The sequence below is a fragment of the Canis lupus genome, chromosome 35 (genome assembly GCF_011100685.1).
Source record: "Canis lupus familiaris isolate Mischka breed German Shepherd chromosome 35, alternate assembly UU_Cfam_GSD_1.0, whole genome shotgun sequence".
NCBI lineage: Eukaryota > Metazoa > Chordata > Mammalia > Carnivora > Canidae > Canis > Canis lupus.
In genome coordinates this window covers 8,251,179-8,322,861 of record NC_049256.1, presented here as the reverse complement: position 1 = coordinate 8,322,861, position 71,683 = coordinate 8,251,179, and the positions used below count along the sequence as shown (strand labels likewise).

Below are 71,683 nucleotides of genomic sequence, written 5' to 3'. Positions count from 1 at the left end.
TCTACATGTTAGAGCTTGACTTTTACATGGATAAGCCAGGTTGATGCCTTTTGCAATGTCATTTCAAAGGTTTCAAAGGTCTCAGCAGCCTGAAATATTTATCATAATGTTTTGCCAGAAATGAGGGGCATTAGAGTTTTTTAGAGTAAAGATATTGTCTATTAAGGACTCCAAATTTCATTTTAATCATGAGATTATGATATATGGGAATTTCAGTTCAGTTTTTCTGATCAGAGGACTGGGCAACTGTTTTATCTCTTATTTTCTGATCAGAGGACTGGGGAATTGTTTTATCTCACAAACCAATCATCTGAATGACTGGCTTTTTAGATTAATTTAACCATCACGAACTGGTGTGTGTGTGTATAGAGCTTTTGACTCTAGAGCTCAAAAGAAGCACCCCAAATTTACTGTTGTGCCATTTTGGATATGTCTATAGAGTGAGAAGTAGTCACAGTGTGCTACCTCTTTCAGCGCCTTATGTAATATACTGTTGAGCACCATTTTTTGTGATAATACTCAGTTCAATTGATTTTGGTTCTTTTCTGGCATATCCCAACTTGTTCACCTCCCCTATTGGCCTAACATGCTTTGGAGGAAACTCTTACAGCTTATACATCAAGGCATTTAGGAAACCAATCCCCAGCTTTAACATCTTTACATACCTGCTCATTAATTAAAGAACACAGTTCCTTAACAAAATATTACCAAATTGAATTCAGCAATACATTAAAAGGATCATATACTATGATCAAGTAGGATTTATTCCAGGGATTCAGGGATGGTTCAATATCTGCCAATCAGTCAATGCGATACATCACTTTAACAAACAAAGGATAAAAATCATGATCGTCTAAATAGATTCAGAAAAAGCATCTGACAAAATTCAACATCAATTTATTCTTTTAAAGATTTATTTATTTTAGAGAAAGAAGAGAGAGCATGAGCAAGGAGGAGGCATAGGGAGAGAGAATCTCAAGCAGACTCCACATCCAGTGTAGAGCCTGATGATCTCACGATCCTGGATTTGATCTCACTATCCTTAGATCATGACCTGAGCTGAAATCAAGAGCTGGATGCTTCACTGACTGAGCCACCCAGGTGTCTCTCATCATCAACTTATGATAAAAACTCTCAACAAAGCAGGTATAGAGGGAATGTACTTCAATATAATAAAAACCATATGCGAAAAGCCCACAACTAATGTCATACTGAAGGGGGAAAAGCTGAAAGCTTTCCTTCTAAGATCAGGAACTAGATCATGCCGACTCTGGCCACTTTTATTCAACGTAGTGTTGGAAGTCCTTGCCAGAGTAATTAGGCAAGAAAAAGAAATAAAAGTCATTCAAATGAAAAAGGAAGGACTAAACTATCACTATTTGCAGATGTCATGATATTATATACAAAAAAATCCTGAAGACTGTCAAAAGACTGTTAGAACTAATCAATTCAGTAAAGTTACAGGATACAAAATTAATACACCAAAATCTGTTGCATTTCTATACAGTAAAAATGAACTATCAGAAAGAGAAATTAAGAAAATAATCCCATTTACAATTGCATCAAAAGGAATAACAAAACTAAGAAAAATTTAATCAAGGAGGTAAAAGGTTTGTATACTGAAAAATATAAGACATTATTGAGAGAAATTGAAGAAGACACAAATAGATGGAAAGATATCCCATGGTTATGAATTGGAAGAGTTCATATTGTTAAAATGTCCATACTAGCCAAAAGCAATATACAGGTTCACTGTAATCCCTATAAAAATTCCAGTGGAATTTCTTCACAGAAATAGAACGAACAATTCTAAAATATGTATGGAACCATAAAAGATTCTGAATAGCCAAAATAATCTTGAAAAAGAATAACAAAACTAGGGACATCATGCTCCCTGATTTCCAACTATATTACAAAACTGTAATATTTAAACTGTGATATTGACATAAGAACAGACACGTAGATTAATTGAACAGAATTTAGAGCCCAGAACTCAGCCCACACATTTATGGCAAATTAATTTACAACAGCGGAGCCCAAAAGACAGTCTCTTCAATAAATAGTATTAGCAAAGTTGAACAGCTACATGCAAAGGAATGATACTATCTTATGTCACATGCAAAAATTGGCTTAAAATGGGTTAAAGACTTGAAAGCAAGGCCTGAATCCATATAACTCCTAGAAGAAAACATAGGCAGTAGCTCCTTGACATAGTTCTTGGCAATGATTTTAGAATCTGACACCAAAAGCAAAAGCAAGAAAAGCAAAAATAAATAAGTAGGACTATATCAAACCGAAAGCCTTCTGCACAGTCAAGAAAACCATTGACAAAATGAAAAGGCAACCTACTGAATAAGAGAAAATATTTATGAATCATTATCTCACATAGGGCAAATATCCAAAATATATAAAGAACTCATATAACTCAATGGCAAAGACCCAATCTGATTAAAAAGTGGGCAGAAGATCTGAATAAACATTTTTCCAAAGAAGAATACAGATGGCCAAAAGGTATGTGAAAAGATGCTCACCATCACTAATTACCAGGGAAATACAAATCAACCACAGTGAGATATCACCTCACACCTGTCAGAATGGCTAGTATCAAAAAGACTAGAAATCACAAATGCTGGGGAGGATGTGCAATAAAGGGAACCCTTATGCACTGTTGGTGGGAAGGTAAATTGGGGCAGACAGTATGAAAAACAGTATGAAGCTTCCTCAAACAATTAAAAATAGGACCAGCATATGATCCAACAACTCTACTTTTGGGGATTTGTCCAAAGAAAAGGAAAACAATAACTCCAAAAGATATATGCTCCCCCATGTTCTTTGCAGCATTATGTACAGTAGCCAAGACAGGGAAACAGCCTAAGTGTCCATTTTTTAAAGATTAATTTATTTCTTTTAGAGTGGGGAGGGGCAGAAAGAGAATCTCAAGCAGACTCCCTGCAGAGCATGGAGCCCAATGTGAGGCTTGAGCTCATGACCCTGAGATCATGACCTCAGCCTAAATCAAGAGTCAGATGCAGGGAATCCCTGGGTGGCTCAGCGGTTTAGCGCCTGCCTTTGGCCCAGGGTGCGAACCTGGCGTCCTGGGATCGAGTCACACATCGGGCTCCCGGCATGGAGCCTGCTTCTCCCTCCTCCTGTGTCTCGCCTATCTCTCTCTCTCTATGTCTATCATAAATAAGTAAATAAATCTTTAAAAAAAAAAAAAAGAGTCAGATGCTTAACTGACCAATCTACCCAGGGGCCCCCAGCCCCAAGTGTCCACTGATGGATGAATGAATTAGAAAAAAATTGTGATATATATATATATATATATATATAATGAAATGTTATTCAGCCATAAAACAAGAATGACATCTTGCCATTTGCAACAACATGGACAGACTTTGAGGGCATTATGCTAAGTGAAATAACTCACAAAGAGGAAGACAAATAGCATATAATCTCTCTTATATGTGGAATCTAGAAAAAATGTGTGTATACAAATCAAGCTCATCGGTACAGAAAACAGATTAGTGGTTGCCAGAGGAGGGAGGTTGGGGCGGGAGAAATGGGTGAACTGTTTTTGTTTTGTTTTAGTCTTAGTTTAAATTGAATAATAATAATAAAAATACATACACCCTTCAACCCTGCAATTCTGGTCCTGGGTATGGACCCTAAAGAAAGTCTTCCAGATTACCCATGAAGACAGCATCATTCTTTATCTTTACTATCAGTGGGAAATGAATGAGTCAATTGTGATATACTCATATAATGAAACACCAGATAGGAGTTAAAAATGAATAAATGAAAGTTACCTGTAACAACCTGGATAAAAGTCAGCAGCATCATTGTGAGTGAAGAAAGCAACCTGCAGAACAATGTGTAGAGCAAGAGGGGTTTAAAGCCTGCAAAGCCATACAACACTTTGTTGATAGATACAGTTGGAGATAGTAATGGAGATACATTCAGGCCTGGGGAATGAGAAGTACTGACTTTAAAACAATGGTTACTCGGGTAGGAAAGGAAATGGAATTAAGAAAGGAAACACAAGAGGGAAGACTTTGGATTCATTTTTTTTTTTTAAAGCCATGGTGGTAGGTACCATTAAAACAGGAATCTGGCAGGCAGAGGCTTAAAGAGGTGGAGAGGGTCTGTGCTCAGGAAGAGGAGGAAGTGCAGGCCAGTTAGCATATCATGTGTTGGCATCCATTAAGATGATTATATATATATAAATATGGCTTATTGACATGAGGTGTTAGAAACATTTCAAGTAAAAATTAAAAGTACAAAACAATTTTTTACCCCCAATTAATTAATTAAAAGCTTTTATTTATTTATTCATGAGAGATACAGACATAAGCAGAGGGAGAAGCAGGCTCCCTGTGGGGAGTCGATCCCAGGGACTTGATCCCAGGACCCTAGGATCACGACCTGAGCCAAAGGCAGATGCTCAACCACTGAGACACCCAGTTAGCTGTCCCTTTTACCCCCTTTTTATAAGATATATTGTGTGTATATGGGGGAAATTGGAAAAGAATACACCAAAATGGTAATTGTGCTTACCTCTGGGTAGAAGGATCATAGAAGAGTTTTTATTTTCTTCTTTATGTTTGTCTGTATTTTCTATTGTTTCTAAAACAAATATGAACTTCTTATGTCATAAATTCTTGAAGATTAAAAAAAAAACACCTCATTCCTTCAGAAAACCCTCCCTCATCCACTATTGTTCCCTTGCCGTACTGCTGTGAGGGTCTGAAAGCACGGAAAGTGACATGATTTTAGGTGGTTTAATGCAAATTAAATATGTCTTAGTTCCATAAGTATATGTTTATTTTAACATATATTACAAAAATAAATTATTTTCAACAAATGGTCCTGAAACAACTGAACATCCACAACCAAAAAAAAAAAAAAAAAGAATCTGGACACAAACCTTATATTCCTCCAAAATGAGCTCCAAATGGATCATAGACATTTAGTGAAACAGGAAACTATAAAACTCCTAGAAGATCACAGGAGAAAAATATTTCAGCACATCCAACCCAAGATTCAGTTAATATTCAAATTAAAAAAAATAAAAGAGGTTCCTGCAGGGCAGGGGAAGAAGATTGTCTTTTCAACAAACAGTGTTGGGTCTTGCAGGATCTCTACACTGAAAAATGTGATTTAGATCCCTGCTTGGCCCTACAAAGAGATCCTAAGTGTTAAAGATAAAACAATAAAGCGTCTAGATGATAAACAAACCCCCCAAAAAAGAACTCTGTTCTCTTCCATTCTTTGGCTTCGAGGTCACGCGGGGATTGAATCAGCATGCAGCAGGAGTTGACAAATTCACAATGTACGACACTGGTCTGATCTTTTCAGTAAATGGACTCCTCGTTTCTGTCCCAGCCAAGGGTTCCTGGTAGGATATGTTATTTATAGCATGACATACAAATGCCTGGCAGGACAGCGTGGGCAATGGAACATGACAAATGGAGGTGTCTCCTCGGGGAGGGAAGCTTCCTTGAGCATTGCCTTGTTTCCTGTTTTTGCTGCTATATTTGCTGAGAGTGTCTGAAGCGTATCATGTAATGGGGGCCTTGACTGAAGACTTCTACCCAGACAAGCCAGGCCTACCCCCGACTACTTTCTAAGGAGATGCCGGGTGACTGGCCTAGAAAGCCTGCTGATTAGAGACCATTGCTGCTTCCGAGGGCAAATGCAACTGACCAGTAGCATGAAAAACCCTACCAGGTAGCGGGCGCTGACTGAGTCAGGCTGGTCCCACACACGTACCCAAGCACATCGTGCAGCAAGCACCATTATCTTTGGTCTAGAGGGGAGGATTTTTAAATTCAGAGAGATTAAATTCTCCAAGTTCATGAGTGTGTGTGTGATCTGTAATCTGCACTATCGTTAACATCATGAAATTCTGAATAATTTTTTAACTAATTAACTAATTTTAATTTTTTTTTTTAAATTGAGCAATGGTCAAGTTTATTGAATGATAGAGGACAAAGCTCCCAAAGACGGAGGGGCCCCAAGATTATGGGTTGCCCCTGCATAATTTTTTTTTAACAGAAAGTCTTACATTTTCTTTTTGTAGTGGATCCCAGAAATTAGGCAACTTTTCTTGTCCAAAACCACTAATGCTTGGACTTATCACATGCCTGTGTCTCTTTTTATGGCGGTCATGACTGCCCTCAACCTTGCAGTGCTGGTTGGGTAGCTCTGCTATGGGATGAGGAGCTGAGTGGTGTTTCTTGGATCAGGAGGAGGAGGAGTGGCTATAGGTGGAAGAAGGTGGTAGAAGGAGCTCCCCCCTCGGTGCTGGCTTTGCCCCTCTTGTTCACCTCTGTCCCCTCTTCTCTTCCTCCCCGTTCGGCTAGTCTTCACCGTACTCCCAAAGGAGTGCTGGAATTGGAGCCCAGGTCTCCTGATTCCCACGCCCACACTCTCGTTGCTAGCTCTACGTGTGCACAGACAGGTGTCCTTCTCAGTTCCAAATGTTTCAGCAAGTCTGATGAGGTCGGATTCACACCACCCACATCAACATTTTGAGTTCTGGCTGGACTGAGTGGTGTTTGGCGGGGATGAATCTCCAGCTTCTCTGTCTGGTCCGTGACTGCTTTCCGAACTCCTTCCAATGTTTCTTCTGAACACCAGCCAGACAGGTGCAGCTAAAGTCCAGTGGGCGCCTCAAGCCCTCCTCACTCTCACAGCTTACCTTTCTTCCCACAGCTGTGATCTTGTTAAACAAGTTATCTCTGGGCCAAGCGCTCTAGCCGAGTGGCTGAAAGTTGTCTCCAGCTCTTTCCCTTTTCTTATTCTGGATGTTGCTAAATCTACAGATTTTTGTTTTCTGCCAGAAAAGCCTCATCCCTTTCACTACCACCTTAGTGTGTTCCTCAGATACCTCCTGGATTTTACAACCATGCTAACTGGGCACACACACACTCTCTCTCTGTGTCTCTGTCTTTTTTTAGTTAGTAACACATGATAATTACATTTACAAAATTCAAGTGCTGCGTTAAAAAGGGGAAACCTTTATGATCTTATTTTTTATTTTTAATGGAAGTATAATTGACATATGATATTATGTTAGTTTGTGTACAACATAACGATTCAATATTTGTCTACACCGTGGAACGATCACCACAATTTTCTAGTTAACATGCGTTACCTTATGCAGGGTCACTGGTCTCTTTGCCCTATCACTGGCCCCTTCCAGGCCACCCTTCATACTGCTGCAGCATTTTCTAATGATAAAACCATTTCGATCATTCACTCTCCCTCTCAGGCTCCCTACTGGTCACTGGATGAAGTCCAAATGCCTCTCACTGTCTGGCTCATTGTGTCTTCATTTCATCTTTTGTTTCTCTCCTGTGCTCCATGCACCAGCTGCCCTGGGTTCCCTGTTGTTGTTCAATAAAAGTATCCTTTGGGCCTCTCTTTGCAAATGTTTCTGCCTGGAATTTTTCATCTTGCCCTTCCCCATCCTCTTAGTGGTACATGCATTCTCCACATCTCAGCTCTAATGTCGCTGGTGCTGGTGAGACTTTCCAGATCCCCATTTACCCCCTTCCCTACCTCTCTCTTCTTATTCACACCTTATCACACTATCTTGGAAGCATTTGGCCTATCAGTGGTAGGAAGGCAGGAGTAATAGTTACTCCTCTTTGTATTTCCAGGGACCGGCACAATGCCAGGCACATAGGCAGGACTGATGAGATATACTATGTGCGTGTGAATGAACCTTGGGTGATTGTATTCTATTTATTTATTTCAGAGAGAGAGAGAGAAAGAGAGAGCAGGCAGGGAGGAGCAGAGGGTGAGGAGAGAGAGAATCCCAAGCAGGCTCCATGCTCAGTGCGGAGCCTGATGTGGGGTTCAATCTTACGACGCTGAGATCATGACCTGAACTGAAACCCAGAGTCAGACACTTAACAACTGAGCCACCCAGGGCTCCCTGATTGTATTATTTTTAAAAACTATTTTGATTTTTGAATTTTTAAACAGGTAATTGACATGGTATGTGTTACTTTTGGTTTAGAAAAAACACTATCAATAAATGTGTTCTAAAAAATACTTTAAAAATGGTGTATATTTAATAAACAATAAAATGTGCATATCTGAAATGTTTAGGTTGATACATTTGATAATTGGTATATACTGTGTGAGCACCCCCAACCAAGACAGCATTTCAGTCACCTCAGAGAGTCTCTTCATGTCCTCTTTCCAGTCAAAGAAAGACCCATTGCCCTTTAGAATGACTCACTTTTTGACTTCTGTCATCATAGGTTAACTTTGTCTGTTCTCGAATTTCATATAAATGAAATCATGCAGCATGAGCTCTTCTGTGGCTGTCTTTCCTCCCATGTCATAATGCTTTTGAGACTGGCCCCCTTAGCAGTGGTTTATTCCTTTCATTACTCAGAAGTATTCCAACGTAGGACAATTCTCCAAGTAGGAGTGAATGACCTTGAATATCTGAGAGGCATTGAGCCACCCCATGAACGTGGAAGGTGGCATCATGAGAGCAGAACATTGACTCTTATCAGGGATCCTCAAGGTCTACCATAGATCTACCCTCAAGGTCATCTACCATAGGTAAATGACCACCAGACTGATGAGCCTTTCTTTTTATTGCTATATTCTCTCTCTTGCCATTAGCTTGATGGTCGACTCATCTTTCTGCTCACATTGTGCCCATTTGTGGCATTTCTGCTGCTGATTCCTGGGTTCTGTGTTGCAATGGAACATAGATCAACCAACCATCTGAGAATCAGGCTCTAAGGAATGGTCTGGCAGGAGCTGTTTTATGAGGGACTGTAATAATTGATTTTGGCTCCCTCTGAGATCTTTTATTTCCCTCCCTATTTCTAGTTTCTCAGCTATGTTCCAGATGTTGGAATTGTTCCTGGATACCCTCTGGTACAGTTTGGGTCTCTGGGCTCCAGATTCCTCTCTGCTCTGAGCACAGAGGTCCTGTGCTCTCTGTCTTGGATCTCTATTTACCAACTCCAACCTGTGTGCCTTCCATGGACCACCTATGACCCTCTTGCCAAGGATTCTCAACACTGACCCCAACCGCTTATCTGAATCTTGAGTGTGTGTTCCTGAGCCCAGTTTTGCGTCACAGACCCTGACCTCATCGCTTATCATACTACATATACCCCCTTGCCACGGACATCTTTCAAAGGGATACTACATAGATGCCAGGTTATGAACACTGGAAACAGCCAAGGGCACCTTTATTCATCACGCCTGCCCGCTGCCCCTCCTAACATGACATTGACTGGATGCTCACACAAATACAGAATACTTAAAAACTCTCACTATGGAACTATGAAGAAGGTGATAGTGTCTCTGTCTTAGTACAAATGTGGTAGTAATTAGTACAGAAAAATGAAATAACCACAAAGACTCCCCCCAACACACACATACACCAAGGTTATGTTTTCTGTAATAGACTCCCAGTCTCACATCATTTAATAGGGTGATCAACCATCCCAGCTTGTCCAGGACTTTCCCAAGTTTTTTTTTTTTTTTTCAAGATTGTATTTATTTATTCATGAGAGACACACAGAGCAAGGCAGAGACGTAGGCAGAGGGAGAAGTATGCTCCCTGTGGGGAGCCCAATGCAAGACTCAATCCCAGGACTCTGGGATCATGCCGAGCTGAAGGCAGACACTCAACCACTGAACCACTGAGCCACCCAGGTACCCCTCTTCCAAGTTTTAACACTGAAATTCCTGCATCTTGGGACATTCCATAGTTGTAGGCACATCAAGATGGTTGGTTTACCTAAAACTTAAAAGCGACTTTGGAAACATCACCTGTTTTATTCAGAAGAATCTGTTGCATTTAGTTTTTTTTTTTTAATGGTTTAATTTTTATTTTATTTTTTTATTTTTTTATTCATGATAGGCACACAGTGAGAGAGAGAGGCAGAGACACAGGCAGAAGGAGAAGCAGGCTCCATGCACTGGGAGCCCGACATGGGACTCGATCCCGGGTCCCCAGGATCGTGCTCTGGGCCAAAGGCAGGCGCCAAACCGCTGCGCCACCCAGGGATCCCTGTTGCATTTAGTTTACTCGATGATGTTGTCATCTCAAAGAGCAGTTATTAACCCCAAAGAGATAAACTTTTAGAGACAATTTTTGTAGAGCATGCCCATCTCTAGTATTAGCTAATGGCACGTTTGTTTCTTCAGTGTTCCAGCATTTGGTATAGGCCAGAGTGAGGACGAGTACACAGGGCTTACCTCTGTGGATGAGAGCAGGGATTCATGTGCTTATGTCTGGAATCGAACACATTGTCAGATCACTACTGCACTCTGTTCTGGACGGTATGATTACACAATAGTGTACTATGGGAGGGGACATTTACTCTATCTTCCCATACTCAGGAACTGCCAACTTCTGGGAACTCTTCATTCTGGAAAATCTAGAAAAAAGCAAAAACAAGGAGAAGGACTGTCCTCAACACTTCTCATAGAGGAGTGCATGCCCCCGATGGTGGAGAAGGTGGCATCCTGACTGCAACAGTGGGGATTTATAGCACTTTGTTTTCTGGGATTTCTTTTTGACCTTGGGAGAAGGACATTGTTATGTCACTGAGATTTAGGCAGTTAGCAATAAAATAGTTTCTTCTCAGCATATATCTGAGATTCAGGGAAAACTTATTTTTTTAAAGATTTTATTTATGTATTCATGAGAGACACAGAGACATAGGCGAAGGGAGAAGCAGGCTCCCTGGGGGGAACCTGATGCGGGACTCGATCCCAGGACCCCAGGATCACGATCTAAACCAAAGGCAGACACTCAACCGCTGAGCCACCCACATGTCCCTCAGGGAAAACTTTTAAAAACAAATCTGAACTGTTGTGATCAGGCAAAGCTGCAGAGCAAAGTCGGACTTGCATCCAGGAGCGAATGGCTGAGGCTGCGGAAGTGGGCTATAAAGACATGAAAATTAGAATTCCTTTTTAGGCAGAAAGGGATATGTTCTCAAGAGTGTTGGAGACCAATGTCTCAGAGGAGAGCAAGTTCAGTGCGGGCTACCAGGCTTTGGGAGAGAAGGGGTCACCTAAATTAGATCCAGAAGGAAAAGCAGTATATGAGCGAATGTGAATGGCAGGAAAGTGAAATACACTTTTTTTTTTTTAATTTTTATTTATTTACGATAGTCACACAGAGAGAGAGCTAGAGAGAGAGGCAGAGACATAGGCAGAAGCAGAAGCAGGCTCCATGCACTGGGAACCCGACATGGGACCCGATCCCGGGTCTCCAGGACTGCGCCCTGAGCCAAAGGCAGGCGCTAAACCGCTGCGCCACCCAGGGATCCCCTGAAATACACTTTGGACACGTGTGCACACACACACATTTCTGTCTTCCAAGGCCACATGCTTTTCTCTCTATGAGGGGCCTCTTGTGTTTGGACTTAGCCCCAACAAAGTGTCTTAGAAAGTACAACATATATATGGTTTTAACTGAACCAGTGACATTCTTTACTTCTGTTAAGGACTCCGGAGTCCTGCAGCCCTGGATTTGAATTCTAGTCTTGCCACTTAGCAGTTTTGTGTCCCCAGGCGAATTGTAGTTCCCCCAACACCCAGCTTCCTCCTCTGTACAATGGGGTGACACCTGCCTTGTCTGTGTCCAGGTTTGTGGTGAGGGTTAAAAATGAGAATGTGCATGAAAGTGCTTTGAAAGCGGTAGACTTCTATGCAAATGGGGTAGAAGTTGTTTTGGACTGAATTATGTTCTCTAAGTCTTTTTTTTTTTTTTTTTTAATGTTCTCTAAGTCTTATCTTGAAGTCGTAAGTCCCAATATGACTGTATTTGGACATAGGACCTTTAAGGAGGTGATTAACGTTAAATGAGGTCATAAGGGTGGGCCCTAATTCCATGGGACTGGTGTCCTTGTAAGAAGAGGGAGAACCACCAGAGATCTCTCACCCCCTGTGTTTCTGTAGAAACACAGAGAAAAGCAATATAAGCACAGAGTAGGAAGGTGGCCATCTGCAAGCCAGGAAGAGAGGTCTCATGGGAAACCAACCCGGATGGCACCTTGCTCTTGACTTCTAGAACTACAGAAAAAGTAAATGTCTGTCGTGTAAGTCATCCAGTCTGTGGTATTTTGTATGGCAGCCCTAGCAGACTAGTACAGAAAAAAAATCAGTGTTTATATAGCAATGTAAAACTTACAGAATGCTTTCGTGAGCATCTTCCTGTTTAAGATATTTATTTTTTTGTGGAAAGGGTAACAAAATCCTATCAAGCAGCATGTAGAAATTTGTTTTAATTAAGTGTGCACTTTTTTTTTTTTTCATCATGAAGTGTTGAGAATAGGTTTGGGTCTTGTCTTCCCACTGCTTTGCATTCTAGAAGCAGGTGGAAATGTCTGACAGTTAAGTAGAACAGCTAAAAGTACAGAACGATTGGTATTCTTTGGAAAAAAACTCCTCGCACTTCTCACCCTAAATCTCCCCATCCCTTCTCCCTTTATGTTATTACAGTTTCTGGGGCCTATATAAACTTTTTTCCCCCTCAGCTGTGATAAGTGGTGTCCAATACTGGTTGAAGATAAGAGGCTACCATTTTGTGGAGAGGATTCTGAGAAACACAAATGCCCTCCTTCCTTCCTGCAACCCTGAATTATTGGGCCACTAAGTCACGGACACAATTGTTATGTTCTGCTCCCAGTTTGTTGTTCTCAGTGGCCGGTATGAGTTCATCTGTCTTTCTGCCTCTCCTCTTGGCTCCCTGCTAACCCCTTTCCTCTCCTAGCTCTATGCTGACACCCCACCTTTCCCTTGTAATTTTAACAATCGGAGTCAAGAGGGACCTTCTCATAGTGCGTTAACCCAGAAAGGCCTTGGAAAGCTAGGAAGAAAGCATCCCCTTTGTCCTGGTAGTAGTATTTCCTAGGCACTCAAGCACTTTGGCTTATCTCAGGCCTGCTGGGGTTACTAATTCAGTGATGGAAAATGAGTCCTCCTCTGGTCTTTTCTCTTTCCGTTATGAAATATGTTAATCTTGCCTAGCTGGGGTAAGATCTCATCCTCTTTTTGAGCATCAACCCGTTACCTTTGAGAGTGATGGTTTTAAAGGTCTGGTGGGAAGGATCAGGGCCAGTGTGGCCACAGGCCTGAAGGGTTATGTGGGTTGGTCTCAATGGGAGGATTGCCTTCAGGGTAGGCACCACTTATCCTCTCTCTCTCTTCATTGTGGTAAAATATACATACACAAAATTTACCATCTTAATAATTTTTAAGTGTATGTTTTGGGGGCTTTCAGTACATTTAGTCTTGTGTAACCATCGCTACCACTGTCCCCAGAAAGTTTTCATCTTCCTGGACTGAAACTCTGCCCTCATTAAACGCTGACTCCCCCTCTAGCGTCTGGCCACCACCATTCTACTTTCTGTCTCCATGAATTTGAAAGTTTCACTATTTTAGGCATTTCCTATAAGTGGAAAAAGGACAATCCGTGTCCTTTTGTGTCTGGCTTGTTTCATTGAGCATAATGTTCTTCAGTTTCATCCATGAGGTAGGGTGTGTCAGAAATTCCTTCTCTTTTCAGGTTGAATGACGTTCCATCGTATGTGTATGTCACATTTTGTTTACCCATTCATCTGTGGATGGGCACTCGGGTTGTTTCCATCTTTCGGCTGTCGTGAGTAATGCTACTGTAAATATTGGTGTACGAACATCTGTATGAGTGTTTGAGTCCCTGCTTTCAATTCTTTTGGGTAGGTACCCAACAGTGGAATTGCTGGGTCATAAGGTAATTCTATATTTAACCTTTTAGGGAACTATCAAACTTTTCCCTAGTGGCTGAACCATTTTATATGCTTACCAGCAAGAGTAGGCATCTTTGTCATGGGTGCAGTGATTTATTTGACACCTTCAGATGCTCAATTAAATCTGTAATCAAATGTCAGATATACATTCTAAAAGTATGACAGCACATGGACCATTATGCAGCATAAAAAGATGTATTTTCTTCATGTTTTCACATCCAACCTCATAGGAAGTCAATAGCTTTGGGTTTAGAAAGTCTAACAGGTAAAAATATTTGATTAAAGACAACCAAAGTCTTCATGCTCTATTGAAAGTGAACTTCCCTTCTGATAAAGAAGGACCATGTCCTTACGCCCAAACATGACAGGCCATTTACATACCCAGGGATAAAATCTATTTCCTGATTTATTCCACAAGAGCTTGTTGAACTTTTTAGGGAAAATTCTTCCTAAATCTAAATTTTTTCTCTTTGTGCTTGAAATCACAGAAGTATGTATCCTTTTTCTTTGACTTAAAATTCTATCAACTGTTGCAGGCATTTGGAGAGTAGCATATAGAAGATGCTCAGTAAGTGTTTTCTGGAATGAAACAGATGCTTTCTGATTAGGTTTGACAACCAGTGGTGTATCAGCTACTCTCCCCCACCACAAATCTGGCTAGAGTGCGGGGAGGGAGAACTAACTTCCATGTGTTGTTTTAGATTTTGAAGTGTGATTGCTGTAGTATTTGCCAGTGACAAGCAGAACATGAGTCTTTACAGGGACTCTGCTTTGCCCATAGCACTGACTGTGCTTGTGGTCCAATTAAGCAGCCGACTCTCCTCCTGGACTAGAAGCTCTTCAAGGCAGATGAGCTGGAGGGAGGCTGGTCCTCTCAGCCTGAGCCCTGGGAAGGCCCAGACCCTGAAAGGGACCCTTCCGTATCTTGACAAGATAGCCTAGAAGCCAGCAGGAGAGGACTGAAGACCCGTGAGGAATGAACACGAATCCTGGGCTTGCTGGTGAGAAGGAACAGGGGAGGCCCTTCTCACCCCTGCTGCCACCCCTGGGCATTGGGCACTGGGCTTGTTCTCCATGCAACCCTGTTGCTCTGGTGCAACCTTGCTCATTTAAGATCTTAATCCACAGGGGATATTATTATCTGATCCAGTCTTCCTGTGCAACACTATCGAACACAATAGTCACATGGCCACATCAATCTCTTGCTAACACATCACGTACATTCGTCTTGAAAGGCTCGTGGTGGCCTGTGGTGGTTACCATATGAGCTTAGAGTTCTGTGATGAAGCTGCATTCCTCAGGGAGGAGACCATGTGGTCCCGCTCATTACCCTTCTATGAGCTCTCATGTGGGCTGCTCCGAGTCAGCAGTCACCCTGAGGCTCTTAACACACACACGTTTGGCACGGACCTCTCGATTCCTTTGCAAACAGAACAGGAAATCCATGTGCGGCCAAGTCGAGGGGGGTCCATGGTCTCCAACTGGCTTCTCTGGTATTGAATCCGTTTTTCTTTTTCTGATAGCCCGTTGACTTCGCATTTTGATATTAATGTATTTTCTTACTGTGAGTCCCACTCCTCCAGCAGGCTGAACGGCTGCCCAGCTCTTGGATAAAGAGCCTTCCGACAGTGATGAGGGTGTGTGGGTGCCCGCACCTTGAGCATCCTTTGGGGTGGCATCCGGGAAACGCTTGGTTGAGCTGGGTAGGACCAAACCAGATTTTCAGAAATATTTTCCTTGTCTTTTCACACATTTGCTTTTCTACCAACTGACTTTCATTAGCTTTCTGGAATCTGGGTGGGAAAGTTAGCTGCGTGGAGGAGCTCTGCTTGAGGGAGGTTTTGCCTTTTTCTTTCCACACCTTTTATACCTTACTTTTCACTGCTTTGTGGCCGAGCAGGAGGGTAATAACTCGGAGGTTCTGAGGGCTCTTTCCTTTTTTACGACGTCTCCAAGAATTTATTCTTCTGATTGATGTTCCTTCCTCTACTTCTTCACTTTTCGGAAGGCAGCCCATGTACCGAGAGTGCATATATATATATATTTTTTTTTGGGGGGCGGGGTGGGATTAGTTAAGAGTAATCGTTGATGTTTAAAATACTCTTTTGACCTTGATGTACTGGTTTGCCAGCAAATTTTATTGTGTAAGCTGAAGCAAAAACAATGCATGTCTACATTCTTCTTCTCTGCGATACTTAGCATACTGTGGTATTTATATGTCAAATGCCACTAATGGTAGTGTAAATAAGAGATTATGTGACCCGGGGGGGGGGGGTAGGCATTATTCTCAGTGCATTGTACAATGCTTTCTGGCCTGGATCAGACTTGGGTACTTTCCTTTTGCCTGTTACTCCCTGAGCCCTTGCGGTCATACCATGTTCCAGTGGCATAAGGAGAAGAAGAAGACAAATTCTATGCCCTCAAGAAGCTTGGGGAAGAGGCTAAGATGTGAATAGTAACATGCAATGTGACCATTGTTACTGTACATATTCAGACCAGATTTGGGGAGACTGCTTGTCTCCCTTTCACAGAGGAAAGGAGAGTGTTCGGGAAGGAGGGCAAATGAGAATTGAGCTGAATCTAGACCAGGCTTTCTCATCCTTGCAACTGTTGACGACTTGGAGCAGATCCTTCTTTGTTGTCCTGTGCATGGTGGGATATGGAGACTGGCCGCTATACTAGGTGACAGTGATAGCAACTCTCTTCTCTCCAGCTTGTGTCAATAAACAAATGCCTCGAGACACAGCCAGCTGTCCGCTGAGGGACAAGGTCGAGCTTCACTGAGTCAGTCACTTGTGGAATCAGAAAAAAAAAAAAAAGGGCTTCCCATGCAGAGGCACAGAGGTTGGAGAGAGCCCGTCCCATCTGGGCACCGCTAGTGCTTCAGAAGTGGGTGGAATTCAGTATTACCTGGAGACTAAAAGATAAATGGGCCTTTTGAAAGTCTTATGTGCAGAGCACTAACCACTTAGGTGCAGGGAACAGCACTATACCATCAGCTAGAGGTGTTACTGGGTAGCCTACCATGGGTGTCATTAACAATATGCACCATCTGGCAGCTTCCTGCTATAACTAATTTGTCTTTTTTGTTGTTGTTTTAAAGATTTTATTTATTTATTTTGACAGAGAGAGAGAGAAAGAGAGAGAGCATAAGCAGGGGAGCAGTAGGTAGAGAAACAGGGAGAGCAGGCTCCTGGCTAAGCAGAGCACCCAATGCAGGGCTCGAACCCAGGACTTTGGGATCATGACCTGAGCCAAAGGCAGATGCTTAACCAACTGAGCCACCCAGGCGCCCCTAGTCTTGCTAAGTACACTCTAAGCTTTAAAAATCCTTATTTTAAAATGCTACACTCTTAAATTTGGTGCCCTGGGGCAAAGCTAAGGTTTTTTTTTTCTCTCTCTCTTTCTTAATGGTCACGCTTGGAGGGAGAGCTTCAGGTGTACTCGCTAGGAGCCAGTGTGGAAGGTCGCAGGAGAAGACCCTTGTCATAGCAAGACAACCTGCTGTGAAAGTTGGAGAGCACCAAGACTGCAGTCTGGAGACCAGGTAAAAGGCAACAGAAACATAAAGACCTGAAACACAGACACGATGCTCCCAGGCTGGAGAGGAAGCAGGCTGGTGAGCCAATAGAAGGCCTAACTGGCCGGGCTTGCACAGGAGCCTGGGTCGGGGAAGGGGCGGTGCAGGATGAGCCCAGGTTGCCCGGTTTGGGTGTCTCCCTTTTGTAGGTGCCCAGAGATGGGAGCTAAGGGAAGAGCCAGTGCAGGTACGTACAGGGAGGTGACAACGCTGGCTGGAGTCACTAGTCAGGACAGCGGGGAAATGATCTCTCAGACCACTGGAATCTGGGGCTGGGGAAAGAGGACCAGGCTGCAGATACCTATTTGTGAGTCACTGTGTACCAAGGTGTACCAAGGTGGTGGTTGTGTACCAAGGTGGTGTACCAAGGTGGTGGTTGGAGCTGCAGGTGAGACTGCCTGGGGGGCTGGGGGTGCAGAGAGAGTGGAGACCCTTGGACGGAATCCTGTTTTCTGTTCCTTGCAAATCTTGCTCTAGGGCTCTTCTGCCACCGCTTGCAGCCCCCAGAGTGTCTCCCAACCACTCCTCCTTTGAAGTAAAAACCACTGGCTAAACAGTCACCAGACCGGAGATGTTTTGGGTTCTGACAACTCCCTGTATTTCTGGTAGCTTCCACGTGTCTCGCTCTTATCTTCCTGACTCCAACCGTAAGCTCACTCAGGCTGGGGCTCTATTTTTGTATCCTCTCCCCCACCTTACTCTATATCAGTTCCATCCAGTAACAATCCGCCCTCTGAGGGCTGTAGGATCCCTCATTGAAGATCCTGGGTCCAGCCGAAGAACACGGTGTCGGAGGACAAAGTTCAGTTCTCCTCCGAGAGCCCTGCACCTGTGTCCCTCCTGCCAGCACCTGGGGCCCAGGACTGACTCACCGAGTCAACATCTCTCGCATCTGCTTGGTGGATTCCCAAACCCTGACACCACGTGAAGCCCTTGGAAGACTCGTGGTTTATTTTACTAAAAATAAGCTGGATATTGAAGCAGCAAGTTGAAAAGCAAAGCAACGGGGTCATTGTTTATTTTGGGAGAAATATAAAAATTCTGTTAATGCCGTGTGATTGGTGATCAGCACCAGAAGGACCAATGAGGGGCCCTTAGTAAACCGGGCCGCCGGAAGGACTGCGCAGAGGTATCGTAAACCCCGCCGGGGGTTATCTGCCAAGGAGGGTGCAGCTTATCACCATGGATGTTTTTGCCAGGCAGCTCGTGCACTTTAACCTGCTGTTGCAACTGGGGTCACGCGCAGGAGCCACAGGATCTGGGCCCCCCCGTGCGGCCAAGCCAGACCGGGGCCTGGTGTCAGCTGCGTGCTCCGACCTGCCGGCGAGGCGCAGGCTGGAGAGGGGTGGCAGCGCCCAGCGGGCTGCTGTGACGCCAGTGGGAGATGCGGTCCAGGCGGAGCCAGGCTTCTCCCCTGCAGAAAGGGGAGGCCAGGGTCGAGGCCTTGGTCTCCCCTGGAGGGAAATGGCGTAGCACAGTCCAGGGCAGTGACACCCCATTTCTTGACCTACCCACCTGTGTGTTCTGTGTATGCCCAGAGTGCTGGGCCCTGGGCTGCTCTGCATCTCGCCCAGGCTGCCGGTTTAATAAATGTGTGAATCAGAAAGTGTGATTAGCCAGCAGCACCCGCAAGCACGGGGCACCCAGGCGTGTTGCAGCTCAACAGGAGCTGCCGCGCTTCCAGCCACCTGGAAGCCGGGGCTTGGTTTCAGGCTGGGGCCCGCGCTGGGGTGCCATCTCCCCAGATCCCACAACCAGGGGGATGGCGGGGGGTGGAGAGTGTCTCTCCTGTGACTCCCGGGGGGTCCAGCCTTCCTGAGAGTATCAGAGCTGAGAGAATGAACGTGCCCCTGCAGGAATGCCCCAGGCTGCCTTGGCGCGGCCACACTCATTTTCAGCTTAAAGGCATCGAGAGAAACAAACAGTGGGGCGAGCTTCCTTGGGGCAAGGGCACCCCCATTCCGAGTGACCGTCACATCTGTGGGTCCTACGCTCTCTCCTTTCTTTCCGAGGCCGTGTGCCGTCTGCAGCTGTCCGCTTCTGCAGTGTCAATTTGCCCATGGTTTTTGCATTTCGCTTTATTTTTGCTGGGAGGCACACGGGGCCAGGGAGCAAGGTGTGCCAAGGCCGTTCCTCTCTCCCTACCCAGAGATTTGCTAACACACGAGAGGTGGGCGAGAGCCCGGGGTGCCTCCGGCTCTGGGGCAGGGGTGAGTGTGGGCTAGTGGGTGGGGGTGGAGCCGGGAGGCAGAGCCGGCCCCGGCTTGTTGGGGGGCTCAGCGCCCTAAGGGCCGGTGGCGGGAGCCCGGTGGCCTTTAGCCTCTCCTTGGCCGGCCTGCGATCTTTCTGCAGATCTTCATTCCGCAGCCCCCAGCACGTTGCCTGGTTGGCGTGGTTGGGTAAAAGAGGTAAACACCTGGAGATGCGCGGGGCACAGGGGGAGGGGGGCCAGGCAGGGGCGCCTCTTGCTCGGCCGCCCTGCACCTGCTTCTCCCTCCTTTGTAAGGCGCCCACAGCCTCCCCCTCCTCCTCCGAGGACGGCCTCCTCTCCCCTTCCTTGCCCCGACCAGGGGCCCCCTGCTTAGCACGGAGGCCGCCCGCTGGCTGGGAACGGCGGGAGCACGCGGCCGCCCCATAGGCAGTGAGTCAGCACCCATCCTCCAAGAGGCTCTGGGAACCGAGGGTGCTCATCACCTCGGGTTAATATTAACTGTCCAGGCAGGTCCAAGGCAAGTCCGGGAAGAGAGGCGTGGCGTCCTCGGGGCAGATGGACCAGCCGAGAAGCCGAGTGCTCTAACCTGGGCCCCGAGCTGCCCAGCTTAGCCCTTCCTGCAGCTTGTTCCTCCGACCCCGTGACCCAGGGCCGCTGGCTTGGCTCCCGGAGGGGAGGGGGCTGGGGGCCCCAGGACGCTTGCTCCTGAGCTTTCAGAGGGTCAGAGCAGGATCAGAGGTTCCAGGTCCACCGTCGGTGGCTATGGGGCCGTGGACCGGTTACTCTGAGCCGGGGTTTCCTCACCCCGGGAAAAGCACCTCATTGCACGTCCATTTCATGAGCGACAAGGCGTGTAAGTGGCAGCTGTTAGGTTCCGTTCTCTGAATGGCTCTTTCCCTTGATATGTTCCCCAAGTCCTGGCTTTCCTGCCACAACAGCCCGCAGAGAAGCTTCTCAAACAGCTCTGCTGTGAAACCTGGAGATGGGATCTCGTGCACGGCGAGGAGCAGCCGGTTTCTGCTTTGCTCGGGGATGCGAGGAGGGTGACTGTGTCGGGGGGGTGGGGTGGGGACCACACAGGAGCTGGGGGGCACCGCGCTGGGCTGCGCCGACTCCTCCCAGGTGCTGGGGTGGGGTCTGTAAATCACTGATTCACCCCAGTGGGGATTTCCTTAGTGATCCCGAATCTTTTCTCGGGCCCAAGTTATCTTGACTCTGGAATCTCCTCGAACCTCTGACATTTGGAAAGGTGAGTTCAGAACGGTTGTGAGCAAGCCCTGCAGCCTCGGGGATTTGGGGAAAAGGGTCATGAAGTCGGGCATTGCATCTCCCGTCCTTGAAGGCTTATCATCCACTGACAGATAACTGGAGTCTTGGCCAGATGACTCACGGGCTGGTTTAACTCCTTCCGGGATCGTTCATGGCTAGTTCTTAGGAAATTAGGGAATACAAAAAAGAGGAAGGTTTGTTTATTTTCTTGGCAAATATTTACTGAGCACCATTATGCGACAGACCTGTCCTAAGCCGCAGAAGACGCCGAGAGCCCTGAGCTGAACGGACAAGGTCCCCAGTTTGCGTGCAGCTTCATTTCACGAAGGGAGGACAGGGGGCAAACAGGTGTTTAAGTAAAGAACTAAGAGCATTCAGTGGGCAGTAGGGTGTGATGATGAAGAACTGGGCAGTGGTTCTCAAACCCAAGCGATCCTCAGACTCACCAGCAGGGCCAGTTAAAACACGGGTGGCTGGGCTCCAGCCTCGGCCTGTCTCGTTAGTGTCCAGGGAGGAGCTGCAGAGGTGACCTTTCTAATGGGTCCTCAGGGATGCTGATGCTGCAGGTCCCTGGGCTGCGCTTTGAGAATCACTGACTCTGTACACGTAGGAAGGGATGCGGAGGGGGCTGGTTTAGCAACAGCGCTCAGGAAGACGGGGGTCAGGGTTCCCTTCGGTTGGCGGGGGGCAAAAAGGATGGGGGCTGTTTTTTTTTATTTTTTTATTTTTATTTTTATTTTTTTTAAATTTTTATTTATTTATGATAGTCACACACACACAGAGAGAGAGAGAGAGAGAGAGAGGCAGAGACACAGGCAGAGGGAGAAGCAGGCTCCATGCACCGGGAGCCCGATGTGGGATTCGATCCCAGGTCTCCAGGATCGCGCCCTGGGCCAAAGGCAGGCGCCAAACCGCTGCGCCACCCAGGGATCCCTGTTTTTTTAAAAAAATATTTTATTTATTTATTTATGAGAGACACAGAGACACAGGGAGAAGCAGGCTCCCTGCAGGGGTCCCGACGTGGGACTCGATCCCAGGACCTGGGATCACGCCCTGGGCCTAAGGCAGACACTCAACCGCTGAGCCACCCTGGTGTCCTTAGAGGCTGTACGTATCTGCAGTTTTGCTTGTGGAAGGGACAGCTGCAAAGAAACGGAAGCCTTGGTCTCCCTCGCCTCTCACTCTGCTTTTGTCCCTGTCTTGATTAACATTTGGAATCTCCCTGCCCTGGAGCTGGCTGTCCAGTTGGCCTCAAGACAGGACGCTGCTCTGCGGCCCGGCCTAGAGCACTCTCATCTGTTAGTTCTCATAAAGCAGCAGTTTAAAGGCCAGATCTCAGTCGAAACATTTCGGAAACATCACTGTCACCAAATAGAAAGACATTCCTGTCCTAGCTGTAACCAGCCCCCTGGCTCCTTGGGACCCTTCTTACCAGTCACCAATTGGGTAGTTGTGTTTGTGTACAAATCTATCTGTACATGAAACGAGGATGAAAGCCGTCATGGATTCCTAGATGATGATTTATCTGTGGGCTGATGACATGACTCTCAGTGTCTGGCAACACGCTTGCCTCAGTGATAAGCTAGAAATGCCTGTTGATTTCAAATATATGCTCGATCATTTATTCACAATGGGGCACTATGGTGGGTGCTGGAGATTTCATGGCAAAGGAGACAGATGCAGCCCCTGCCCTCACTGGGTTGATGATCTAAATAGGAGATGCAGGCAAATTAGTAAGTACTTTCCATGTGGAGAGTTGTCTTACCTTCTAAGCTAGGAGTGGGGCCGGGTGCTGTGGGAACACATAACCTGGGGAGGTCAGGAAGGCTTCCTGCAAGAGGTAACGTTTGGCAAGGGGGCGCGGGTGGGGTAGATAAGGAGTGGTGAAGGAGTGTCCTAGGTGCTGGCCCAGAGGTGAGACAGAGCATGTAGGACACAATCCCTGACTGGCATTGGTTTAGGATGACTGGCGCCAAGAACTGGGCCCCGATCCCCAAGGCTTTGCAGGGATGAGTGAACAGTGTTGGGGACGCTGAGAAAATGTCTTAGGGGCTTCCGTGCTTGGTGGCTACGTACACTACGTGTAAGGGCTTGGCCTCACGCCCAGGTTGGGGAAACTTATGGCGGTGGTTGGATGCTGCGTTGGGTTGGCTCTGTGTGCAGGTCCTGGTTCCCAGATCTGTAGTTCCTCCCACCTGTGGAACGAGGAGTCCTGGGCAAACCAGTTTGGATCAAGGAAGGAGCTTGTTGAGCTCTTCACCATCAAAGGGCATTCTTGGAACAAAAGTGACAACTCTATTACGGTGTGGTTGGCAGAAAGATCGTGTCCGAAATAGTTGTCGAAATACTAAAATACTATTTTAGTGTTGATGGCTTCAGCCCGGAGAGGCACAGCTGGTTTCCTGTTGAACTCGGTTTGCCTGCCTGGCATGTAGGCTCTGACGAATGACTCGGTGACCTGGGGCCAGCCAGGTCGCCTTTTGGCACTCTGCTTTTTTATAGTTACAAAATGGGGGTAGTCTCTGCCTCTGAGAATAGCCTGGGAATGTTGTGTATAGACACGAGATGGTGTTTGTGAAAACAGTGGGCTCCTGGAGGAAAAGTTCAAACCTCTAGGACATTGATTGTTAGAGGCATTTAGTTGGTGTGGCAATAGTCACTGCTTACTCTGTGTGTGTGTGTGTGTGTGTGTGTGTGTGTGTTTAATGGTTAGCTCTTTAGCCTAGAATCCATATTTAGTCTCTTTCCATAAAAATACTTCAGTTTGCTTTTATATAGACTTTCTTTTATTTATACAGAGAGTAGTATGTCCTCTTGATCAAACTCCAGGTTCACAAAACATCTCAAATATAAAGAGAATGAGCCAAACACCACTTTTTTAGATTAATTTTTAATTGCACTTGGAAAAGCTACACATTTGCAGCTAAAAAGTTAGTGTATATCATCTCAAAAACTCTTCGAACCCCCTTACCTTTCTTTTTGAAACACTTTTTTTCCTAAAACTATTGAGATTCTTCAGCTTCTTTGGTCAGCGGGCAGCACCCCCTCTGAAAGCCCTAGGGTCTAATTTAAACTGGAAGAGCCACTAACATCCTGGGTTCTGATGGACTGATTTTCTGGCATTTGTTTCACAGATGTGAAAGAAACTCTCTACCTGGAGAGACAGAGAGCCTTTCCATGGGCTTTCTCTTTTTCCTGATCTGATTTCCTTCCTATTCCTCACTGAGGAATGGCATGGAAAGTAGAGAAATGAACTTTTCCTGTAAAATGTGAGCTGTTTGCTTGATGCAAGGATGCGGGTTAAAGTGGCTGATGCCAAATGCAAATTATAGTTTGTGGCTGCGAGAATAATAAAGCTTCACTTTTCTCCCCTTTAATCCCAGAGTCCAATGTGCGGAGTCCTAAAGGGAAGTTAAGTGCCTTTAATCAATTTGTGGATGAAACCTAATCAAGCCAACTTTTATTCTTCTGGTAGAAGTCTTAAGGATGTGTAAATGGAACCAGAATTTTAAATTTCCATATTCTCTTAAAATCCAAACTTGGCTTCAAATAGAAGAACATTGGAAATTCAATATAATGCAATTTATTTCAGACTATATGAGGTTGGCTCACCTGGGAGCATCATTTCTGATTTGAGCCCATCAGGCTGTGTGCCTAACTGGTCTTCTTGACTTTAGCCCTGCTTCCTCCAGGTCATCTTTGAACCATTGCCATAGCTATATTGCCCCCAAACCAGAGTCTGCTGCTTTTCCTCTACTTGATCTCCTTCCATGGCTCAGTGGCTGCCTACGACCTTTTGAACCCTTTCCAGATGCCTTCTCATGCGGTCAGTTCTCACCTCACTACGGCTCTAGCTACAACATTCCTTTCAATGCACCCACCAAGCATCCCCTTTCTTGCCTTTCTACTTATCCTTTGGGATATTGTCCTTCTCTGAAGCCCTCAATGTCTTCTGAATCTCTCCTCTGGGCTTCTGTACCATGCCTGCATTATAGCACTACCACCTTGACTCACAATTTTTTCTTGACATTTCTGTGTTTCCTACTAGGCTGGGGGACTTGGGGGTTTGACATGTCTGCTTAAACCGAGGGTCTGGTTCAGAGCAAATGATCAATACTTTCATGTTGCATCATCAGTGAATCAATGAATGGGATGGGATGAGATGGGGGCAGCAAGGAAGGGAGGATTCATGAACAAATGTAAAAAGGTTTCCTTAGAATAGAGGGCGCTTTGGGTACAACTACCCAAACCTAGGAAGAGTACTTATTCAGTTGGGCTGATGCCCAAGTCAGTGTGTCTCTGAACATGATTCTTTTCAAGGAAGCTTTGTGGTCAATGATGGATTGCAGACTGGGAGCTTCTAGGAGGGAGGGTGGTTGGGGGGCAATGGGAGACAGCCTGAAGCCTGAAGAATAGTGTATCTAGAGATGTGGGAAGACTTTGGAGAACTGTGAGAATATGTGGAATTTCAAGATGAAGCTGTCTTGATTTTTGTGATTTGAAAAATCACACGAGTTACCAGAACTAGAAGATTTTCAGAAAGCAAAAGTTGTTTTCAAGGTTGATCACTAGGAGTGACCAGGCTGGAAGTCTATAGCCTAATTTCTGATTTTGGTCCTTTCCTTCTTCAGTTTTCCATTCGATTGTTAGCTGATCGCAGTCAAGGACAATGTTCAAATTTTCCAATTATTTTGATTATAAAACTAATGCATGCTTGTAAAAATAATGCACAGGTACACAGGATGAAGATGCAAGTCTCCCTTCATAGGATTGCCCCTGGCTGTAGGGAACGCTTGCATGAATTAGTAAAAGCCACTGCTGCTGTCTGCCAAAACATTGTCTAGCAGGACACATGTGAACCTGTGATGTCTACGGTATGAATGCTTAACCTACCACATTTGGCCACCCTGCTTCTGCAAGCCTCCCTCAGTCCACTGCTCTCCTCAGAGGTGGCCAGATATCTATCTATCCATGTATGTGTACATGTGCATATATTTACACACTGACACACATACTCAGAAATATATATATAGAAAAAAACAAGAGACTTATAGAAATAGGGCCATATTTTACATACTGTTGAGTCACTTGTTTTTTTCCCCTTGACAGGGATCTTGGATGTAATCTTCTCAATTTATATAACTTTACGTTATTCTCTGGTGGCTGCTTTCCCAATAGCATGGCTGTACTATGTTCAATCACTCCTTTCTAGGAAGGCATTTAGTTTGGTCCAATTTTTTTTTCCAATTTTTTAAAAATTACACCCAATGATGTAATTAATGTATGTGAGTGTTCTACAGTATAGGTTGCCAGAATGAGGTTAAAGGGTATTAGATGTTCACATTTTGAAAGATGATGCAAAATTGTCCCGCAAAGTTTGAGCCGAATTATATTCCCATCTCTCCACATCCTTGCCAATAGTTGACATTCTCAATCTTTTATATTTTTATCAGCTCAACAGAGAGAAAATGGCACCTCATTTAGTTTTAATTTCCCTGATTACTAGTGAGGTAGAGCATCGTTTCATATATTTATCAGCTCTTTGTGTCTCGTCGTTGCAACATGTGTTTATCCTTTGTATTCTCAAAGTTGACTTGTTTAATCTTTACTGTGCACGCATTGTAATCATTTACTTATTACATGTACCTTATTATGTTTTCAACACACACCAACTTGCTGTTAACTCCGCACTGGAAATAAATGATGAAAACTGAGTAAGAGATAATGCAGTAAATCAGAAAGATCATAGTGCTTTGGAGCAGAAAGAGGTCATGGAGATTTTGTTGTACAAATGCCTTCTTTTACAGATGAGAAAACTAAAGAAAACTAAGTTTTTCAGGAGGCAAAGATGTCTCATAGCTGGTTAATGGCAAGTCTGAAAACAGAGTCTAGTTCAAGTCCCCGCCCCGCCCCCCCCCCCCGCCCCCCGCCTGTTACCCCTTCATATCATTGGCTTGTCTTTTCTGGGTACTGTGTTTTCTAAGTAAATCTTTACTAATTTAACAGGAAGCGGCTCCTGACAGCCATGTTACCATGCAGGAAGCCAAGAATAGTTTCTTAGGTATATCAAGAGAGTGGAATGAATAGGTTTTGTGGGAAAAATGGCATCGTGTGCTGATGGGGTTCTTACTTAAACAAGAGGGAGAGGCTGGTGATAGGCCCCCTGTCTGCGTGGGGAGCCTCCAGTGGTCGTTGTATACTCTGGTTCCTGGTGCTTTCAGAATCTATGGTGAAGGGTCCACAGAAATCATTGGATTCAGGGCAGCCCCAGTGGCTCAGCGGTTTAGCACTGCCTTCAGCCCGGGGCGTGATCCTGGAGACCTGGGATCGAGTCCCACATCAGGGCTCCCTGCATGGAGCCTTCTTCTCCCTCTGCCTGTGTCTCTGCCTCTCTCTCTCCGTGTTTCTCATGAATAAATAAATAAAATCTTAAAAAAAAATCATTGGATTCAGAAACTTTCCTATAATACTCGCAAAAATACCCCACATGATCTGGGGGGGCGTGCTCTCCCCACATGCAATGAATTTGGCTTGCAGAGAAGACCGAGTTGGAATCTTCTTTTAAGGAGGAAAATGTATGAAGAGATTGGTGGAGAGTCAGTCTTCAAGTCAAGTTAGAGGCAAGGTAAGAACTTCCCTTCAGGACCAGAACATGAGGACAGAGCTTCCTCAGAGCTGACAAAAGACGACAGGGTATTAAAGGCAGAGAGAGTCATCATAAGATTTTATGCTGACCATGCAGTTGGAATTTGAGGTGGATGAGTTTTCTTGGTTCTCACACAGGACTACAAGGAAGAGAGGCAAAATGGGCAAGACCGGGAACGTTCCCTGGCCTGTTGGCCATGCGGTCCAGCGTAGCCCAGGGCGCAGCTTCCTGCACACAGTGGACAGGAATCTGGGAACATAAGACAGAATTATTATCTGAATATGTGTCTGCAGTGCTGGGACTGCCACCCCCTTGCCCCCGCCGGGTGCTCACCAATCTGTCTTCTCTAAGTCATGTGGCCACTAGAACCATCTAGGCATTCCTTATTATCATTAACTACCCACCCAGGGTTCATCATTTTTCAATTATAAGATGGTGATGATTATTATTAATTATAATACAGCTACTTTTTTGAACTGGGGTCTGATAAGGTTTATATAAGTTTATAAAGTGGGGTTGGTGGAAATGTCTTTTTAAATCTATAATCTCCCCTTTACTTTTTTCTTTTTGATTTTTTAATTTTTTGGTTGTTTTTGAAAAAAAATGAAGTCATTGTTTCCTGTGGAGTTTCCCATACTGTTAATGTTGCTGATTATATATCCCGGGGGAGGGGGGTGTTGATCATGTTGTTCTGTCTCCCATGTTTCTGAACCTTTGAGTTGGTGAGATTTGGTTACATGCGAGCTTGACTTGTTTTGGGATGCAACCCCATCTGGGAAGTGGTCTTGTCACCTCTCCGACCTCATTTACCCCACTCTGTCTTGCTCATTCTGTTTCTGTCCCCTGGCCTTGAACATTCTAGGCATGCTCCCTCTGTAGGGTTGTTGTACCCCCGGTGCCTTGTTTCTCATCTCCTTTAAGTCGTTGATCAAAATTTCCCTTTCTTTTTTCAAAAAAGATTATCTGAGAGAGAAAGAATATGTGTGAGCTGGGTAGGGTCAGAGGGAGAGAATCTCAAGCAGACTCTGCCCTCAGTGCCAAGCCGGATGTGGGGCCCAATCTCACAATCCTGAGATTGTGACCTGAGCCAAAATCAAGAGTCAGGTGTTCAACTGACTGAGCCACCCTGGGGGGGGGGGGGGGGCTCTAATTTTCCATTCTTGATGAGACCTGCCATGGCCACTGATTGAGTACATATGTCCTCATATCAGCACTCCTGGTCACACTACGGTGCCTCTCACTACGTGTGTGCTGGATAAGTCAAAGATAGGGAGGGGGACCTCCCTCGGACCTCTTCCTCCAATGCTTACTCTTCTGGCGATGACATGAACAGTCACTGAAACCCACTCTGCACCGGGTATACCATGTGCTAAGTGCTTAGCTTATTTCATCCCTACAACAACAGAGGGCAGGTCCCATCATTATCAGCCTCCTTCTACAAACGAGTGTGGTGGCCACCGAGCAACTCTGCCCGAGTCCTCCTTCAAGGAAAGGCTGTGGCTCCAGGGCAGGGGGTGCTGTCAGCAGGTAGCCTCCAGCACTCAACTTCTTGTTCAACATCATGTGTAGTCTGTGCTGTCTACACTGATCACAGATCCCAAGAAGGGCCAACTACGGTGGGCTCTAATGGACAACATATGCTCCAGACCTCATGGAGCTGGCATCGGCTTAGCTGAAGTTCTGCTTCTCCGTCTGCCCAAACTTGATTCCTCTGCCTGCCCCCTCTGTACTGCTGACTCCTAATAAATACCCTAGAAGTGAAACCCCACCTGAGCATCTTCATTCTGGAAAGCCCACCCTGTGATGCCAAGGAAATAGATGCTTACAGGATTAGGTAGCCCTCCCAGGGTCACGGTCTAGTGGGTGGGAGAGCTGTGGTCCCTGGGAGGCAACGCATTGTTTCTCTGAGTGCTCTCCCCACCCTGCCCCGAACCCTGCATGTGGGGGAGGACCGTCAATGCCCTGGTTCGGCTCTCTTCTGGTTCTTGGCTATTTTTGGGAGTCATCCTACCAACATTTAACATGTTTGTACAGGACACTGGATTCTTAGTCACAAGTGGCTGACTACATTGCAGGGTAGGAAGATGAGTTGTAGACTTCCCATCCAGTAACTAGGGAAAGATTCCGCAGAGAGCTCAGATGTATGATGCTCTGAAGAAGCGCTGTGTTGGCGGGGGCGTTAGGGATGGGGAGGAGGGCGGGGTGGCAGGATGTCGGGAGGGCAGGGAGGGGCCTCTGCGGTGAAGCTGGAAAGCTGGCAGGGAACTCAACAGAGGGAGTGGTTTGGTGAAAATGATGTGTTAGCAAGATCTGCACGATGCACGCAGGGGGTACCGGGACAGTGGGGACAAGTCAGGCCAGGAAACTGGGGCAGCGGTGATGTCGCTTAGACTGGGCTGAGGACATCAGAGAGGAAGAGACGGGGACGGACAACGTGGCTTTGGAGTGGGAAGACAAAGAACAAAGACGCAAATTAAAGATGAATTCCATGCCGTTGAACTTGAACATTTTAGTTGGACTGATTTAATTTTACTAGTTTGCCCAAAGAGATGCAAATCAGCACAATCATTTGGTTCCATTTCACCAATCAGTGTGACTTTCTCATTGTTTCAGTGAGTGTGCCTGAGATGTTTGAGGGGCTGGGGAAGTGAACAACTCTCATGATCTCCAGTGGGATTGTTGTAACTTCTTATACAACCATTTCACAGTTCTGATGAGAAACTCAAAGAATGGTGGTCTTATGATGGTCAGAATATGGAAATGTCCATCGATGGACGAGTGCATCAAGGATATGTGGTGTATATATAAATACCCAATGGAATTTTATTCAGCCATAAATAGAATACAATCTTGCCATTTGCAGTGATGTGGATGGAACTAGAGGCTATTATGCTAAGTGAAAGAAATCAGTTAGAGAAAGACAAATACCATATGATTTCACTCATATGCAAAATTTAGGAAACAAAACAGATGAACCTAGCTAAAGGGAAGGAAAAATAAAATAAGATGAAGATAGGGAAGGAAGCAAACCATAAGAGACTGGTTACTATAGGAAACTGAGGGTTACTGGAGGTGGGTGGGGAGGTGGGGTACCTGAGCGATGGGCATTAAGGAAGGTGCGTGATGTAATGCACACTGGGTGTTGTATGCAGCTGATGAATCACTAAATTCCACCCCTGAAACTAATAATATAGTATATGTTAACTAATTTAAGTAAAACATTTAAAAAATGGTAGCCTTTCATTTCCCAACTTCAGGGAAGTGAACTGTGCGTGGAAGGCGAAAAAGAGGTGAAAAAGATCACATTTCCTAAGGCGGGAGTCCCTGCTTTCATCCTGGAGCCTTTGGTGGCCTCAGGACCATAAACCTTGCCTTATCTCCTGACCCCACAGATGGGTCCCTCCCCGGTGTCTCACAACACTGGTTACTTATTTTATTTTATTTTTTAAATCACTGGCATCACTTTGTAATCTGTTTGTTTTGCTCTTCCTCTTAAGATTTTGGGTCCTCAGATCAGGGGCTGTGTTGTGACTGTGTGTGTTTCTCTCAATGAGCACAGAGAAGGCATTGATCACAGATTTGATGAGTGAATAATTGAAGGGCTTACGAGGAGTGGACAATGGTTTATTTTCAAGTCTGGCTTCTCGAATTCAACACCACCTGCAGGCTGCAGGTATGTGTGTGTGAGGGTACAACACAGGGCGGCGATTGTCCGTACAGCTTTGTCTGGACTCGGCAATGAGTCTGAGAGCAACGAGTTCCTAACTCCTTTGTTCAGCTCCAGAGGCCAGTCCATGGGCTTTACTCCATGTTCCCTAGAAAAGAAAGTATGCTTTTCTCTGTCTGGCTTGTGCTTCAGGTCCAGACAGGGTCCCCTTCTAGCTCCTTTGCTATGGAAAGAGAAAGGTCCCTTCAGATCCCTACTCCTAGGGCAGGTGTTTCCCAGGTGGGACACAACCAACCCTTTCTTCTTTTTTTGGCCTCCCTTGGCATATTTGGGCTCCTCTTTGATCTATTGTTTCATGGATACTGGAAGTCCCTTGAAGAATCCTCCCTTGTTTACCCAATAGCAATGAACTCTTAACAACAAACCATTTCTTGCCAGAGTTCTTCAGTGTAGCCTATAGGCTGCCCTGCGAGACTGCCTCAGGGAGGTGGCAAGGTGGCAGAGAGGCTTTCTGACTTGGAGTGGGGTGTCACACTTTTGAGGAAGATGGAGGCTGCAGGTGGAGACCTTGAGTTTGTGGAATTGGCTAGTAAAGAGAGCAGGGTGGAGTGATAGGTGGAAGGAGGATCGGATCAAGGGCAGACTTTGCATCCTGCTGGGGGGCTTTGTCCACGTGTAAGGTTAAACATCCACGTCAGTGAGTATTTTAAACTCTGGTGAAGTGAAAGCTACAGGGCACGGTGATGGAGCCAAAGGGAAAAGCAAGCAAGGCACTGGGCATGGCAAGGGGAGCTCAGGGGGTGAGGTGGGGCCTGGGCAGTGGGTGGAGGGGCAGAGAGGTACAGTTCTGAGGAGAAGAGGTCAGGCAAACAGAATGGCAGCAAAGCTCCCCAGGAGATGACACAGTGGAGGCCATGGAACAGCAGTGTGGGTGGCTTGTGGGAGTTTCACCCCCAGTCCTGCATCAGTCACCTGGGGAATTTAAAAATATACTGATTTGGGGATCCCTGGGTGGCTCAGTGGTTTAGTGCCTGCCTTTGGCCCAGGGAGGAATCCTGGAGTCCCGGGATCGAGTCCCACGTCGGGCTCCCTGCATGGAGCCTGCTTCTCACTCCTCCTGTGTCTCTGCCTCTCTATGTCTATCATAAATAAATAAATAAATCTTAAAAAAAAAAATACTGATTTGGACCTTTCTCCAACTGGCCTGGGGTTCAACCCAGGTGGGTCTGGGAGATTCTAATGTGCCAGCTGTTTAAGAATAACCACTTTGGGCTTAGGGGAGGGGGCAGTATTTTTGGTGGAGGTGGAGAAGAAGAGAGGGCTGATGGAGAAATTGAAAATAATAATAATATGTAATGTCATGTATTTTCCTAGTTCTTTTCTTCACATTTCTCAGACTCTAATGTGCAGATGAATCCCCTGGGGATCTTATTATACTACGAGTTCTGACTCAGTAGGGCTGGCTGGGGCCTGACGGTCTGTATTTCCAGCACGCTCCCAGGGGAAGCTGCTGCTGCCGGACCACATTTTGGTTAGCAAGGCATAAGGTTTACAAAGTGCTTTCATGTTGACCTTCTTGTTTTGCATCTGAATTATGATATGAGGCTCATTATTGGGTAGATCTTGCTGTCCTCATTATGCAGACAAGGACTTAGAGATTAAGAGAAGGGAAGAGGGGCCAAGAGGGGCTCTGAAAAGCGATGTTTGGTGATCCTTTCGGGGCTCCCAGCCCAATACTTTACACCTGCTCCACACTTAACTAATTTCCTCAGACCACACACCTGTAAGTGGTGAGCCCAGGTCTGACTCCAAGCACAGAGCGAGATCTTTTGGATTCCAGCAGCCTTCTCCAGGACAGGAAAGAACTTTGTTATTACCGAAAGGGAGGGTGAGTAGGAATAGGAGCTTAGAGACAGGGATGGGCATCTGGACACACCGTTATAGGGAATCAGCCAAGGGGTGGGGAGAGAGGCTGAGCAGGTGGCATTAGAGCCAACTCGCTGCTGGCCCTTCCTCAGTCAGCAGTGGATGAGATCCTCTGTTCCCTGAAGGGGGATGTCTCCAACTGTGCCCTAAGTGCAAGCCGAGAAGGCATATGGATGGACTCCCTGCAGTCCGGGAGATGAGAAAGATCATGATTTAGGCCAGGGTTTGCCAAACTTGAATGAGCATCAGAATCACCTGAGGGGCTTTTCGGACCCAGAGTATGCCCCACCCCCAGAGTTTTAGGAGGTCTGGGGTGGGGCCTGAGAATACGCATCTCCAACAAATTCCCAGATGATTCTGATATTGCCAGTCCCAGGGCCCCGCTTTGAGAAATACTGGAGCAGTCCCCTGGCCACAGATCCCCTGAAGGTCAACGAGGTCAGTGAGGGCCAGAGCAGGCTGTTGAATCCTAGTGCCTTGTGTGATAAAGTCCAGGGAGTGAAAGTTTAAAAGAGGCAAAAGGTAGCAATTTGATGGGCTCAGTGGGGGGTATAAATTGGCAAAGTCTGAATCCTTGTCCTCTTGTTCACCTTTGAATCCACTGCGACTGGGAGAAGTTGCTGGCTCTTGGAGTGATGGTGATGACCCCAGGGAAGTGAGACTTTTCTGGGGAAAGGTCAGCTTCTGCAAAAGGGATGCCATGAGAAATGAGGTTTGGGATCTTGCCCTGATGAAGTAGAGCAGGGGTTACTATCCAAAAAAGGCAGCTGCAGAAGAACTTGCACGTGCCAGGGTGGGGTGGACTGGACAGGAGCCCCAGAGAGGGCAGGAGGAAGGACAGGTGGGAAGGAGATTCACAGAGCGTGATGCCCGCATGGGTGGACCAGCACTCCCTACTGACTGGTGGCCAGTGAGTGATCACAAATGTCATGCTTCCTTCCACTTGTCTGCAGTTGCTGGTCTTTCAAACAACTCGCCCTTCTGTTACCTCATTTGGCCTTTCAGCATCCCTGTGAGTATGTGAAGAAGATTCTCTCACTTTAGGCTTATAGATAAGGAAATAACCACAGAGGGAATGACATAACTCTCCTGAAGAGGCTGGGGCAGCTGCAGAGCTCGGGTCTTCCTATTCTGGGGATCCTGATATTTCCGGAAGCTGGTGAGGGCCTCAAGTTGCCTTGCTTTGAGGACAGGCCTGGGAGTGACTCAATGGACACAGTGGGATGGGCTCAACCGTGTCTCAGGGATGGACCCAACTCCCTGGAAGGGCTCATTGCTGAATTAGTTTGGGGAAGAGAGGAGCCCAAGGTGCATTGCCTCAGGGGATGGGCGTTTGGGGGAGAGGACCCAGAGAAAGAAGAGAGGTGGGGAACATTTCCATAGGCCCCAAGGAGGACAGGGATGCTCTTCAAGGTCTAGTGTTACTATAGCAATAGTTCTCCCCCTTGAAAATGGAGAGGGTGCTGGGAGCCCTGCACCCTGTACAACCTCCTACCTTTATGGCCCTCCACCTCTCTCCGCTTCTGGTCTCTTGCTGCCTGCGACTGGCCCTTGCATCTGCTGCAACTGTGGCTCCGCCATACTGCCGTGACCCGTACTGCTCTCTCCTTCCTGTGTACAGCTCCACTCCTTGGCATTCTCCTCCTGTGCATTATACTTAAGAATTCTTAAGGATGAAGACCTAGTTTGAGGATGGGCACAAGGGTGGGGTCACAGTCCGCCTCTCAGGCTAGTCTAGCAAACCGAGACCAAGGTGGTGAGGCGATCTGGTGCAGAGCAGGTGTTGGGGCTGCCAGAGGGCATGGCAGGTCCTCAGAGTAGCACGCACCATACCTTGCAAAAGCAAAGCAGACCCCCTGTCCTAGGGGAATTTGAGAAGAACTAGCATACCTGGGCAGGTTTCCAGAAGTTTCCAGGATTTCCAGAGAGTGAGATGAGATTTCATTTTCCAGACCTGAAAGGGTAAGTGTGTGGTATCTGGAGCAGCCCACAAGACCATAGCTGGGCGAAGGGTGAGGTGGCGCTGGATAGGGTAGAGGGACATGGCAATACGTGCCAGGTGATTGGGCTAACCACCCCTAAACCCCTCCTGCCTGGGGTCTGTCCTGCTCCTGGCTACCATGGCTGGGCTGGGCTTGCAGGGAAGGGTCTGCAGGCTTCAGCTGTGGGATGAATGTCAGTGACGGACTGACCAAGGCCATAGGGGGCAAGTGCAGATGGATCCACATGCAGCAGACCACAAAACCACCATGTCTGCATGGAGAAGGGGCCCTCACACATAACACACGCATCAGGCCCTGTTTTCAAATGAAGAGAATTCCATTCTCACTTGTAAACTCCCAAGTGCTGGCAAAAGCACCTCATCTGTGAACATACTTCTAAAGCCACTTCAAAGAAGACTCCTGCCCGAGGGTCTTACCTAGTGTTTCATCAGAAGCCACAGCATAGTGATAGAAGGAGGGGGTGCCTGTGGGTGGTGAGTCCTTGGAGAATATTCCAATAGAGGCTGAAGGGCCGCCGAGCTGCCATCCCAATCAGGGGTGGCGAGTGTTGGCTGGAGGCAGGGGGAGGGAAGGGACCCTGGAGTCTTGGAGGCCCCTCCTCAGTCTGACACCGGATTAGACATTCCAGCCTCTGCCTTTACCAGGCTTCCCATTCCCAGGGCTGCCAGGAGCAGGAGGGGCCTTCACGAGGCAGTCCTGGTGAGCGCCTCGCTGTCCTGTAGGTAAATGGCAACTCGTTCCGGAGGCCCAGTTGTCTGAATGCAACATCATTCAAAGCAAGTACAAAGAGGTCATGTGTGTATGTCGTAGCTATTTCTCGTACAGCCTCTCCTACCGAAATGCACTAATGGCAAAGTAAATGTATTCTTTTATTGTTTATTTTTTTATTTTTAAATTTATTCATTTGAGTTAAAGAGACAGAGCATGAGCAGAGGGAGAGGGAGAAGCAGACTCCGCACTGAGCAGGGAGCCCACCTCGGAGCTTGATCCCAGGACCCTGAGATCATGACCTGAGCTGAAGGCAGTTGCTTAGCCAGCTGCACCACCCAGGCGCCCCTAAATGTATTCTTTTCAAGTCCCTTTGTCCAGCAGTGGTACCACTCTCGTGGAGGATGGTTTCCTACACTGGGTTATAGTGATTTGTGTTTTCCTCTGGACTGAGCTATTTCTAAGCAGGATCGTGCTTTTTAATAACGACTTCACCTTGTCCTTGGCCACCTTCTTAGACAGACATCACCCCAGGGGACCCTCACGCTTTGGGAGGGAGACAAACTGGGCATCACTGTTATATACTCACTTAGTAAGTGTGGATTAAATTTCTTGCCCAGGTGCTATGCTGTCGTGGCTTCAAGTCCGGGCACCGCTCATCACTCCCTCTGTGGCTTTCCACAGGGCACTTCACCTGTCCACACCCAGGGTTTTCATCTATGAAAACATACAGTTACCGTGAGACTTAAGAGAAAATGTATGATTGATATATATGTATATAGAACCTTTAGCACAGTACCTTTCATCTAGCAAATGCTCAAGAGATGGTAGGCATCATTACTGTGAGCAGCAAGCCTGAGCCTTATTCCTGCGTAATATTATTTATTATTACGCATTGAGCAATTGCTAAGCCTTGTGTTACCTGCTTTGCCTCAGTTACTATTCACAAACCTCTGCAAGTTTTTTTTTTTCTTCTTCTATTTTACAGACAAAGAAATGGAGACCCAGAGAAGTTAGGTTTGGAGTTAAATTGGGGTAACGTTCTCTCAGTTTGGCTTACTTCTGAGCCGCCCAAGAATGCAAAGGAAATATGAGTTATGGCTACAAAAGAGCCAGTGGACAAGCTCCCAGGTCCTTCTTCCCCCAGATCTGGGGTCATTTCAGCCCTCAGTCTTCCACTTGCTTGGCTAGGGGCTGGGCCACATCCACTCACCTGGGTTTACCTGTCCCCCCGCCCCAACCCCCGGGGGAAACAAGTCCTTTTGCTCCGGGTCTAGTTTCCACAGCCTCAGAAAGCAACAGCAGTGTGCCAGGCCCACCTCCCTTGCACGTAGAAGATGCTCAGGAATCAGGAAATATCACAGAGAACATATGCAGACCTGGAAAAGGCAAAGCTCCGTGTTTTATATGTAGGAGTTTTGAAGGCAAAGATTTCAAGGGATGCAAAAAGAATTATAGACCTTGATCCGAAGGGACTTAATTCGAAAGCACTTTGTTTAGAGACCAGTGGGAAGCTAATATTAATAATATTGACTGCATCTTAGGTACTTTGCCAGATGAGCTCAAGGTTTTTCCTTATTAAATCCTCCCAAAGCTACAATGATAATGATCCTCTGTTGGCTGCAGAATGTATTATAACTACTAGAGGCAATGAAAAAGTGTCAACTGTGATCTGCTCCTCCACCCCCCGCAGGACTCTGCAAAGGTGCGGGGAGGGTGAGAGGGGAGCCTCCCTCCCCCAGGCTCCTCCACTGAGAACTCGGCCCCGTGAAGCTACAATTATTTCCCCCACTTGACGTCCGAGCGTACAAGGTTCAGACCCTTGCTGTGGCTCAAGATCACATAATTAAATTCCGTGGCAGAGTTAGGATTAAAATGCACCTTTGTCTGGCTTTTCCTACTACCCCACACCACCAGGTGCTGTTTCATGCACTGAAAGTTCTGGAGAACTGGGTTGATTTTTAACTTTACTGTTGACCAAGTGCATCACCCTCGGCAGAGACTTCCCTTCTCGGTCTCTTGCTGGGTTTTCCTTGTCGCCTGAATGAAGGAAGCCTGTCTTCACCTGGCACATTCTCTCAGAAGGAAGAGTAGGAAGGCTCAGAGAAGCTACAGTGTGGTGTCTTCTGAAGGTGCTTGGGGTCAAGGTTATACTGAATACAGTACGAGCGGGCGATCCTGAAAACGTTTGAATTGATTATTTGCAAACGTGTTTTTTGGCCACAGGAAAATGTGATGAGAGTGGGGATGTTAAGTTAGTGCAGAAGGAAAGTCAGATTTTGGAGCATATATTCTGTCTTTGGGACTCTGGACCTTGAGAGAGATATTTAAATAACTGAGTGTGCTGACTTCTTCCATTTTCATTGAGGTGTTTGGCAGCAGGGAGGCAACCTGAATTGGATCATTCATTCTGTTTTCTTGATGTTAAGGTTTACTCGCACACATGTCCTGAGCCTGGGAGAGAAGCGTTAGCCGGGCTTGGTGAATTCATGAAGAATGTAGCCTTGCCTGTTTTATTTTATTTTTTTAATTGTGCTAAAAAATACCATTTTCACTAATTTTGAGCATACGGGTCAGTGGGATCAGGTACATTCACGTTCATTTTGACCATCACCACCATCCATCTCCAGAACTATTTCATCATCCCCAACTTGGTAGCCATTAAACACTAATTCCTTATTTCTCTTCTTTTCCCAGCCCCTGGTAACCACGATGCTACTTTCTGCTCTACGATTTAGACTACTATAGGGACCTCTTATAAGTGGAATCATCTAGTATTTGTCCTTTTTGTGGCTGGCTTAGTTCCTGAACATCATGCCCTCAAGATTCACCCAAGTTGTAGCCTGTGCTAGAGAAGTTCCTTCCTTTTGTAGGCTGAATTGTATTTTGTTGTATGTACAAATCACATTTTGTTTTTCTGTTCATCAGCTGATGGGAGCTTACGTTGTTCTCACCTTCTGGCTGTTGGGAATAACGCTGCTGCAGATTTCAATCTTGTCTGCTTATTTTCACATCTGTGTCATTGTTCGTTTTGAGAATTCATACTCTTTCCAGTATCCCAGACTAGGATTTGGGGGTCCTCTTTCATTACTCTATTGTAAAGCCAAGAAAAAAATGATTAGAAAAATGTTTCTGATGATAAGCTTGTGGGAAAAGCTACTTTGAATCTTGCTATTAAATTGTCTACTTTTAAAATTTTTAAAAAGATTCTTAAATTTATTGATTTGAGAGAGAATCCTGCTTTGAATCTTGCTATTAAAATGTCCACTTTTTAAATTTTTTTTTAAGATTTTATTTATTTATTTGAGAGAGTGACAGAGCAAGCATGAACAAGGTGGTGGGGGGATGGGCAGAGGGAGAGGGAGAAGCAGACTCCCCTCTGAGCAGGGAGCTGATGCAGGGCTTGATCCCAGAATCCTGGGATCATGACCTGAGCCGAAGGCAGAGGCTTAACCACCTGAGCCTCCCAGGTGCCCCCACTTTTTAAATTTTTAAAAAGATTTTTGAATTTATTGATTTGAGAGGGAGAGAGCAAGTGAGAGCACAGCAGAGAGGAGGGTCCGAGGGACCGGGAGAGGGAGAAGCAGACTCCCTGCGAGCAGTGAGCAGGATGTGGGACTCAATCCCAGGACCTCAGAATCATGACCTGAGCTGAAGGCAGACGCTTAACTGACTGAGCCACCCAGGAGTCCCAAATTGTCTACTTTTAATTCCTCTTCAGGGCACACCGAGCTATTGATCTTTCTGTTTGCTTGCCAACACGTGGTTTGTGGAGAGTGGAGTGACCCATTCCTGCGCGATGTGGGGCTCCCAGCTCTTCTGCTCCTTTATAACATTGTGCACATGTTCACTTGAGACTGGCAGCTGCCCTGCTGCATCACTCTCTGTCACTTCCCTCCCTGTATTTCAGATTGAGCTTCCAAAGCCCCAAGCAGCCGCCTGGTTGAGAAGTCTTAAAAAAAAAAAAAAAGAAAGAAAAAAGAAAAAGAAAAGAAAAAGAAAGATATCAGTTCATAAAGAATAGTTCTATTGAACTCACTCTAAAAAGTTTGACTTTATTCAGGCCTCAACCATAATGCCTCATGAACCCTTCCATCTGGGGATCTTTCTGCTTTGCAGTTCTCCGTGCCCTACACGCTCAGTTTGTTGGGATGGAGGAGGAGGGGTAGTCTTGCCTTGTGCTTCATCACAGTTAAGTTATTCTGGATCTCAAGAGGCCTCGTAAATCTGCTCCCCAGATGGAAGTCTCCATAAAAGGCTCCTCTCTTTGTGTGAGTCTCAGATTTCCCTTTAATTAAAATTTAACAAATGGATAATCAAGTGAGGTAAATCGCCATATATACATACATGGCGATTTTTAAGTGAGTCCTGTTGTGAATTCTGACCTCCCTCCTCAGTTTATGAGTAGCCATGTCTACAGTAGGTTAACCGGCAAGTCCTCAAACAAGTCAAGGATAAGCCAAAGGTCTATTAACTAACACACAGCTTTGAGTAAACAAAATGTTTCCAAGTCTCAAGGCATTAATTATTTATTTCTCCAAAGGAATTTCATAGCATGAGTTTGAGTTTATTAGGGTAGTTTATAAGAGCCTAAGGTTTTATTTTTCTTTCTTTTTAAAAAAAGATATTTTATTTAAGTCATCTCTACACCCAGTGTGGGGCTCGAACTCATGATCCCAAGGTCAAGAGTCACATGCTCGACCAACTGAGCCAGCCAACTGCCCCAGGTTGAATCTTCCTTCCTTTCTTCCTTACGGAAGGGAAGGGAAGGAAGGGCAGTGATGGTGGACGGGCCGGTATGGAGGTCGTGAGGGACGGGTGAGTGCGTGTAGGGGATGGTCTTGATTCGTAGGTGAGGGCGGGAGTGAGGTGGTTACTGTAGTCTGTCTTGCTTCTTCTTTCTTTCTTTCTTTCTTTCTTTCTTTCTTTCTTTCTTTCTTTCTTCTTTCTTTCTTTCTTCTTTCTTTCTTTTTTCCTTCTTCTTCCTAATTTTATTTATTTATTCATGAGAGACACACAGAGAGAGAGGCAGACACATAGACAGAGGGAGAAAAGCAGGCTCCCTGAGGGGAGCCCAATGGGGACTCTATCCCAGAACCTGGGATCATGACTTGAGCCAAAGGCAGATGCTCAACTGCTGAGCCACCCAGGCATCCCTTAATTTTTCTTTCTTTATTTTTTTTTTTAAATTTTTATTTTATGATAGTCACAGAGAGAGAGAGAGAGAGAGAGGCAGAGACACAGGCAGAGGGAGAAGCAGGCTCCATGCGCCGGGAGCCCGACGTGGGACTCGATCCCGGGTCTCCAGGATCACGCCCTGGGCCAAAGGCAGGCGCCAAACCGCTGCGCCACCCAGGGTTCCCCTTAATTTTTCTTTAAAGAGGTTAAGGGAAAGGTAGACTTGGAAGCCAAACCAAGGGTCTCACAGTGTGACCTTGGGGGTGAAGGAGTGACCTTGAAGTGAAGAACAGAATCTCAAGTGCTGGTCTGGGGTCACCTTCCCTGCCCTGCAGACCTGGGAGCTATTTGTGCATTTGGGACTGGTGGTCTAGTGGCCTGGTGGCCTGGCGCTGTGTGGGGCACTAACTCAGGGAACACACTTCCAATCTCTAGGTCAGAAGCCTCACAGCAACTTGGTGGCTTTCAGGTCCTCTCTCTCCCCACACCAGAGCTGGATCTAGCCTCCACCTTTGCTGTGGCTTTGTGCCACTGGTATAAAAACCATTGTGAAAAAAAAAAACAAAAAAAAAAAAAACAAGAACCAAAAACAAACAAACAAAAACCATTGTGTCCTCTTTCTACCTGGCACACAATTCTCTAGGCCTTTTATAATTTGTTTTTATTATTATAAAAGGACCACATATTGACTGAGACAGTTGTAAACAATACAGAGCAGGGCAAAAAACTTATCCCTCTTCTTCTGGCTTCTCTCCTATCATCACAGAATTGGAGGTGAATCCTTTTGATTTCTGATTATATGGAAGTGCAAATCATATGCCAGATTGTTTTATATTAAAGCAGTGGAGTCATATTTTACTTATTGTTTTTGCAATTTGTTTTTCACTTAGCAATATATCATGGAAATCTTCCCAGATCTATGTATTGAGACTTAAATCATTTGAGTTGCATAATATATGCAAAAATTTGCTATGATTTATTTATTCTTGTGGATAGACTTTTCAATTGTTTCTCTTTTTTTTATTTTTTTATTTTTTACTGTTATAGATAATACTGCCACCAAAAATCCTGTGTATAAGTACGGAAGTTTTTATTTCTGCAGAGTATGTGTCTTGAAGTGAGATTGCGGGATATGCCCAAATTTAACTTTAACATATGTTGAAACAGTTTAATTTTCCAAAAGCAGAGAAATTCACACGACCACCAACTATGCTTAAGAATGCCCATTTCTTCACATTCTTACAAATACTGATGCTGCTCCAGCTTGTCAGTTATCTCATTATTGTCTCCATTTAGAATTCTCTGATCACTAGTGAGACTGAGCATTTTTTCTGTAAACTATCAGTCATTTGCATTTTTTCTCATGTGACTGTGTGCTTATATGTTATTTTTCATATTTTTTGGTTGCTTCTATTTTTATTGTTAACTTATATGACTAAAAAAATTAGTGACATTAACTCCAAGGCTGTCAAAATGATAACAAGTATTTTCTTCCAGTGTCTGTTCATCTTTTGACTTCGTGATGTCTTCGGTGATGCAGATGCCATGGCAAAATATTTGCAGTCAGATCTCTCAATCTTTCTTTTTTCACTTTTGAGATTTTTGCTTTGCCTAACACCTTCTCTATTTCAAGCAAACTTACCCTGTAAGTATTTGATTCTAAAACTTTTATTGTTTATTTTTGATGGTATAATTCTTATTCTGTCTTGGATTTTTTTTTAAGATTTTATTTATTCATTCATGAGAGACACAAAGGGAGAGAGAGGCAGAGACACAGGCAGAGGGAGAAGCAGGCTCCATGCAGGGAGCCTGATATGGGACTCGATCCCGGATCCCCAGGATCATGCCCTGGGCCGAAGGCAGCGCTAAACCGCTGAGCCACCTGGGCTGCCCAGAATTTATTTTTTAATATGATATGGAGAAAGGGGCATTTAATTAATTTGTTTTCTAGATGCTTTCCAGTTATACCAACATCATTTATGAAATAATCCATTATTGATATTGGATTGATTTAATATATTTTCTTTATCATATAGTTAAAGTTCCTGTACACGCTTGTCTCTGCTTCTGGGGTCTCTGTTCATTTTTTTTTTCTCTGTTCTTTTACATTGATCTATTTGTCTATTTGGCATTGTTCTTATGCTAATTCTACAGTGTTTATCATGGTTTTAATCATTAATTTTAATACATGGAAGGACAAGCTCCCTTACCATTTGTTTCAAACCGTCTTTGGCGGGGTTCTGTACATGTATTCTTCATAGAAATGTTAAGATGATCTTATCTAGCATGTAAACATTTTCTTAGTGTTCTGATTAGTATTTTTAATAAATCATTATACTAATTTCGGAAGATACATTTTATTTCATTGTTTTCCCATCCAGGATCATTTTGTTTTATCTTTCAGTAAAATTCCATGGCTTACTTAGTTTAAACTGCATATGTTTCTTATTACATTTATTCAAAGATACCTGTGTTTTCTCTTCTATTATGAATAAGATGACTTTTCTATTTCCTTAAGATTTTGTATATTTATTTATTTTATATTATATATTTTATTTATTTATTTATTTATTTATTTATTTATTTATTTATTTGACAGAGAGAGAGCAGGAGCAGGGGAAGGGGTGAAGGGAGAGGGAGAAGCAGGCTCTTCCCTGAGCGGGAAGCCCGACATGGGGCTCCATCCCAGGACCTGGAGATCAGGGCCTGACCCAAAGGCAGATGCTTAACCTACTGAGCATTTATTTATTTTAGAGAAGTTTTAGGTTCACAGCAAATTTGAGAGGAAGGCACAGAGATTACGGATATACTCTGCCCCCATACATGCACAGCCTCCTCCATGATCAACATCCCCCACCAGAGTGGGACTTTTGTTGTGATTGATGAACCTGCACTGACGTATCATCATCACTCAAAGTCCATAGTTTACTTTAGGGTTCGCTCCTGGTATTGTGCATTCTGTGGGTTTGGGCAAATGTCTAATGACATGGAGGCATCATTATAGTATCATACAGAGTATTTTCACTGCCCTAAAAATCTGTGCTCCGCCAGTCATCCCTCCCCTACTTGGCAATTCCTGATCCTTTTACTATATCTAGTACTACTGTTTCCAGTGATACCTTTCAAGAATATCATAGTGTTGGAATCATATAAGATGTAGACTTTTCAGATTGGCTTCTTTCATTTAGTAATATGCATCCAAAGTTTCTCTGTGTCTTTTCATGGCTTGATAGCTCATTTCGTTTTAGTGCTGAATAATATTCCATTGTCTGGATGGACCAGAGTTTATTTTTCCATTCACCTACTGAAGGACATCTTGGTTGCTTCCAAATTTTGACAATTATGAAAAAAGCTGCTACAAACATCCATGTGCAGGTTTTTGTGTACGTGTATATCCTCAACTCATTTTGGTAGATATCAAGGAGTGTAATTGCTGGATTATAAGAGTATGTTTACTTATTTATTTTTTTTTGAGTATGTTTACTTCTGTAAGAAACTGCTAGAGTGTCTTCCAAAGTTTAAGTAGCTATATTATTCTATATCTCTACCTGCAACAAATGAGAATTCTTCTTGCTCCACATCCTACCAGCATTTGGTATTGTCAATGTTCTGAATTTTGACCAGTCTACTAGGTTACTGTTTTGATTTGCATTTCCCTAATGACATGATGTGGAGCATGTCTTCATATGCTTATTTCCCATGTAGATAATTTCACTGGTGAAGTGTCCATTAAGGTCTTTGCCTCGTTTTTAAACCAGGTTGTTTGTTTTCTTATTGCTGAGTTTTAAGAGTTCTTTGTGTATTTTGGTTAACAGTCCTTTATCAGATACGTCTTTTGCAAATATTTGTTCCCAGTCTGTGGCTTGTTTTCTCCTTCTCTTGACACTCTTTTGCAGAGCCAGAGATTTTAATTTTAATAAAGTCTAGTGTATCAATTCTTTCATGGATCATGCCTTTGGTGCTGTATCTAAAGAGTCATCCAATCATGTCCAAGGTCATCTAGTTTTATGTTATCTTTTAGGAATTTTATAGTTTTGCATTTTACATTTATGTCTGGGATCTATTTTGAATTTGTTTTTATGAGGGATATAAGGTCTAGGGTTTTTTGTTTGTTTGTTTGTTTTGTTTTTTTTTGCTTGTGATGTCTAGTTGGTCCAGCACCATTTGTTGAAAAGACTGTCCTTATTCTATTGGATGTCTTTGCTCCTTTGTCAAAGGTCAGTTGACTATATTTATGTGGGTTTATTTCTAGGCTCTCTATGCTGTTGATCTATTTGTCTATTTTTTTTAAAGATTTTATTTATTTATTCATGAGAGACAGAGAGAGAGAGAGCAGAGGCAGGCAGAGGGAAAAGCAGGCTCCATGTAGGGAGCCCGATGTGGGACTCGATCCCAGGACTCCAGGATCATGACCCGAGCCCAAGGCAGGCACCAAACCACTGAGCCACCCAGAGATCCCTATTTGTCTATTCTTTCGCCAGTGCCACACATTTTGATTACTGTGGCTTTAGGTAAATCTTGAAGTTGGGAAGTGTCAATCATCTATTTTTGTTCTCTTCCTTTAATATAGTGTTGGCTATTCTGGGTCTTTTGATTCTTCATATAAACTTTAGAATCCATTTCGTTAAGCACAAAATAATTTACTGGGATTTTGATTGGGATTGTATTGAACCTATAGATCAAATTGGGAAGAACTAACATTTTGACAATATTGAGTCTTCCTATTCATGAGCATGGGATATCTTTCCATTTATTTAGTTATTTTTTGCTTTGGTTTACCAGAGTTTTGTAGTTTTCCTCATATAGATCTTTTATATCTTTTGTTAGATTTATACCTAAATATTTCATTCTTGGGGTGCTAATATAAATGGTACTGTGTTTTTAATTCCCAGTTTCACTTATTCATTGCTGGTATATAGGCAATATATAGATTGATTTTTGTATAGTCATCTTATATCCTGCAACTCCATTTCTGTTTTAAACTGGTTATTGGTAGAATAATTAAGAGCTTTTGACTTCTGTGCATTTGTTATATGTAGCTACCTTGTCAAATTCTAGTATCTATAATAGGTTTTAAAATTTGACTCTTGGTGTTCTAAGTATACAATCATTGTATATATTCTTATTTCTTCTAATAGTTATTCTCCTTAATTTTCTTGTTTTATCACATCAGCGAGAACTCGTAAAAGTAAACTGAATAATTTTGATGAGGGAGGCATGTGTATTGTATGTCTTAGTCCAAATTTGAATGGAGTAGCTTTGGTATTTGCTTAGTTTAATGTCTATCATTGGCTTTTGGTAAACAGGTTTTTATCACACTTAAAAAAATTAGGAATAGCTCCTGAATTTTATCAACTGCCTGTTTTTCTCTAACATTAGTAGTATTTGCCCCTCTTCAAATAAGCCTCTCATTAAGAGTCCCACTTTATTTTATTTTTTACATTTTGTTATTTTTAAAGTTTTTATTTTAATTCCAGTTAGTGCATAGTGCTAAATTAGTTTCAGGTGTACAATATAGTGATTCAACCCTTCCCTACATCACTCGGTGCTCATGACAAGTGCCCTCCTTAATCCTGCCCCCTATTTCATCCATCCCCCCACTCCCTTCCTCTCTGGTGACCATCATCAGATGGTTCTTTTAAGAGCCCCTCTTTAAAAATTGTTGCTATTGGGGGCACCTGGGTGGCTCAGTGGTTGAGCATCTGCCTTTGGATCCTGGAGTCCCGGGATGGAGTCTTACATCGGGCTCCCTCCATGGAGCCTGCTTCTCCCTCTGCCTACATCTCTGTCTCTCTCTCTCTCTGTATCTCTCATGAATAAATAAATAACATCTTAAAAAAAAATTGTTGCTATCAGCTGGCAATGAAAATTCCACAGTTCTCAATGGATGTCAAACTTGGATGACCTGCTGTATCCTCTGGAGGCCCTGGAGGGTGTCAGCTTGGAGAAGTCACTTATACATCATGGGGCAGGGCACACAGCAAGACGGAAACCAGGGCCTTACAATGAGGGGTGGAGGTGAGTGTGTCATTCCTGAAGGAGATGGGGGAGTGCTCAAGTAGAGTCCAGGAAGTAAAAGCAGGGTGAGGAAAGCAGATTGCCAGCTGTCATCAATCAAAATGTCAACGTGAGCCTGAACGACAAGGGTGGAGTTGAGGGTGGAAGCGGGTAAGATCCCTCACCAGACTTTGGGGAGAAACTTGTGGAGCAGATACCAGCTGAAGTCATGGGCCCGCCCAGGTGAATGAGGTAGTAGGAAATGGAGCTTGAGAAGCAGATGCGGGTCGTCCAATTAATCCCCTTGGCTTACCGCACCTTCTTAAAAACCCAAGAACTTGTTTCCTTGTCTTCTTTTGGTTTGTCTTGAAGACAGAGTTTCAGAGGCACCTGTGAATAATACACTGGCTGAAAACTTTGAATAAGACACACAAAACAGTATTTCCCAATTATTATTAGATGCTTTCATCTTTTATAAAGAGAGAATTATCTGAAGGAAAATTTTAAAAATAATTTTAAAAAATTTTGTTTTTTAATTATCATTTTAAAAATAATCCTTATTTAAAAAACAAAACATTGACAAAAAAAAAATCTGACCTGGAAAACAAAGAAAAATATAAAGAAAAAAATAAGAACAACTAATAATTCTGTTCCCTAAAGATAACTACAATTGGCTTGTTAGTGTATTTTCTCCTGGTTTTTTCCCCTGTGATTTGCGATCATATGGAATCTATGTAGATAAGCAATTTCATTGCCTTCTTCACTATTGTCATGTCATAGGCATTTTCTGGTGTGATTCAGGTATGGAATCAGGAGCTCTGTGTTCCCACCATCTCTGGTACCTAGCACAATGCCTGGCAGATGCACAAGGAGCTTATTTGTTGAATGGATGTTAATTAGGTCATTAAAAAGTCTTTGTGAGGGACGCCTGGGTGGCTCAGTGGTTGAGCATCTGCCTTCTGCTCAGGGCGTGATCCCGAGGTCCCAGGATCAAGTCCCACATCGGGCTTCCTGCGAGGAGCCTGCTTCTCCCTCTGCCTGTGTCTCTGCCTCTCTCTCTCTGTGTCTCTCATGAATAAATAAATAAAATCTTAAAAAATGTCTTTGTGAACACAGCATTGAATAGCTGCATGAAGTTCTTACAGACATGGCCTAATTTACAGAAGTATGTGAGACCACCTTGCTCCCCCGCTGCGTGTCTTCCCATGCCTCAACCATCCTGAATCTCTCTGAGGATCTGGGGAACACCAGTTCTCCTCACTTTTCCTGTTTCATGCTTGATGTGTCCTCTGCCTCCTGCGCCCCACTGCCCACCCCGAACTTGTCCTTGCCTTGAGGTTCCAGCTTAGCACACATTCTGGCAAATCTGCCGTATGCCCACCCTGCATTGGTTAGAGTCCCTGTCAGTGGCCCCACAGCACCCTGGCTTATCACTTATGCTCCTGGTTGCAAACAGAAGGTGCAGTCTAAGCAGGTCAGGGAGGAGACTGTGGGGACAGATCATTTACAAAGGTGTAGGCAGGGTGACGGAAAGCCAACAGAGGAAGGTGGAGCACTCCAGGCTAGCACAAGGAAACCATAACCAGCTCTGCCTGAAGGAAGAAAGAAAAGAAGGGGTTCCTGGGGTGCAGAGAAGACTCCCAACAGAAGCTTGGTAGAGGTGCACACGGGCTGACACCCTGTGGCCTGGCAGGGAGGGTGTCCTTCCTCTCCTCATTCTCCCATCTCCCGCTGGAGTCTCCTGCTCATCAGCACCGTGGACACCAGGAGGCAAGAGTAGGACTGTGAATGGCCAGCAGCCTGGAGCTCAGAGCAGGACGGAGAGGGGGGGTGAGTGCGCCTGGAGGGCAGAGTGTCCAGCATCTACTGCTCACCTGTCCAGCCCTTGTCCAACTGTGTGACCCTGCACATCTGCCCCACACAGTCTCATGGAAGATCCTTGGAATTAGGAACCATGCTTTATCCCCTTGTAAATATATCCCCAGGAAATAACATGAAAGGGGAGGGGGGGAGTCAGTAACGTGCACAGCAATTCACAGTACCATTTTTAAGAATGGGGGATTAGAAATGTCCCCAAATAGGGAAGGAGTCCAGCAAACCAGCTAGGACATGTCATTATACAGCCCTGAAAGGATTCTCAGGTGGGCCCCGTTAACACATGTAAATGGGGTCACAGGATAATAAGTGACGAAGCCAACCCCACTGATTATAAATTTGTCACAGTGTGTAGAGGTGTCCTCTATAGGGAGAGATTAAAGGCACTTGTGTTCACAGTAGCTAAGAAATGCTGGCCAAATGTCACATCCTAAAGTTTAAGAGAAAATAACAAAGGTCTGATTGAATTGTCAGAAATGTTAGTGCAAAGTAGCTAGAGTAATTAGGACGTGCACAATACAAAAAAGGGGGATGGCAGCTTATTTCAGGAGGCGCTGCCAGGAAAAGCCACTTGGCTTTTGTCAGCTGTTCCCTCCGCCCCCCAAACCTCCAATATCCTAGTTGATAATGAAACTCCTTTTCCAACACCCGGTGGTGGGCTTTGGGAGGAATTTGTTGGCTACACACAGCAAAGGGTCTTCAAAGTTTCTCAAACTTTCATGTGCATATGAATCACCCCAGGGGATCCTGATAAATCCCAGATTCTGCTGCTCTAGGTCTGAGAGGGGCCTGAGATTTCCCCCTCTGAACTAGGTCCTATAGAAGATGGGAACACTGCTGGGCTCGACCAGGCTTTAAATAGCCAGGCTTTAAATTGGTGGGATTATTTGTTTTCTTTTCTTTTCTTTTTTTTTTTTTAACACCTTTTAAAACGTCCTTGCTGTTGACAAATGTGCAAATTACACACTCTTTGTCACACACCCTGCTTCCAGATTCGGACACACCTCTGACAGTGCTGGTCTTCTGGGTTGAGAATCCCAGTATCTTCTGGGCATCTGTACCAGCCAGAAGGAACTGGGTGAATTTTCCTTTTAAAATAGGCATTCCAAAAAAAAAAAAAAAAAAAAAAAAGGCATTCCAAAAAGGATACCTTTTGTGTTCAAATAAATATATTTATTTATACATAAATATCGTGGGGAAAACAATTTCAAGGCACATGTGATTCCCGTCCCTTTTCTTCCCAGCCACAATTATTTTTCTGATTATCATCACGTATTTCTCACACTATCTTCATGTGAGAAACTTAAAATTCTCCTTGGAGCCTTCCATCTTCATGAATTTCTTACAATGACCTATGGAGGTGATGCAGGGCATTAATAATATAGAATTCCAAATAATGTCCAGTGACCTGGTGTGATTCCACTACACCAGAGAGGAGATAGGTCCCCACCAAGGATTCACATCTGCTGTTTGTTTCCACAATTCTCAGGACTTGAGTCAGGCGCCCCATCAGCTGGTCTTGCTGTAGGACAAGTCTCCCCTGGAAAGAAATGGCATCTATCCTCCTTATAGAGCCTCCTTTTCCAGACATTTCATTTCCATTGTAATGCTCATATTTTGCACATGTCCGCAAAGAAAACACTTCTACTATGGTTTTAAGTCAAGGTGTTTGGGTTTTATTTTCTCTCCTTCACTTCCCATTAAAAAGTATCAAGAATGAGGGTCGCTGGAGGGGAGGGATGTAGGGGACGGGGGTAATTGGGTGATAGGCATTAAGGAGGATGGAATGATGGATGGAACGAGCACTGGATCTTATATAAGACTGATGAATCACTGAGCTCTACCTCTGAAACCAATAATACATTCATGTTAATTAATTGACTTTAAATAAAAAATAAAATAAAATTTAAAAAGTATCCAGAATGTACATAAAGTTCCTACTTGCAGAAGTTGCCTTTGTCACTGATTATATTTTCTAATTTAAAGATGAGCTTCTAGATCCAACAATCTAGAACCTAGAAAAAAAAATCTACATCCAACAATCTAGAATCTAGAAAAAAAGAATCACTTTACCTCTGCCTTATTTTGTCCTTCTCCCGGCCTTCTCTCTCTTTGCCCGGTTTTGTTTTCCTAGCTCGGTGTTGCTGTGGAAGGTTCTGACGGACCGTTGGCAAGTGAGGTCCTTCCTCCACCACGAGCCTGGGATCCCAGGCTTGTGCCAGTGGGTGACCCCCCCGCCTGCGAAGGCCTGAGCACATCGGAATACAAGGGCAGTGGGTGGGGATTCTCTCCACAGCTGTGTGACCTTGGCTATGCTAAATCCCTTTCCTCTGGAGACCCATCCCCTATAAATCTAGAAAGCTGTTCCCAAGGAATTATTGCATCTTCGTCCTCCTAGATGTTCAGCGAGGATGTAGGAAGAACCCTGGTATTGGATCTGGTCTCTGGCCCCTGTTCCCTACATACACGGGTTCTTCAAACACACATCCCTCATGTGAGAAGATCTACACTTAGCTCCTAAATCTGTGTGTTTGTGCAGGCACAAATACACACACACACACACACACACACACACACACACACACACACACAGAGAAACACCAAAAGTAAGCACCATCAGTCAACAGGCCTTTGCCTGGAGCTACTTCTTTGTTGTCTCTGCAAGAATATCGCCTCTAGCCAGGCCCAAGAAATTTAAGTAACTCACTAATAAATACTTCACATCTGTTCAGTGTTCTTATTCCTCAAGCACCTACTTATTCTTTTGCCACCCAAGCAATTCAATATGTCTATATCAACATCTGCCTCTCTCGCGCTCCTTTAAAAACTGAATACCCCCCTTTTAAGCCCCGTGAACCACAGTCTTGCGACCCAGACCAGGAAATAACCTGGTTCATAGACTGTGGAGGGCTGGGAATAAAGCTGTCTGCTGAACCATCTGCTGTTTCTTAGCTGTAGAAAAAGAGGATTTACAGGTTTTGGGGGCAGATTATTTCTAGGGGCTTCCAGGCTACTAATATTCTATCCCTGTTTGCATAATTCCTCAACAGGGGTTGAGACTCCCACAAGTCACTGTGACCTCCACAGAGAGTCAGTGTCCCTGAGATGCATTCTCATGTGGAAATATTCTAAAAATATGGAATCTGGAGCAGGAGAATCTGCTCCACCCGTATTCAGTCCTGCCTGCACGCTTCCAGCAGAGGGATGCACCTGGCCCACCCCACCTACCTTAGGGAGGGATGCGGAGAAAAAGGAATAAAACAAAAGTGAAGTCAATTTGCATTCAGATGTTTGCATTAAATATTAATAGGGCTTGAGGGTGAGGGTAGTTTCTCTTTTATTCAGACTCAGGTTGCCATGGCTGTCTGGGGTTTGCAGAGATGGCTCCGGTTAGGAGTGGGGGAAGCAGGAGGGAGGGAAAGGCAGCCGCTCCCCTGCACGTGGCTCAGGGTTCAGGCCCCCATCCTGTGCCCTCAATGCAGTGGCCCACACCGCCAAGAGCAAGGCCAAGGAACGGAAAGCCATGGAAGTTTCCAGCAACAACCAGAGAACATCTGGAGGCCAGTCTTCAACCAATGAAACCCTTTCATGCTATAAAAGCAATGATCCGAGTTTGGGGTCAGGGAAGAGTCCCAGGGGAGGGACAGGAAGGAGAAGAGTGGTGGGGAAGGGGAGCCCCGGTGCAGAGGAAGCCGGATCCGAGTGTCCCTGTCCCCTGAGTCCCTGGTCGGTGGGGACCGGAGACCACGGTCAGGCTTTTCCTTAGCCAGTGCTTTCTGGAGCAAATTCATGAAATCAGTACGGGAGAGTGGGGGCTAGGAAGGACCACCAGCCTCTCTCTGGCCTCCAGCTCTTGAAGGAAGGTCAGGAGGTTGTGCTTTTGGCAACTGTGGAGGGAGCAGTCACTTTGTGCCCAAGGTGGGCTTCATGACGGGTCCATGTCCTTCCCAGAGGAAGCCCCCGAAGCCAAGTGTCCCCCATCAGGAGAGGTTTTCGTGTCTTCTTATGCTTGTCTTTTTTTTTCCTTTCTTTTTTTTTGGGGGGGGGGCTCCCAGTGCCTCCAAACTCACACCAGCTGAATGACTGTTTACTTAGCCTTCCTGCAAGGCTGGCTCTCGTCACCCACGTCTGGGCTCGTCCCTGTGTTATCCTTCATGACGGGAACTTGGAAATTTCCATCATTTCCCTATAATACGAGTCCACCCTGCAGTGGCCAAACCGCCCTCGGGTGCCACAGTCTTAGAGCAGAGATTGTCAATTCTGGCCCCCCGCTGGCATCACCTGGACACGTTTGCAACGTCCAGATGCCCAGATAACGCACAGCCCAATAACAGCAGAATCTTCAGGGGTGGATCCCAGGCTCAAGAGTTTTTAGAACTTCCCGAGGTCATTGCAGTGGCTGCCAAATTTGAGAGTTGCTGGCAGAGGGTTATGAGCACATCCAATGGCCTGGAATTAGCTGTTGGCTCTGCTGCTCCTGGAATTAGCCTGGGGCAGGTTATATGCCGCTTTCTGCCTCAGTCTCCTCATCTGCACAGAGGGAATAATACTGGTGCCAACAAGAGCACACAGTGTTGGTGCGAGGAATCATCGAGCTAATCCAAAAGGTAAAAAACACATACCAAGGGCTTGGGCACTGGCTGCCACAGGGTTAGTATTTTAGAAGTGTTAGCCATTTATTACGCTGGGGAGCATATCTCCAGTGGCACGGGCGGGATGGTGCGGGAACCTAAGAAGAGGTATAGAGAATTGAACCTATTTCTCCTTTAAAGGAGGCAGCTTTGTTGGAATATGATGGGTGTCTTCAGATTCCTATCAGACAGAAAAGGAATGTGGTTTGTTTTGCATGACTGTGAAGGAAAGAACAGGGATTCAGCAATGGGAAGTTTCCAACGGAGCCATTTAGCAGCAGGATGGATTGTGTCGTGGGGAGTGAGTTTCCAGGCTCTAGGGGTATTCAAGCAGCAGTGGGACAGTTTTTGGTGGAAATGTCATAAACGGAGTCACGATGGAACGAAAGGACCCGCAAGGCCTCCTCGAGCCCGTACCTGGCATGTCCTGAGCGCTACCAAACGTTAGCCATTAGTGGACGTTCTCTTGCAGTGGACGGGGGCGGGCAGGGTGGTGTGGGTGTCCTCGGCGAGTCTAGAGCTGTGTTGAAGGGAGCCCCGAGGTCAAGCCAGGGGGAGTCAAACCCGTTCTCAAGTCAAGGAGGTGAAGCTGGGCCAGGCAGCAGAGCTTGGTCCAGGTGGGCCTGGAGCAGGGGTGGATGAAGAAGCCAGCCATGGGGGTGAGTGGGTGCGGGTCTAGGGTGTCTAGGGCTGCTGGGCCCCCAGGCTCTCCTGGTTGAGCTCTGGACACCAGGTAGACGGAGGCAAGTGGACATGTTCTCAATCTGAAGCTCAGCCCTGCGGCTGGCCTCCTGCACCCCAGGCCACTGCCCCTTCCCCCTGCACCCCCTCACTGCCCCTCGCCTCCCCTTGTACTGTGTGGTTTCCTGCCGTGCACCCTCTGCTTGGCGCGGCCTCTCCGGGGCCCATTCGACCTGCCCTACCTTTCTCGGCCGTGTGGACGGTGCTAGGCATCCCTCGGGCACCCTGCCATGGGCACCCAGATTCCCCCAGCCTGCTCCCCCTGCAGGAGGCTGCACCGTGCCAGCCCCACCTCTGGGGCGCCCTCTGCACCCCCCCCTCCCAGGGCCTTCAGTGCCTCTTGGGCTCATGCCCACCGGCTGCTCCGGGCCTGCCCTGGGGCCCCGCGGCCGGGCCTCTCCGGGGTGTTCTGGACACACCGGTGGCACCTGTTCCCTCCCTGCGTCCTGGCGAGCCACCTGGGCCCCCGTCTCAGAGGCACCCAGGTCCCTTCCATGCATGCCCCCGCTGGGTCCCGAACTCCCGCCTGCCCCAGGAGAGGCCGACCCCCCCACCGAGCCCCCCCTCGGACTCCTGCCCGGGCCAGCTTCCCTTCGCTCTGTTTTTAGCTCCCTATCACGTGGCAGCGACAGCTGTTCCGAGTCCCTGCCGCCCTGCTCCCCGCTTCTGTCCCCCCCCAAACCCGCCTTGTGCTCGGGGACCCTGTCTTCCCTTGGCCTGTGTACAGGGATCCCCTCCCCGGCCTTTCCCTCTCCTCCCGCTCTGGGCAGGCATGGGGGGTGGGGGTGGGGGGTGGGGGGATGCTTTCCAAGGCTAGGCCCTCCCTCTGTGCCCCTGACTGTGTCCCCTCTTCTCTCTCTGCCCCCCTGCTCCACTGTCACCTCTTCTCACTTCAGCCCTCATTTCCCCTTGGCTCTGAGTCCTGAGACTCACTCCGATTTCTTTCTTTCTTTTTTTTTTTTTAATTTTATTTATTTATTCACAAGAGACACACACACACACACACACACACACACACACACACACACACAGAGGCAGAGATGCAGGCAGAGGGAGAAGCAGGCTCCCTACAGGGAGCCTGACCTGGAGCTCGAACCTGGGACTCCAGGGTCACGACCTGGGTCGAAGGTAGAGACTTAATCACTGAGCCACCCAGGCGTCCTCACCCCGATTTCTTTTGCTTTAAGGGACAATGAGTCACAAAGCCCGGCTTTTGTCCTGTGCCTTGCCTCCCTCCTGTCCCTAGCATTTCCTTCATCCTCCTAAGTGGGGTACCTCCCCGTGTCCCCAGGACCCAGCTGCACTGAGCTAATGTCCCTGGAGTATGCCTGGCCCTCTCCCTCCTCCCTGGGAGACAGCCTCCTGAGGTAGAAAAAGCACTGACATTGGAGGCAGCCACTCAGGGGTTTAAATCCTGGCTTTGCCCCATATTGTTATATAATCTTGACCCTCACTTGGCACATTATTCGTCTCCCCAAGGAAGAGAAAATGGAAGCACCTAATTCCCTGGCTTGCTGTGAGTAGTAAACGCTTATACTTGTAAAGTGCCCAACACAGTTGGTGCAAAATAAAAAATACTCCCCTCCATCCCTTGCGTTAGCTAATGCGGATTCCTTCACATGCCATCCACCCTTCAAACCTGGTCATGCCTTCCCCCTCTACCTGTTGCGCTCACATCCCTCTACTTTGCTCTCTGAACCTTGTTCCTCAGTCATAGTGGGTGCCCTGGTCTACCCTGTGTCAGGATGTGTCAGGATCACTTGTCTGGCCTCTCATGAAATCAAGAGCCTCGAGGGGCTAGGATATTGAATTCACCTTTGGATCCCTCTGAAGTACCTATCAGAGCACCTACACTTAACAGCTATTCATAAACAGTAAGCTTAAAAGAAATTTAGGGGTGCCTGAATGGCTTAGTCCATTAAGTGACCTACTCTTTTTTTTTTTTTTTTTTTTTAGTGACCTACTCTTGATTTTGGCTCAGGTCATGATCTCAGGGTAGTGAGATTGAGCCTCAGTACAGCTTCACGCTCAGTGAGGAGTCAGCTCCTCTCTGTCTCCCTCTCCCTCTGCCCCTCTTCCCACTCATGCTCTCTATCTAAAATAAATAAATCTTTAAAAAAAAGAGTAAAAAAAAAAAAAAGAATTGCTTGATGCTAGGTAAATCTTTATAACCTAAAACAAAACAAAAATTCCAAGCTGATCTCTTTCTCACCTATGAATATACTCTCTAACCGTGTAGAATTTACGATAAGACAGGGACTTACAACCTGAAGACTTGGGAAAAAAACCTCTTACCAAAGACCATCAGCAGATCTAGCTGGATTTTCTGTGGTCCTTTATGCTAGCTCATGGACATCATTTGCCTTCAGGTTACTAAGGTCCTCTTTTGGTAAGTAATGAGGACTTTCCCTGCTTGGTGGAATCCATCTGATTTCTTATGTGGAAGAGGAAATGGTCAGATTAGCCAATATCTAAGAGTCTTTCCAGCTCGAGCAACTATAGCTCAGTGATGGTGCATGATGAGTGTGCCATAATTAAGACATTCGTTTATAAAGTGACCAAGGATGCATCTCATGTTGGTCCTGTCATGAAAGTTCTCTGAGGAAGGGTGTTTGCTGCAAGTGCATTAATCATTGCTTCATGCAACAAATATTTGTTGAGCACAGACTGTGTGTGGCCTGTTTGGTGTTGGGTGCTGGGAACACAATGGTAACTGAAGCCTGGTCTCAACAGAACTCTGGTTGACATTTGGCAGGTTCTTCTTAGGGAAGATATGTGGAGGTGGGCCGTGGGCTGGGCCAGGCCAGGCGGCTGCTTAGGCTTAGTGGCTCTCAGAGAGGACAGTCCAAGGGGACATCCTTCCCAGCAGCAGCACCTGCCCCTCCTGGCAGGACCCTCCATCCGTTACTCTGAACATGAGTCTCTGGGCTTGTCACATTATCCACAGGCAGCCTGAAATGCCTCCTGCTATACACACCAGCTTCCCTCAATTCATCTTTCAATCTGGAGGATTTACAAAGATTTATACCATTAAGAGCAAGATCTCAACAACATGCCGTATGGGAAAAACATGTTTTGCTTCTGCCCGTATATGTATTAGTGTGTAAGCTCTTCTGGGCAGGGACCCATTTTATGTGTCATGTTCTTTCTGTAAAGCTTCATTCCCTCTTAGGGTTGATGTTTCAGAAATTTGGGTGTATAACTTCATCCAGGATCAGCATTTAGGAATTAACACCAGTTCTTGGCTAATGGTGAGTCACCTACATTTTACAGTGGGACACATGGGCCTGAGTCTTATCTTCTATGCCCGAAGAAAACAAAAGACAATGGAGGAGAGAATGCTGATAGGACTTAGAATCAAGCCCTCTTCTTTCTTGGCTTAGGAGCAGGAGGCCTGAAACGTGCTCATTGTCCCTATGGCCCGGAGACAATGGCTTCAAAGTCTTCAGGGGTTGCTGGGGGTTAAGACACAGGACAGATGAGAGGGCAGCTCATCCATGCCATATGCGCCCTGTACCTACCCACCTATCAGACATGCATGCTTCGTTGGTTCACAAAGTTCACAAAGAACCCACACTGCCCCTAAGAACAGGAACATCACAGCAGGGTCTTTGAGGGTCTGTGGATGGAAGGGGATATGGAAAATCTCCTCCAATTCTCCTTTAGTGATTTTAGGGGAGCTTTCTTTGCTCCATTTTTCCCTCGTGCCGGCTGTCCCCCTCACTTGTTGACCACCTGTCACATGTCTGTGTGAGGAGACCCAGATTCACTAGTCAGGTCTCTTACAAAGCAGAGAGGAGGGGAAAGCAGAGAACTGGGATGGTCTGTGGTCTGGACGGTTTCTCTGTGTTGTTAGGAGAGGAGAGGATAGAGGGCTGTGGGCAGAGAGAGAGGAGGTGGCCGGGTCCTCAGTTATACTTGGCACTGTACGCTTTCAAAGGCAGAATTTTCTGGCTCTGGGATAGGCAGATCCCAAAGGAAAGGATCTTGAGGCCTTCACATGCTGTAATTCTGTTACTTTGCCTCTTCCCCAAATGATCACAGTCCCCAAGTAGGTCTTTTCTATGTTTGTGATAAATTGGCTTGAAAAGTCCTCTGAAGCATACTGCATGTTTCCAGCCTCAATAATACTGGCTATCATTTGGGTAGGGTTGACAGTTTCTCTGGGCTGTTCACGTTTGCTCTCAGCCTCATCTGATTTGATCCTTAAAACATTCGTACATGGTGGGCAGGGTGGGCATTGCTCATCCGGGTTTATAGTTGAAGTGTTTAGGCTCAGATCTATTTTCATGATAGGATCTTACAGAGTGCCACGAGTGTCAGAAATATTTTCCTTTATTCATTAAATGACGTCGGTGTGGTAGGGGGGATAGTTAGTGGGAGTCATATATGCCAGCATGGAGATTCCAACATCTAGTTTTACAGAACAATGATGAGCTCATTGTTACATGGACAGAGCCTGGGGGTAGAGAAGCTGAGGGGTATTTGAAGGGATGGTGAGCCTCGTTCTTGCCAGAGGGGAATCACCCCACACCAAGGTCAGCCTAAGGCATTTTTTTCATTCTTTAAGGAACAGCTGACCCAGGAGCATTTCTCCCATCTCGGACAAGCCCACAGATTTAATCTGGTGTGTGTCTGGACACAGGGTGCTACTCAGCTAAATGAGTGCGAATGCTCTTTATCTTGGGGATCTTTCTTAGCTCCACCCAGAAGACCAACAAGAAGAGTAAGGGAATAGGGCCCTGATTTACACGTGCTACAATTTCTGACCAGCCAAAGAAAACCAACTAATCACCAATGGACAACACTGGCAGCCATTACACAAAATTCAGGGTGAACAGAATGGCTTGATTCGGCCAATTGGGAACAGCTAGGGGTTGAAATAAAATGGCACGTTAGGCAGGAAAAATAAATCATCTTATATTACCTTTCTCTCTTTGGCCATCTTATTAGGTGTAATTTGGATGTTGCCAATATACACTCACTAAATATTTCCATGTGCTCACATAAAATTTGAACTCATAAAAGTTACGGTCATAGTCATTTTCGATTTGTTTCAATTGTTATGCTACGTTTCCTATTTAATGTAATAAGAAGTTTTGGATGGAAATGAAGATAACCATAGTCATAAATGCACGACTTAAGAACAGAAAAAAAGGTCTCCTATTATATCTCTCATAAATTAGAAATGCAACTAACAGTTGCTCTGACTGTCAACAAAAAGATCAGAGGCTAAAATCAGCCATGGACCACTCACTGAGAAAATCCAGGATGGCCCACAGCCAGCAGGTGGATTGTATTGGCCTCTTAGCCATGATCTCAGGTTGATACCCATGCATCTTGACTGGGATAGATAGATGCTCTTTCTAGATTTATATTTGCATTTTCAGGAACGGAAGCCAATACCTCTAACGGTATAAGGGACTTGGAGCAGGGAGTTTTAAAATTTGGATCTACTCCTTGTGTACCGCTGTGAGAAACAGGACTCTATATTGTGAGTGCATTATAGTGATGTTCTGCGAAGAGTCATACACAATAAGCTTATGCACTTGCCACCCACAAAGCTGTGGACTGAATGGAAATTGGAATCAGCAATGGAAACACATTGTTCACCAAATTGCAGAGGTGATGGAGGGGGGTGAGCTTGCATGATAGAATGAATGCTAACACTTAAAAGAGTACTAACTGAAATTGAATGAAAATATTAGTTGCTAGTACACAGGATGCAAAATCCTTTAATGTCTTAGACAATTTCGAGTAGAAAATTGGCACATTGCTGATTGATCTCAAGATCTGACTCAACATTCCGTTTCCAAAGTCAAATGCTTTAGGGGGAGTGTATAAATAGCTCCTGAAGTTGAAATTTGTTCATGATCCCAAAGCTTAGCTGATGAAAGGATAACTGCTCTCCTCAACATGTCAATAGAATCACTCTGGGAGAGAGGAGCCAAGTTGTCCCAGCAGAAGGAAGTCAGAGAAGATATTCTTGGAGGCTAGCATCATACATTTTAAAGGAAATATTTATCAATCAGCATCCATTTAATCGCAATTTTGGATTAGTTGGCGTGTTTACACAGGTCATGTTTTAGAAGACAGGGCAAATAATCACAAAGCTTTTTTTTTTTTTTTTTCTTTTAGCAAACAAAATGAATTAAATAGCATCTACCATTTGCTGACTGCCCATTATGCTTCTAGGTACTTTGTTTTGTAACAGCCACATGGTAGATATTGGATCCATTTTGCATATGAGGATGCTAGGGCTGAGAGGCTGAGTGGCTTTTCTTGGGGGGGGTCATAGGGCTAGATACAGCCAAGACTATCTGATTCCAAAGCCTGGGTTTCTTTTTGCTACTCTGCCTCAGAGAACTCTCTTATAGAGTCCATCCAGAGTCCATAAACATTTTATTTTTTATTTATTTATTTTCCATAAACATTTTAACTGAATTTCTATGTCTACATGTGTACACACACACACACACACACACACACACACATCTATGTATATAGGTGACACCTTGATGCTGTCTATAGAGGCAGAAACTTACTGGGGGCATTCCCTTAATGGAGTCCTCAAATTCTTAGGTTCTGAAAATGGATCATATCAGTTAAATATTGCCTAGGGGACTGACTCATGCTGACCAAACTGATTGATACAATAGGTGTTGCTTTGGCAATTAAGTGTGAGCAAAAGTGATAAAATTTGCCACGTTTCCTTCCCAGCAGGGTGGCGATCCTGGACGCATGTGTTGAAGGGGGAAGCCTCGGTCAGCTGGGTACTTGGGTGACTAGTGCTGAGCTGACCTGGGCTGGGCAGTAGGGGGAGAGGGTAATAAGCTTCCTCTTGAGTCAACAGAGGTGATAGGGTTGGCTGTAAGGCTTATAACCTTGCCTATCCTGACTGATACAGTAGATTGGCCGCTCCTTCTAATATAACAGTGGATAGAATCTAGTCTATGCACATGAATGAGAGGTGAGCTTGAGGCCAAATAAAGTTTTTAATAAAACTGTCATTAAAATCTCAGTGACCTGTAAGCCAATTAATCAAAATCCAATTAATTTGTGTACTTCCCACTCTCTTCAGTGTGCTGGTCCCAGCCACCTTCACCTCTGGATAATTGCCACTGCCTCCTGTACTTTCTCTCTTTGGTCACCCAGCCTGCTCTAAATCCAATCCTGGGGTGTACCTTTTACACTTTTTTTTTTTTTTTTTTTTTTTTTTACCATTTTTCAAATTGGGATTTTAGTTGACAATAGATTGGACTAACTCTCTATGAAATTAATTATTTCTCACTGAAGGAACATGGCTTGAAAATCAGGGACAGTCATTTGCCCAAGGCCCTTCCTCCCAGTGGGCTGATCCTGGTGTGCTAAAGAGAAGGGCAGGTGGGGACTTGATGTGCCCAGAATTAGAACAAAAGGAACAAAGTCTCTGCAAGGAATATTTCCATCGGCAATGGTGCCCTCATTGTCAGGTATCCTGACCCCTAGCCCAGTCCTCTGTACATATAGTACATCTAACACTTGCTTCACCAGAAAATGGCATCTGGTTAACTGAGATTTCACGGTACACTCTATTTTGCAATAAGGCTATAACTGCATTCCTAAGAAACCTCAGGTTATCAAAAACTAAATTAACAAAGAACTGTTTTGATGGTTAAAAAAAAAAAAAGCTAGAAGCTGTCTTACCATCACTAAATTATTTTTCTTGCTGTATTTTCAACAATAAAGGTATTTCAAAGCTCTATTTTGTTATTGAAAACTTAAAACTCTAACTATGTAATCAAAACTGACAAAAAACAATCCTAAATATCACAGAGGAAAGCCTAAATGGCATATAAGATTGAAAATAAAATCTATGTCCACAAACCAGGACAAGGAACCCTTGCACAGCTCATGGCTACCAGTGCCTGGGCAATGGGCCACTCAAACCAAGTGTGCCTGTGGACCCCCTCCCCCTACGCTGGCCCCCCACCAGCTTCTCCTCCTTGCATCATGTCGGTGCCTGGTGATGATCATGTGAGAGCCAAGCACAATAGGCGTAATACAAACCATGTTCCCAGAATGATTGCCTTATTTCTTACACTAACAAGCACATGTGCTAAGGCAGCTCTCCTGTACGTACAGTCATCACCATTTCTGTGAATCAACCGAGAAACAAAATGAAACAAGAAAACAGAGAGGATGTGTATTTAGCCCTTCTCATGTGGACCTCCAGTCTTTATTTCAAATAGTGGTCCCTCAGAGAACGGGCCGCAGGGAAGTAGATGCTGTGGATGTCACCGTGTAACATGACCCGTGGCTCTCAGGGCTGTGCCTATCCTCCAGAGGGGAAAAATACCTGCCATTTGTTAGAACTGAATGCTTGCCAGAGTGTGTCCCTTTCATGGGGAAGTATTCCTAAAAGGATGCATTCAAGTCCACAAACCGTGTGATATCTGATGTTTTATCTGAAAGTAGATGAGGGCTGGGGGAGGGGAAGGGACAGGGAAGGCAGAGAGAGAGAGAGAGAGAGAGAGAGAGAGGGAGAAGAAACAAATGAAACCAGTTGAAACCGTCTTCTTCCATGCTCCCAAACTGCGACACTCAACAGAAAAATTCTAGAAAAGCTGTCGAAACTTCTTACCTTTAGGAACAAAGGAATAGTGTAGAATCAGAAAGCCACCAAGAGAAAGAAGTGGATCTTTCTCAGGAGAGAATGTTCTACAAAAAGCCACAAAATGTGCAGGAGAAAGTTTATTTTTGACCAAAGCTGAAGGGAAAAATTTGGCCTGTGGCAGATCTTAGTGTCTTAGAGGGTCCACTTGTCCTGAGGAGTTTTGAGAAAACTCTAGTCTTCTGTAGGCTCTGGGGCTTATCAGTTGCCATGGAAACCATTAATCTCACTACTGAAGTTCTAAGTGATTTGAGATGAAGAATGTTCACTCGAAAACATTTTACCCCGGCCCCTCTTCCTGCACACGACTGCCCTGGCAGCCTGGTGCTCCCCACCACCTCCCCTGCTGCCACGGAGACCACGGGTGCTGTGAATTTCCAGATCGTCTGCAAATTAGTGAAGCAGTCCAGACTGTAGTTAGGGAACTCTAGCTGGCAAATAACCCAAGCAGGTCTGAGACAAGTTGGTGTAAATGCTGGCATGGACCGGCTCACCTGTTGTGTGATTAAGTCATGAGGTTGCCGCTTGTTCTCTTTGGGACCAGGCCAGGCAGCATTTGTTCAAGTGAAAAATAAGGCTCTGTATGTGCGGTGTGATTGTAGCAACAGAAACAAATGGGCAAACAGATTCCGGTGGAGGAAAAGAATGAAAAAGTGGGCGGCGGGGACAATCCGGCAGCTGTGTTGAAAGGTGTCTTAGTCAGGATGGCTTGGTGGTAAGAAACAAAAACCTACACAGCTCGAGTACAGAGGGATTTGTTTGATGGTACAGGAACCCAACTGAAGGAAGTAGGGGCTGACATCATGGCAACTGGAGAATTGTCTCCGGCTTCTCACATTCTCCGCCCTCCCATCACATGGGTCTGATGTGGAGTTGGGTTGTCATGGTGCCCAGGAGGGCTCCAGCTCAACGTTGTCTTACAGCACAGGGACCCAGGGCTCTCTAACAGGTGTGACTCTATTTGGAACTCCTAAGGCAGGTATCCGATTGGTCCAAATGCCTGTGGCCAGATGGTGGGAGCAGAGGGTGGGCTTCCTCTGAGTAGATGGGGGTAAGTTCTCCAAGAAAGAGGTAGAATTGGGGGTGGAAGTAGTGGGTAGAGGGGAATGATACACATTTGCAGAAGGAAACCTTGGCATGGGCCCTGACAAATCATAATGGTTCAGCATGGATCCTGGCCATAAACAACAGAATGGCTGGAACATCTTTCAGGCTGGTTACTGTACTGGCCTGAGTGATATAGGAAGAGGGCAGCATGGAGGACTGGTTGTGGATTCCAGAGAGAACAGGGAGGCGGTGCAGCTAGAGGGCTTAGAGAGATGCCAAATGTGGAGAGGATTGAGTAATTGAAAATCCTGGTGAGAATAAGGACTGGGAATTTGGAGGCTCCAGAGAACAAAGACGGCCTCCAGAGAGACATGGCCCGAGAGGAGGCTGTGAGTGGGGAGTGAGTGGTTGAGGTCTGGGCTACGGCCATGCTGGGTATGATGTACAGACACATTGATAAGTGTCATATCCATGGATGATGTGATGGGCTGAATTGTGTCCCCTCAAATATTTTTTGTTGAAATCCTAACCCCTTAGCACCTCAAAATGCATTTGGAGATAGGGTCTTTATTTTTTATTTATTTATTTGAGAGAGAGAGAGCAGAAGCAGGGGGAGCAGGAGAGGGAGAAGCAGGCTCCCCACTGAGCAGGGAGCCTGACATGGGACTCGATTCCAGGATCCTGGGATCATGACGTGAGGTGAAGGCAGATGCTTCACTGACTGAGCCACCCCGGTGCCTGGAGATAGGGTCTTTAAAGAGTCAATTAAGGTTAAATGAAGTCATAGAAGTGGGTCCTAATCCAGCAAGACTGGCGTCCTTATAAGAAGAGAGGATTAGGACATAGACATACAGACACACAGGGGAAAGACCACGTGAGGACCCAGTGAGAAGAAGGCATCTGCAAGGCAAGGAGAGAAGCCTCAGGAGAAACCAGCCCTGCCGACACCTCAATCTTGAACTTTCAGCCTCCAGAACTGTGAGAAATAAATGTCTGTTGATTAAGGCCCCAAGCCAGTGGTGCTTTGTTATTGCTGCCCTAGCAGACTATCACAGATGGAACAGGGGAGAAGATCCCTTATGGGCCTAGAGGCAGCACTGGGATTCTAAAGAAGGCAAACCGCAGCCACCTAAGCCAATGAACTTTAGGGAGTGAGAAAAGCCAAGAGGAGGGGGATGCATTTCCCAGGGAGAGCAAGGAGTTCAAAGAAAGAGGTGAGAGAGGAGAAGTCTGCATCATGGAGAGATGCCTCTCCCCACCGCAGTGCAGGGATTTAGGTGATAGGAGGCAGCTGGGATGAAGGAGCCAGGAGAATGGGCGAGGGCGGGATGGTTGTTGGGCTGCGTGCATGCAGCGCTCCATCCCGTGTACAGGATGCAGATATCACATGTCACAGAAGCATTGGGTGGAGGTAGAACAGAGTCATGTTAGAGGCAGAACGAGTTGACACGGGCTTGGCAGGATCTTGTAATTAATGGAGGAAGCAGAGTTAAAGAGATTACACACACCCACCCACACACACATGCACACACACTTTGTTTTGTCAGAGGAGAACTCAGGGATTCTGGAACAAGAGGAATCTCAGGTCTTGTGTCACAGTGACCCCTTACCAGAGAGTGCAGAGCATGTTCAGTCTGAATACGAAGGTCTGGAATTCTTTGGGGTGCTTGGATGTGATTGGACGCCTATATATGGTCAGACTCTGTACCCCCAGCTGCCTTGGAATAAAACCAGTTTCTGACTTCTTTTTCTGTTTCTGCCAAATTACTAAAGCATAGAGTCCCTCCTGCTTTGACTAATTCGGAGGCTTAGCTTTTTGAGGGGAGATCTTGCTCAGTGGTTTGCTTCGGCAGGGGAAGGATCGCAGGAGCTTTGTGTAAGATCTTCCAGAAGTATAGCTGGAAGGTCAGTAACTGATTTGTGTAGGATTTGGGAGTGGGGGGGCAGTCTTGACTAGTAGCTGGTTAAAAGAAGAGGAGAGTGAGTGTATAGGTTTCCTGGGGAGTGTCCAGCATGAACCGAGGCCGTGCCCTGCAGTAGAGCTAAGCCTTGTGCTTGGGGTACATTGCAAGGTGTCATCATGTAGGTAACTCCAATTCAAAGCAGACAGCAAAACATTGATAGCTTAACATAAATCGATATGGCCAACAGCAGCAGAATGCAAGCTCCATGGGAGGAAAGGCCGTTTCTGCTGTATTTTCCGGAGCCTGGATAAACAGTGCCTAACCCGTTGGTGTTCAGTACATGCCTGCAGAATAAGTGAGTCAATCACGGAGTTCAAATATGTGGAGTTCAAAACCTTAGGTACTTCCACCCTTTCCCTTCCCTCCCACCCTCTTGTTTCTTTTGCCCAAACAACAACAACAAACACAACCAAAGCTGGACGAGGAACATCTGCAGAAAAATCACGTGAGAGGCACAGAGAGGCTAGAGTATGTTCAGCCTCGCTTAGAATCAAAGAAATACGATTAACATTATAATCATATGCTGCTTTAAAATTAGCAGACGTGTTATTTTGAAATTAGCAAAGATGAAAAGATGATACTACCGAATGCTGATGTGAATGCAGCGAGATATTCTCTTATATTTCAGGTGGGAGCGTAAAGGAGTGTAATTTTTTTTTAAAGATTTTTTAAAATTTATTTATTCATGATAGACATGGGGGAGAGAGAAGCAGAGACACAGGCAGAGGGAGAAGCAGGTTCCATGCAGGGAGCCTGATGTGGGACTTGATCCCGGGACTCCAGGATCGCGCCCCGGGCCAAAGGCAGGCGCTAAACCACTGAGCCACCCAGGGATCCCAAGGGGTGTAATTTTTATAAGAAGTCAGTGTGTATCCAAAATGGTAATAATTGTGAATTGTAAAAAATATCGTAAAAATTATAAATATTTTCATATGAGTTGACGTGCTGCTGATTATAATTACACAGCTAAATCGTGGGTAGAGTTTAATTCATTTTATTGCATTTCCCCCATTCCAGGAGGGCATTTGCAAGGAAATGACAGTGGTTTTTTTTTTTTAAGATTTTATTTATTTATTCATGAGAGACACAGAGAGAGAGAGGCAGAGACATAGACAGAGGGAGAAGTAGACTGTGGGGTGGGGACTCGATGAGAGACTTGATCCCAGGACCCCGGGATCATGACCTGAGCCCAAGGCAGATGGCCAACCACTGAGCCACCCAGGTGCCCCAACAGTGCATTTTTTAAGAAGAAAATATTGGTAGTAGAAATAGTGAGATATCAAGACAGAGGTAGAAATAAGCAATCTAGAAAATGTTCCTGACCACACAGCAAGAATTGTGGATTTTTTTTTTTTTATGTAGAATAGAACAGCAAAGGGCCTCAGAAGACCAATCATCAATTAAGTCCTAGTGTGCTAAGACCAAATTATTCCCTACCAGATTTTATAATAGTTTTACCAACTTGCTTTTGTATGACTGAGGTTTATGCCGTTAGAGTGTTTAAAAACAGTCTAGGAAGCATTTAGCTAACACTTAAAATCAATTCATTAATAACTTATATTCAGTATATTACCGGGCTGCAGTACATTGTCATCTTTTGAGTGAGGTACTTTAATAGTCCTTGGCTTGTGAATGAATGCCCAGTGACATGTTATTTTGCATTATTGCATTTGTTATTTTAACACTCCAACCTATATCTTACTATTTAGCAGTTCCAAAAAATAGTAGAGAGGGCATATAAGAGTGAAATGGGAATCTTTCACAATTCAGGAATAGGGCTAAATGTAAAATGCAAATCCTGATAACTGTGATTGGTGTGTCTGTGTGTATATGTCTAAGGCTTGTGGAATTCTTTTGCTTTCAGATTTTATTTGATGGGCAAGTAGGACTGCTTTGGAGCTGAGTCGTTAATAAACCCCTGAGTTGCAAATGTCACACACCTGTCAGCCATGAATGGCCCTTTCTTTCTTGAGAGCTGCTGTGGTGTTAACTTTGCCTGACTTCCCTTCTAGCACGGCTTCTCTTTCCAGTGTCCTCTCTAGCGATTAGTCATTTCAGCAGAACTTCCCCATCAACATCTGTTCCGAAAGCCAGTTATGTGTGAGAGAATGTGGGACTGTGCTTTGCAATTTGCAGAGGGTTATTATGCAGATGGCAGCAGGGAGGTCTTGGCTCCCCCACGTAGGAGACAAATGCGATGGGTGATACTTCCACCCACACCCACTGCACATGTTCCTCCGAAAGCCTGTGTTTGCTCAGGTTTTGGAAGCTATGAGCCTTCTTGGGGGCCTCACGTCCTTCCTCTGCAAGACCTTGTGACACACGGGTCAATACTACATAGTCCCTGTCCTCAAGGAGGTCACCATCTGGGACACATGTCACTTACTGTCTTGCTGCATTCAGTGTTGCCTCTGCTCTCTTCCTTGACCCTGTGCAAACTGGGTTCTCCTCCAGGGGTGGTTCCCCCCTGCCACCCCTGGCATGGAAGCATGGTGGCCTCCTTTTGGGCCTGGTCCTGTTGGACTCATGTGAATGGGTCTATCCAAATATTTGTCCTGTCCTTGTTCTCCTTCTTTCAGTGACCAGGGATCTTTCTTAAACCCAAGTGTGGTCCTTACATTCCTTGGCTCCAAGGCCTTCCATGGTTCTCTGTTGCTTATGGGGGTATATTATCAATTTTATTTTTAGCATGGCACCCCATTCCTTTCTTTCTGCTGGTCTCGCTCTAATTCTACTCATGCTTGCTGTGTTCGAAATGTTAACATTTTCGGCTCAGGTCCTTACCCAATTGGTATGCTCAGGCCATAAGACTCTACCTCCCCGATTTCCTCTCCCCCATCCGTCCCTCCCTCCACTGCCCCCATGGACTTCTATTCATTCTGCAAGGTCCAATTAAGAACTCATACTGTGGCAGCAACCCTGACTCCTACGCAAAGAGAAGTATTTGTGCCTCGCAGTCATTTATTGCAACTGTGCTATACCACCGATAATGCACTATGGTTTATTTGCATGTTTGCTCATCTTTTTCACTGAATTGTGGGTCTAATTCATTCATTCGGCCTACTCTCTTTTTGTGCCTGGCATTTAATAGATGCTTAATAAAACTTTGTTAAATATAAATGAATCACTGAACTCCTGCACTTCCTCCAACTGACTACAAATTTCCTAGGGCAGCCATTCTGTTTTTAGTCTTTGTTTACTCCATTGAACTCAGCTTGGTACCTGCCACATAGTAAATGCCCCATAAATGTTGGAAGTGGTAATATCTGTCTATCTATCTATCTATCTATCTATCTATCTATCTATCATCTATCTCTCTGTCTTTCTAGCTATCCATCTATTATCTATCTATCTATCTATCTAATCTATCATCTATCATCTATGAAAGCCTGAATAAAGCCAATAGACAAAATTTGCCTGGCAAAATTCCAAGTTGCAAGGGGGAGCGTGGAGGTGGGAGAAAGATGGTAACGTTGCCCATTTTTTGGATGAAGAAGCTAAACAACGGAGAGGATATATTGTGGGTACAGCTCAGACTTCCTAGTTGTACTATTTATTTTGCTTCTTTGGACACTTCTGAAAGTCTTATCTAAGGTAATGCCAAAGAATCGGTAGACATCACTGCCTTGAAGAAGTCTTAGGGTCTTGGGAGAGTCAAGGGCTCCTGCGCGCTGAGCACATCCGCGGTGTAAATGAACCCCAGCACCTCTGCAGTCCTCTTTCCTAGGAGATCAGGGGCTCTTTGTGGTCATTCAGCTCTCTGTTCCTGTTTGCTGGACATCCAAGTGGACTCGGGGGTCAGCCCAGTTTTCCCATCAGGGCAGTAGTTACTTATGTGACTAAATCTCCACTAAAAAGCATTGATTCATATTTTCTCTTCTTTTTTTCTTTTTTGGAACCAGATTCATTAACTCAGCAGCACTGAACAGTTTTTGCTGCTGTGCGTCAGGCATTCTGCTAGTGCTAGCGTACAGTGGTGGAGAAAGTAAGCACAGTCCCTGGTCTCTGGGGCTCCCAGGCCAGCAGGGCAGGCCGACACACATGCATTTGCTCACACCTGCCCACCACACAGGTGGGGCAATGGGCACAAGACCACAAAACGAGGGGCTGGGCTGGGGCTGAGACTGCGGGTGTGACTTGGCTCCAAGGGCCGTTTGTCCAGACTGGATGACTCAGGCAGTCAGGCCAGAGAGGCCGAAGGAAGCAAGGAGGAGGCTGAGGGAGGAAATGCTTCAGAGAAGAGGAAATATGCACAATGTCCTTTGCGCGTCCCACGTGGCAAGATGAAACTTCTGGCTCAGGTAGCTTTCTTTCCCATTATTCTCAGTTTCACCTGACTCATTCTGTTCCCCATCCCAAAGAGTTTAACCTTGTCTCTATTTTCTGTACGTGCACACAGGCACAGAAATATGCATGTGAACACACACACACACACACACACACACACACACACAGCACCATGGTCTCTGCTCCAGCTTCCAGAATGTCTGATTCAGGGAGGGCGTGGGCTCACTTGCCTTTCTGATCTCAACTGCTGCTTTCGGGGCAGCTGCCCTGCAGCCTCTAGCCAGTGAAGTTTTGTTCCTACTGAGACAGTAGACACTAAAAAAATAGAGGCAAGCGAAGCATGGAGTTCAAGCGAAGAGGAGGAAGAGAGAGAGCTACACTGTTTTGACGTGGTAGGTATGCAACCAAGTACTTTGCTAGAGATTACCTGGAAAAAAAAAAAAATCTGCCCTGCCTGATGGTTGCATTCTATTTTTCAGCGGGCCGGGTTGGTCTAACAAGTGAAACGATCGTAAAAGCTGAAATGGAAAGTGTCGATTTCCTTATTTTCCAGATTTCACAACTCAGGCAGAAGAGGAGTTAAATTGTAGTAGTGCAAGGAAGTAGCAGAGCAAAAGTCACTGTGCTATTTCTTGGAACTATTTCTGCCTAACCAGTTATCATTTCTCAAGCCCTCTGAAAGCGTGCCAGCAGCTGTCTGCATAAGTAGCGACAGGCTGAGCAGCCAGCACTGGGTGTTCTAGTGTTTGAGCGTAATGCTGAGCAGCTTTTACAGTTATCTCTTTAATTGGCCTCTTATTTGCTTTTATTTCAAGCAGTGCCTTTTGGTGGAAAGTGCACTGAACCACGAGTCAGAATATCTGGGGTCTCGTCTTAACCAGGCCACCGCGAACTACTGCCTTCGGGAGGTATCGGATTCTTTGCCCAAGAGAGGAAAAGCAACTAATAGCAGAACTCTTTCAAGGTTCTTTCTACTTCCAAGAGCCCTTCTTGTAGGTTAGGGGCTGGCAAACGGGAGCCCACTGCCTGTTTGTGTTCCACCCGTCAACTGAGTGTGGTTTTTACATTTTTAATGGTTGAACGAATCAAAAGGAGAATAATATTCTGTGAGCTGTGAAGATGGTCTGACTTCGAATTTGGTGTCCAGAAATAAAGTCTTCTTGGCACACGGGCATATTCACTTGTGTCTGGTCCACGAGTGCTTTTGTACCGTGGTAGTAGATGAGCGATTGCAACAGAGCTCTTGGGGCTCTCAATGCCTACGATGTTTACCCTCTGGTCGTTTACTGGAAAAGTTCGCTGGTACCTGTTGACCACCGAACAAACATATACTCTTATTTTTTGTGTTCATGAAAACATTAATATCTCCATGAGTTACTGTGAGAAGTAAATGAGATAATGGGTGTATATTGAGAAAGGATGTCACGTACATAAATACTCAGCTCCTGGGGGTGCTGGATGGAGAAAGAAGAAACCCTTATTAATAGTTTGTACAAAAACAAGTTATATTTT

General features: G+C 45.4%; 1 protein-coding gene and 1 long non-coding RNA gene across 15 annotated transcripts in view; one reads left to right on the top strand and one right to left on the bottom strand.

The window, feature by feature from the left end:
• Positions 1–18,936, top strand: part of LOC111094020 — a 23,950-nt gene extending 5,014 nt beyond the window's left edge. The window contains exons 2-4 of one of the 3 annotated variants that reach the window (XM_038583960.1): positions 17,214–17,334; positions 17,517–17,554; positions 17,845–18,936. In XM_038583960.1, the coding sequence (XP_038439888.1) occupies positions 17,214–17,334; positions 17,517–17,554; positions 17,845–17,906 (221 nt within the window). In that variant the 3' untranslated portion in view covers positions 17,907–18,936. Of the gene's footprint in view, positions 1–17,213; positions 17,335–17,516 lie in introns of all 3 variants that reach the window. The other 2 variants (XM_038583961.1, XM_038583959.1) reach the window with 2 other exon arrangements.
• An 11,727-nt stretch (positions 18,937–30,663) lies between these two features.
• On the bottom strand, positions 30,664–51,074 carry LOC102155572. Of its 12 annotated transcripts, none has more exons than XR_005384283.1 (10): positions 50,922–51,074; positions 47,159–47,363; positions 38,753–38,890; positions 36,388–36,515; positions 35,507–35,845; positions 34,978–35,041; positions 34,583–34,731; positions 33,678–34,097; positions 31,587–33,233; positions 30,664–31,309 (listed from the first exon to the last, which is right to left on the bottom strand). It is a non-coding gene; the product is annotated as an uncharacterized LOC102155572 (long non-coding RNA). The 12 variants fall into 12 exon arrangements; XR_005384278.1 differs by having other exon boundaries at positions 30,665–33,005; positions 33,098–33,233; XR_005384284.1 differs by having other exon boundaries at positions 30,665–33,233; positions 34,583–34,768.
• Positions 51,075–71,683: the final 20,609 nt, after the last annotated feature.